General features: G+C 43.7%; 1 protein-coding gene across 1 annotated transcript; it reads right to left on the reverse strand.

Moving 5' to 3' along the window:
* Nucleotides 1-14,684: 14,684 nt before the first annotated feature.
* On the reverse strand, nt 14,685-45,597 carry LOC137375039 (erythropoietin-like). Its single transcript, XM_068041663.1, has 7 exons — nt 45,501-45,597; nt 45,240-45,368; nt 41,420-41,476; nt 40,811-40,920; nt 28,400-28,480; nt 27,388-27,552; nt 14,685-14,837 (listed from the first exon to the last, which is right to left on the reverse strand). Exons 1-7 carry the CDS (start codon nt 45,595-45,597, stop codon nt 14,685-14,687), a joined length of 792 nt encoding a protein of 263 aa, XP_067897764.1.
* Nucleotides 45,598-72,089: the final 26,492 nt, after the last annotated feature.

Here is a 72,089-nt window from a genome sequence, read left to right on the forward strand (position 1 = left end):
TCAAATATAAGACTGTTGAAATCTGGATCTTGAGATAATTCTGGTGCAGTAAGTTGGATGGAATGAACAATGGGGATATGAAAAGATGAGGGAAAATTTGCAACGACCCAGTTGTTTCTTAGGCTTCTGGTAGGGTTACCTTTGGGGAGTGATGTATTTTATTCTCCACATTCAGTTTCCTGGGTAAGGTAGATATGCAATTAGCATGGTAATACTTTCTTTGTGTAGAATAAAGACAAACTGATGTTTGCTCAAGTTTGTCCTGAATTAGCTGAGAGTCACCAGCACTAAAAAGAAAGACTTGAATTTATATAGTACCTTTCAGGACCTTTGCAGCCAATGAAGTACTTTCAAAGTGTAGTCACTCTTGTAAAGTAGGAAATGCGGCAGGCAATTTTGCACACAGTAAACTGCCACAAACAGCAACGTGCTATTAGTTATATAAATATTGACCAGGCCACTGGAACAACTCCCCTGCTTTTTCCGAAATGATGCCATGGAATCTTTTACATCCACCTGAGAGAACAGACCAGGCCTCGGTTTAACATCTCATCCAAAAGATAGTCATTGAAAGGGGACCTCTTGGGCTTCCTATCTGGTATGCTCAATTCTGGAGTTTATCAGCATCCTTATGCTCCCTCCGTACATTGCTTTCAGGGCTTGCGTGTTTCCCTCGTGCTCAGTGAATGTAAGGTGCAGTCCACCCAGCATAACGTACACTGTATATAGTTATCTGTTGATACAGTACAGAGCTCATCATTCTGTTTGGTGTATTGCTTGCTCCTATGTAATGGCTGTACAGATGTCCATTGTTATATCTAGATCTCAAGCTGCCCCCAGACAGTTCCATACCATTTATTCAGTGTGCCCCCTATTCCTCCCCCACCTTGCACTTACTATGCAAATAAATTTTGTTTCCCTAGTCCGCCGATTGAAAATTTCTGTCCATTCCTTCCACACTTCCTTTGTTACTGCATGGATTTGACTGACTGCCTGCGTCTCCCTCCAGTTTAGAAGTCTGGTGTCACCCATGAATTTGACCAACTTGGTACATGGAAGGCCCATTTGAGTAGTCTAGTCTAGATGTAACAAAGACATGGTTGAGGGTTTCATGCTGAGGCAGTGGTGGAGTCGGCTGATGTTGGTGGTGGAAATAGGTGGTCTTAGTGTTGACGTTGATCAGAAGCTCATCTCAGGATCAGATATGACACAAAGGTTGTGAACACATCTCAGGAGGTTGTCAGGGAGAGGGATGGGGTCGGTGGCTGGGGAGTGGAGTTTTTGGTGGGGACTAAAGACAAGGGCTTCCATCTTCTCAATATTTAATTGGAGGAAATTTCTGCTCAGTCAATACTGGATGTTGGACAAGCCGTGTGAAAATTTAGAGACAGTGGAGGGATCTAGAGAGGTGGTGGTGAGATTGAGCTGGGTGTCATCAGTGTACATGTGGAAACTGACACTGGGGGTAATTTTATGCTTGTGGCGGAGGTCTCGACAATGGGAGAAACCGATGCTGAGATCCCTGCATCACCTTTTTTCCAGAAGGCCTGCTGAATTTGGTACCAATCAGGCACTTAAGTAGCCAGCAGCGGGTTTTCCTCAGGATTTAGGACCCTGTCGCTGGAAGTCCCACCCTTGGAGAGCTGCCGGCCAATCAGAAGCTGGCAGCTGCAGGCCCACCACAGAGGCAGTAGCTGCTGCTGGAGGTGACTGTCCTGGAGGCCGAGGTGCGCACTGGAGCCAGGTCTCAGGTAGGTCAGCTCAGGAAGGGTCTCATGGGTGGGGATCGCAGGGAAGGGAGGGTCAGCTGCAACAGCAGAGAGGGTGGCCCTCAGCAGTCCTCCCCTTCCCGATGCCTGGTCCCTTGTTCAGGCAGTGGGGGGGGTAATTGCCCAGTTAAGGGCCTCAATTTGCTGTGGGGCAAGAAGGCCATTTACAGGCCTTCCCGCCCTGAACTAAATTTCAGCGGAGGTGGGATGGTAGTGGCAACTCCCCCCGCTACCATCCCACCTGATTTTATTCTGTCCCCACAGGGCAGAGCACAAAATTCCCCCCACTGTGCTTTCGGATGATGCCGCCAAGGAGCAGCATGTAGATGAGATATAGGAGGGGACCAAGGACACATCCTTGAGGGACACCAGGCCTACTGTGCAGTAACGGGAAGAGAAGCTTTTGCCTGTGAATCTCTGGCTACGAATAGATGGATATAAGAATGGAAACAGGTGAGTGCTGATCCACCCAGCTGGATGACAGTGGGGAGGTGTTGGAGGAGGATGGTGTGATCAACCATGTCAAAGGCTGCAGACAGGATGAGGAGGGAAAGTTTACCTTTGTCACAGTCACAGAAGATGTCATTTGTGACTTTGATAAAAGCCATTTCGGTGCTGTGGTATTGGCGGAAATCCGATTGGAGGGAGTAAGGCCTTAAAGAATGTGCAAAGGAGATTTACTGGTACCAGGGATGAAAGACTTCAGATAGATGGAGAGATTTGCGAAAATGGCTTCATTCTCCTTAGAACAGAGGAAGTTAGGAAGAGATTTGATAGAGGTGTTCAAAATCATGAAGGGTTTTGATAGAGTAAAGAATGAGAAACTATTTCCAGTGGCACAAGGGTCAGTGAGCAGAGGACACACATTTAAGGCAATTGGCAAAAGAAGTAGACACAATGTGAGGAATAAAAGACTTACGCAGCAAGTTATTATTATCCAGAATGCACTGCCAGAAACGATGGAGGAAGCTGGTTCAGTAATAACTTTCAAAAGGGAATTGGATAAATATTTGCAGGGGGAAATTTGCAGGGCTATTGGAATAGAGCAGGGGAGTGGGACTAATTGGATAACTCTTTCAAAGAGCCAGCACAGGCACGATGGACCAAATGGCCTCCTTCTGTATCAGTCTATAGTTCTAAAAGATTATATGACAGCAATTGAATAAGTGCAGGGTAGCTCTCATAGTGCCCTGACCGAAATATATCCTTCAAAAAATCACAGAAACAGATAATTTTATCATTTATCTCAGTTGATGCTTCTGGGACCTTGCTTTGTACAAATTGGCTGCTTTTTTTCCTTACCTTACAAAACTCCTTACAGTAGTATCTCACTGGTTATGAAGCACTTTGCAATGTCCAGAGGCTGTGATATAAACAAAAATTCTTTCTTTAAATTTCAACTCGAAAGTTATTAAATTCAATATTAAGGCCAGTGGACTGTGAAGTGCCTAAAAGGAAGATTAGAGGCCGTTCCTTGAACTTGACTTGAACTTCACTGAAGCATAGTAGAAGGCCAAAGATGGAGAGGACAGAGTGGGAGCGGGCCAGAACATTAAATTGCTAAACAATAGGGAACTTATGACTGCACATGTGGACAGATGCAGATGTTTGGCAAAGTGGTCAACTAACTTGCTTTTCATTTGCCCAGTGTAGAGGAGACAGCACTGTGAGCAGGCTATAAGCAAACAAGTTGGACGAAGTACACAAAACATTGCCATCTCACACAGGAGGGAATTGATGGCAGGAGAGAAACAAAGGTGTGATAAGAAATAAAAACAGAAATTGCTGGAAATACTCACCAGGTCTGGCAGCATCTGTGGAGAGAGAAACAGAGTGAACAGGCCAAATTTGGTCATGCTGGCGGGTGTCCTGGTACCAGGCCAAAAAGACGAGCGGGACCCCACCTCAGTCCTTCAGAATCACCCCAGTACGATTCAATGGCGCTCGGGAATTTAACTGTCCAGCACTGGGAACCCCACCCCTAAAGATGTGGAGACTGCCTCCAAGAGCTGCTGGCCAAAAGGAGAGCTGGCAGCTCAGTAGTATCGGCAATGCCACCGGGTCTATTGGCCACTGCCGGTATTACAGGAGGCCTGGGATCAGGCCCAACGCTGGAGACCCGGACCAAAGATGAGTGAGGCAGGGTTGCTGGGGCCAGTCCGGCATGTCCCGGTGATTGGTGGGGGAGGGGATGTGGGCGTTGTGGGCTGGAGGCCCTCCATGGTCCACAGATTGCCCATGGAGAAGGCCCCTCCCCTCATGCTTGCAGGGAGGCCGCCTTGTTTCACAGGGTGACCTCCCAACATGGCAGAGCCCCTTCCCTGTCGCCGGTTTAATCCCAGCGGTGGCAGGAAGAGGACCTTAAGTGGCTACTGTTTGGCCACTTAAAGACCTCAATTGGCCTCTGGGTGGGAAAGCTGTATTCGGCCTTTCCCGCCCCAACTAAATTATGATGACGGGAAGGCGACAGGCCCTCTGCCCCCCACCTTCCATTGCAATCCTATGCACCCAGCCCGCTTCCTAGACTTCCTTGACCAACTCCGGCGGGGGGGCCTATTATATTCCGCCCAACGTTTCTGGTCTGTGACCTTTCATCAGAACTGGGAAATATAACAGGTTTTGAGTGTGAAAGGGTGGGAGGTGGGAAGGAGAACAAAAGGAAATGTCTGTGATAGGGTGGAGGCAGGAGAGAAAAGGTTTTGTGGTGAAAAGATGTGTCTAGAGAAGGTGTGAATGGCAGGATCCTACATAGCTGCCATCCTAAAGCAATGCCAAGGAAATAGGAGAGAACCAAGAGAAAAAAACCAAACCAGCAAAAGGGGTGGAGGTTATGATCTAAAATTGTTGAACTCAGTGTTGAGTCCGGAAGGCTGTAAGGTGCCCAGTTGAAAGATGAGGTTCCTCAACCCTGCATTGAGCTTCATTGGAACACTGCAGCAGGCCAAGGAGAGAAAGGTCAAATTGGGAGCGACGTCAAGAATTAAAATGACAGGAGACTGGAAGGTCAGGGTCATGCTTGTGGAGTGAACGGAGGTTTTCCACAAAACAGTCACCCAGTCTGTGTTTGGCCTCCCCAGTGTAGAGGAGACCACATTGTGAGCAGCGAATACAGTATACTAAGTTGAAAGAAGTACAAGTAAATTGCTGTTTCACCTGGAAGGAGTGTTTGGGGCCTTGGACAGCGAAAAGGGAGGAGGTAAAGGGGCAGGTGTTGCATCTCCAGTGCTTGCATGGAAAGGTGCCGTAGGAAAGGTGGGAGATGTTGGGGGCGACTGAGGAGTGGACCAGGGTGTCGCAGAGGGAATAGCCATTTTGGAATGCTGAAAGGAAGGGGAGGGGATGATGTGTTTGGTGGTGGCATCACACTGGAGGTGATGGAAATGCAGAGGATGATCTGTTGTATATGCAGGCTGGAAGGTGAGGACTAGGAAAGCCCTATCGTTGTTCTGGAAGAGAGAAGAAGTGATTAGAGCAGAAGTGTGAGAAATAGAATGGACACGATTGAGGACCCTGTCAACCAAGGTGGGGGGAATCCTCGGGTGGGGAAAAAGGAAGACATTTTGGAAGCGCTAGTTTGGAAGTTTGCATTGTTCGAACAGATGTGATGGAGATGAAGAAACTGGGAGAATGGAATCAAGTCCTTACAGGAAGTGGGGTGGGGGTAATTGTAGTCCAGTTAGCTTTGGGAGTCCGTGGGCTTATAGTGTAAGTCGGTCGATAGTCTATCTCCAGAAATGGAGACAGAGAAGTCAAGGAATGGAAGTGAAGAATCGAAGATGGACAATTTGAAGGCAAGAGAAGGGTGGAATTTGGAAGCAAAGTCGATGAAATTTTTCAGTTCTGGGCAAGAGTAGGAAACGGCACTGATATATTTATTAGTGTACCGAAGAAAGAGGTAGGGAGGGAGATCCGAGTAGGACCAGAACAAAGAATGCTCCACATATCCCACAAAGAGGCAGGCATAGTTAGGATCCATGTGAGTTTCCATAGCAACACCTTTTATGTGGAGGAAGTGAGTGGAGTTGAAGAAGTGGAGAGCTCTCAGATCATCCTGGAGGTGTAGAGGGATTAGACATCATCATATTGTTCTCACATTGAGCAACTAAGAGAAGGAAGTAAATAACTACATTTGAATAAAAATAAAAAAGCTTAATTTTTATTTCTAAAATTATCTGCACAGAATTCAAGATGGGGAGGTAGCTGCGCAAAGATTTGTGAAATTTGATTCAGCACCACCTAGTGACCAAATGGTGCAATCATTAGAGTGGAACTTCATACAGGAAAATCCAATGTTAAATATTAACAGGGGAATATTAACATAAAAGCGTGATCAAAAGTCATGGAAACGGTAGGTAATGTTGATGGACAGGAAGAGCATGCCATATACACCATTTTTAATAAGATAAATAGCTAATGTCTGGGATTTTATGGGCACCCCCTCAGACGGGGAAGGAGGCGTGGGGGGCATGGAGTATATAGACAGGTGGCGGGGGGTGGGGGGGGTGGGGGCTGTTGGTGGTGGCGTGGAGGGCCCGTCACCTCCCTGTCACCAAGCTATCTTCCCAGGGATGGGATAGGTCGACGACGGCCTTCCCACCCAGAGGCCAATTGAGGCCCTTAAGTGGCCTATTAATTACCAATTAAGGGCCTGGTCCCACTGCTGCTGGGATCTTACCAGCGGCGGAGAGGGGGTCCTCCGCCATGCAACACGAGGTGGCCTCCCTGCCGGCTTGGGGGGGGGTGCGACTACTCCGTGGGCAATTTCTGGCCCACGGATGACCCCCACTGGGAACAACCTTAACCCCCGGGAGTCCCCCTCCCCCTGGGCGTTCCGACCACCTTGTGAACAAGGATTCACAAAGCGGGAGCTTAAAACACAGTGTGTTTAAAATTAAACCCTGTTACAATAAGATCTGGTGAAGACAGCAAAAGACCCCTCGACACCTTTCTCACCTGGCCGTAACACCCATAAACAACAGGACCTAGTGCAAGCACATTTTCTTATAATTTTATTTAATGATCTTTAACAAAGGACTGTATACCACAAGAAAAATCATTTCATTTCATCAATAGCTTACTTTTCACTGCTGTGAGCTTGAAGTAATTTTTATTGCTCTTGACTCAGTTTTCACCCTTAAAGTACTTTTAGTGCAAAAGGAACATTTGTATTTCAAAGGCCTGAAGATCAAAATGTTTTACCACATTGTTAAATGAAAATATATGAATTGAAAACTAATTTTGCTGTGAATTAATTGCACTTTCCACAAGGTCGGGCAGTAACTGAGTTTCAACAGTAATTGTCTTTTCTTAGGAGATTTTACTCTATAAAAAGTCATTCACATCAATAGAAGATTTTTTTCTAATAAGACACAGCAAATGAACTGTAAGTCCATGTTCGATCTCACTCACCATACATGAATGAGGCAAGCACTGCAACACTTCATCAGTATTATTAAGACCAGAATTCTTGGTGAACCATTGGGCTCAACTTTCTGTTTCTTCCAAAGCAACGGTGCCAATTATAGAACAAATCTGGTTTATTCAGAATCACTCGGCCCTATATTTGAAACCACAATCTCATTCCTTAAATTGAACATTTAAAAAAAGTTATAAAAAGAAACTTTAAAGAGTTGTGCACAATATGTACTCAATTTTAGAGATTTTTGTTTCTACCCGGGAGGCCTTACCTCTTCTCACCAGGAGACTGAGATAATCACTATCGCCCCAATTTTAACTCAGGCCGGGGGGTCAAAGCGAAACCATCCTGACCTCAGCAATATGAGGCTTGGGATGATTTTAACTACTGGGGCTCATTTGCATGCTGCCTGCCCAAAACTGGAAAGAAGCAGCAGCTGGCCAGTGGGCTGGAGTGTAATGCCAGGTAGCAGAAGGCCGCAGTCGGGGACTTAAGGAATAATCCTGGCACTCAGCTCTGTCATAGAGTGGGGGAGCCAGAGGCAGGGGAAGACTAAACTTTCCTTGTGGGGCCTGGGGGGTGTGGGGTGGGGGTGGGCGGGGTGGGGGGGGGGGTGCATTCCTGCTCCTTCAGGCCCCCAAGCAAAAAGGTATTAAAAATGAGCTCTTGGAGACTCTTCTGGTTCCAATGTCTCTTCCTGCTAGCTTCGCCTATTGGGGAAGCCACATCTGCCTTCCTTGCTCAAGCCATGGGTTAAAATAGTAGTTGGGCATTGGAGACATCATTAGAGCCTGAACTGCATATTTAAAGAAGGTCTCAACTGGTTTCTAGCAAATGTCTTCCTATCTGCTCAGAAGAACAGGTTAAAATTGAAGACTGCAGGAACAGAACGCGACGTCTGCAGGTAAGTCTCCTGGGTGATTTTAACAGCCTATCCACCCATCCGGTTTTTGATCTAGCTTCTGATTGGCCATTAATTGGTAGTGCATCTAATTCAATCTAATTCATTGCAAGAAGACTAGGGATTAAGCTAGATGAACCGGGAACACAGATTGACATATGATACTTCAGCTATTACTGAGACATGGCTGAAAGAAGGTCAGGAATGGCAGCTCAACAACCCTGGTTACAGGGTTTTCAGACGAGATCAAGAGGGGGAATCAAAAATGGTTGGGGGTCACAGTATTAATTAAAGTAATAATTTTAGCTGTGAGGAGGTATGATATGGTAGAAGGATCACCAAATGAGGCCATATGCGTTGAAGTGAAGAACAAAAAAAGGGGCAATCACACGACTGGGAGCATATTATAGACCCCAAATAGAGGAAGATAGAAGAGCAAATGTGTAGGCAAATCTCTGGGAAGTACAAAAACAATAGGGCAGTAACAATTAGGGTTTCAACTACCCTAATATTAACTGGGATAGAATTAGTATGAAAAGCACAGAGGGAGCAAAATTTTAGCTGTGCATAGCAAGCACAACAGGAGGGCAGTGGAGGGGGGGTCTGGGGGTGTGGTTCTGGATTTAATTTTAGGGAATAAAGCTGGGCAGGTGGAAGGGGTATCAGTTGTGAGCATTTTGGTGAAAGTGATCATAGTTCAGTTAGATTTAGGGTGGTTATGGAAAAGGACAAAGATAGACCAGCAAAAATTGTTCTCAATTGGGGAAATGCTAATTTTACTAAGCTGAGATGTGATTTGGCTCAAGTGGACTGGAAACAGCTACTTGAAGATAAATCAGTGCCAGATCAGTGGGAGGCTATCAAGGAATAGATAGTGAGGGATCGGAGCAAGTATGTTCCCTTAAAGAAAGAGGGTGGAACTAATAAATCCAGAGCCCCTGGATGTCAAGAGGCTTAAAGGAGAGGGTAGAAAAGGAAAGCTTATGACAGATATCGGGGCTCAATACTGCAGAAAATCTGGAGAAGTATAAAAAGTTTAGTGGAGAAATTAAAAGGAAATTAGGAAAGCAAAGAGAAGACATGAAAAAAATATTGGCAAGTAAAATCAAGGAAAACCCAAACAATTTTTATAAATACATAAAGAGCAAGAGAATAACTAGAGAAAGAGTACAGCCCATTAGGGACCTTAAGGGTAACCTGTGTGTGAAGGCAGAGGAGGTGGGTATGGTTCTTAATGAATACTGTCACACACACTGGAAGTGCGATGATATAACATTCACAGACTAACTCTAAAGAGTTATGAAAAAACGGTCTTTGTCTTTAAAAAATGAACCTTTATTTTAAAAAGTGAACAATGGTCCAAAATGGCCACCAAAGAAAAAGGGAATTAGTCTTTTGTGTATTCAAACTGTCTGACAAAGACAAAGGGCACATCTTCAAAGCCAAAAGGTGTTAATGAAACCCATCTCAAACCTATCCTAAAAACATTCCAGAATTGAATATCTTCTTCTAAGACAAAGGAGGTGTGGATTAGTCGCTTCTAGGGCCATTGTGTGATCACCATGGGTAAGAAACCAGAGTGTCTCCTAATAGGAGGTGAGAGGTGACACAGTTTTACCTTCAAACAAAGACAGCCAGAGAGAAAGAGAGAAACTGACTGACCCAGAAGGTGAAGTTACTTGTAACAGCTGGCATTCCAGCAAGCCAGAAAGCACATGCCTGCCGAAAAAAATCTAACATCTACATTATACAGCAGAGAGAACAGGAAGGGACCCACCATCTTCAACAGAACCTTCAATCAAGAGAGAAATCTACAATCATCTCAGGCCTGCAACTGCAGCTCACCACCACGTTCTCAAGGGCAATTAGGGATGGGCAATAAATACTGGCCTCGCCAGCGTCGCCCACATCCCATGAATGAATAAAAAAAAACTATCTAGAACTTGAGTCTCAAGAGAATTCAACAGGTTTCTCGTAACCCTCTCCCCCACTAAAACCCACTACCACTTTGCCTTCTCTAACTGTTTCTTCGTGTGTGTGTGCGTGCACACGCGCACGCATGCAAGTGAATGCGTGAGTGGATGCAATTTTGATGATTTCGGGATAAGGTGTATTGATCAATAAATTATTGACCTTCTGTTTTTAAAACCTGCAAGAAAACCTGTCGCTGTTTGTTTATTTGAAAAGTAAAATCCCAAGGGGTTAAAATCTTAATAAAGATACTCTTGCTGCTGTCAGGTAGGGAGTTGAACAGTAGGGAACTGTCCACGTTACACCACATGGCTGTGACAATACTTTGTGTCTGTTTTCACAAATGAGAGGGACAATACAGAGATAGCAATCAGAGAGGAGGAATGTGAAATATTAGTTGAAATAAAATGGTGAGAGAGGACGTATAAAGGGGTTTAACATCTTTGAAAGTGGATAAATCCCTAGGCCTTCACAAAATGCATCTTAGGCTATTAAGGGAAGCAAGAGAAGAAATAACAGAGGCTTTGAGCATCATTTGCCAATGCTCTCTCGCTACGGGCATGGTACCAGAGGACTGGATGACAGCTAACGTACCATTGTTTAAAAAGGGAGAAAGGGACAAACCAAGTAATTACAGGCCAGTCAGCCTAATCACATTGGTGGGGAAATTATTTTTAAAAATTCTGAGGCGCAGGATAAATCTTCATTTCAAAAGGCATGGATTAATCAAAGACAATCAGAATGGATTTGTTAAAGGAAGGTCGTGTCTGACTAACATGACTGTATTATTTGAGCAGGTAACAAGGCAAATTGATGAGGATAGTGTATTTGTTGTAGTCTTTATGGATTTTAGCATGGCTTTGATAAGGTCCCAGATGCCGATGATACCAAACTTGGAGGTGTGGCAGGGAGGATGATTCGAACGACCTGCAACAGGACATAGATAGGCTAGCAGAATGGGCAGACAAGTAACGGATAGAATTTAATACCGACAAGTGTGAGGTGAAGCATTTTGGCAGAAGAGATAGGGAGAGGCAATATAAATGTAATGGTGCGGTTCTAAAGAGTATGCAGGAACAAAGGGACCTGGTGGTGCATGTGCATCAATCTTTGAAGGTGGCAGGGCATATTGAGAGAGTAGTCAGCAAAGCATATGGGATCTTGGGCTTCATAAATAGATGTATTGAGTACAAAAGCAGGGAAGCTACGCTGAACCTTTAGAAAGCTTTGGTTAGGCCCTAACTAGAGTATTGCATCCAGTTCTGGTCACCACACTTCAGGAAGGATGTGAGGGTCCTTGAGCGGATGCAGAGGAGGTTTATCAGAATGGTTCCAGGGATGGGGGATTTTAGTTACAAGGTTAGGTTGGAAAAGCTGGGGTTGTTCTCCCTGGAGCAAAGGAGGTTGAGGGGAGATTTGATTGAGGTGTACAAGATTATGACAGGCTTATCAGTTAGACAAGGAAAAACTGTTCCCATTAACTTGGTACAAGGACTAGAGGACACAGGCTGAAGGTTTTGGGCAAGAGTTGCAAGGGGAATGTGAGGAAGAACTTTTTTAAGCAGTGGGTAGTAATGACCTGGAACTCACTGCCCACAAGAGTGGTGGAAGTGACTTCAAAAGGAAATTGAATGGGCACTTGGAGGAAATAAACTTGCAGGGCTACGGGGATCAAGCATGGGAGTGGGACTGACTTGATTGCTCTACAGAGAGCTGGCATGGACTCAATGGGTCAAATGGCCTCCTCCTATCCCTTCAATGACTGTATGACATGGCAGACTGTTCGTGAAAGTAAAAGCCCATGTGATCCAAGGCAAAGTGGCAAGTTGGATCCAAAATTGGCTCAGAGCCAGGAAGCAAAGGGTAGTGATCGATGGGTGTTTTTGTGACTGGAAGGCTGTTTCCAGTGGGGTTCTGTAGGGCTCAGTACCAGGTCCCTTTCTTTTTGTGCTATATATCAATGATTTGGACTTGAGTATAGGGGGTACAATTAAGAAGTTTGCAGTTGATACAAAAATTGGTCATGTGGTTGAAAATGAAGAAGAAAACTGTAGACTGCAGGAAGGTATCAATGGACTAGTCAGGTGGGTAGACAGAACAGTGAAAATTAGGTTCAGTCTGGAGAGGTGTGAGGTAATGCATTTGGGGAAGGCTAACAAGGCAAGGGAATACACAATAAATGGTAGAATATTGATAAATATAGAGGAACAGAGGGACCTTGGATTGTATGGCCACAGACCCCTGAAGGTGTCCAGACAGGTAAATGAAGTGGTCAAGAAGGCACATGGGATACTTGCCTTTATTAGCTGAGACATAGAATACAAGAGCTGGGAGGTTATGCTCGAACTGTATAAAACACTAGGTAGGCCACAACTGGAGTACTGCATGCAGTTCTGATCACCACACCATAGGAATGATGTGATTGCACTCGCGAGGGTACAGAGGAGATTTACAAGGATGTTGCCTGGACTGGACAATTTTAGTTCTGAGGAAAGAATGGATAGCCTCGGCTTATTTTCTTTGCAACAGAGAAGGATGAGGGGAGACCTAATTGAGTGTATAAAATTATGACAGAATGGATAGGAAGGCCCTATTCCCCTTGGTTGAGGGGTCTATAACCAGGCGGCATAGATTTGGGGTAAGAGGTATCAGGCTTAGGGGGGATTCGAGGAGAAAAGTTTTCACACAGAGGGTGGTGGGATTTGGAACTCACTGCCTGAAAGGATGGTAAAGGCAGAAACCCTCATAACATTTAAAAAGTACTTGGATATGCACTTGAAGTGCTGTAACCTACAAGGCTATGGACCAAGAGCCGGAAAATGGGATTAGGCTGGTTGGCTCCGTGTCGGCCAGCATGGACATGATGGGACGATTGGCCTCCTTCCATGCTGGAAATCTCTATGATTCTCTGATGATTTTGTGCCATCTGCGTAGCTGATCTTGCAGCCCATTTTGATTCTGGCACTGGATGTACACTCAGGGATGAGAGGGATGACATTAAGAGGCTCGTTATTAATGTTGATGGACAAATTTAAAGCGGCGTGGCTGCTTAAAGATCTGTCTGCACGTAAGAATAAGAACATTGGTAGTCTTTACAAAGACTGCTACTATTTTTGATAGAGTTTTGAGGGTCTGTACAGTCTATTTGGGAAACAAAAAATGCCTGGCAAATGTAATGGCAGACACAATAAGTGTAGAGGCAGGAAACCAAATCTGGTGGAGTGGTGCAACACTTCAAACCCCTGTTTGATGACTGGTTAAGTGGAGGTGACGCAGAATGAGTTGCTAGCAAGAAGCATGCTCTTACTTGTAACTCCAGGGCACCCTCCCCATAGGATGGCATTGCAGCATGTCAGGAAGAAGGCAGCTGACTGCTACTGCCACTGGCAGTGCCAACTCTATAGTGCATGTTAGTTGCACGTGTGCTTGTAGCAGATGGCACACCTCTACATTTGGTTATCTCCTGATCTGAAGTTTCTGTAGCCAGTTCTAAATGGTCACTGGCAGATAGGTGGGCCTCTACCCATAAATGTAATTTAGAGCGATGCCACCAGGTGAGTGCAGTCTGCCCGGCTGCAGCCTGGCCTACCTACATCTCTCCACTGCTCCTTTTTCTTTCTCCAAGATATAAGTAAAGACAAGCCCACTATTGTGGATATACCAGAAAAGTGCATATGCCACAAGTCTTGTTGCCAACCTTGCTGGAAACAAAAAAGAAACAAGAAAACAAAGATAGGAAATATCCTCAAAATATTGTTAGAAATTTAACGTTAGGACTCGTTAAATGTACTTCTGTAAACAGCACATCCTAGAAGTCCTGGTCAGTTATTTCATAAGAGGCGGTAAATGATTGAGCACTACAACTGGAAATTGTGTGGACATCTAAATGGCATTATGAGGGCCTAATTTTAAATAATTAACTGCAAATTGACAGGCACATCTCAAAACCCAACTGAAAAATTGGACGGGGCTAAACATACAGAAATCAGGTGTGATGGATTTCCATCCATTTTCTAATCAGTTCTGCCCACTTTATGCCTATTAATTGTATGTAACCAGTTTGAAAGTCTATTTTTGCATTTTCAGTTTGTAAGATGTGCATGTGATTCCACTGCAGTATTTGGCAAACATCATAATGTTAATATATTGTCTGCTCATTATTAATCATCCAATAGTTCTTCCTACCAATCATTAATAATATGTTATATATAATATATTGCTAGACCTGACTCACAAAAAAAGATTATGCTGCATGATAAATTGCAATAGTCTTATTTTGGTCGAGGTTGAAGAAAGTTCACTTATGTTGTTCAGGTAATACAAAGCAATAAACTGTAACAAAATCATTGGGCTAAAAACCATCAAAATGATTGGAAAACTGCCAGAGTAAGTCGATTTGTAGCCAATCATGGGTAATATATTCTCCATAACTTGAATTGTAGCCATATCCTCTTGCATCCAAGTGATATCTTGGAATTTGTTGGCACTGCAACAAACAGAAACTGTATTTGGTAACTTGTCCTAAACATAGAACTTGCATTTTCTTTTTCTTGCATTGCACACGATAGTTCAAAATTTCAGTGCTGAACTCCACAAAGTGCACCCACATGCAGGAATCCGGTCATTGTCACCTTTTTCTTTGTTTACAATATTCTTCTGCCATTTCACGGTAAAAGATATTGATTTTTCCGTGCATCAAACGAGTGTATGTGTGTAATACGTTCTGTACAGTTCTTCCCATAAATGGCTTTGTACGTCCATACAGCAGGTTTGTTTTGTCCTGTAAGGTACCACAGAAGTTTATGACATGTAACTGGTTTGATGAAATATCACCAGCATTCCCCGTCAGGCCCATTGGAACTTAGCAACATGCTATAGAACTGGCAATGGTTCATGTGGAATATGCTGAGTACTGCTCTGCCTGTACAGAATTAAATCTCCAGACTGAAATTGAATGGTTTCCATTGAAAATAGAAGAGAACAATTCCAACTAAAACAATAAAAATACCAACATTTTAGCCACTTTCCTAGTATAAACAAAGTGAATCAGGACAAGGCCACTCACAACTTAATATGATTTTAACATATAACATCTGTTCCTGTTCATTTTCCTCCCTGTATCTAAAACAAGATGTATAGGAAATATTTTGACCTCATTTCATGAACCAATCCCAAAAAACATAATTAATGTTGGATTGTAAAAATACTTTACTTTGTTATAGTAGGACAAGATAAATGACAAACTATAAGCAAGCTGTACAAATCACATTAAGAGTAAAGCAACTTATATCAAATTGAATTAAGAGTACTGTTAATATTACAATTGCATTTTTTTTTACTAGTCCAAGAGTTCATATGCTAAAAACCAAGAATATATTTCCCAATATGACCTTGGATCACTGAAAGACCATTCTAATGTTCAAGAATAAGCAACATCTATTCTTTCAGATCACATCTGTTAAAAATGTTTGTACATTTCCCTTTTTCACCCTTCTTCCTTTCCAGAAAGCAATGATTCACAGTGAAGCACAATTCTGTGAATGTCAGCAGCCTTCCTTCCTCAACCAAGTAGACATTCTTTAGTGAGCCTAGACTGGAATATCCTGGGCCAAGTGTCTGATCCTGTCCTCATTCAATGTTCACACAAACTAAAAACCAATGGGAGTTACTGGATATGGATCAGAAATGGGAACCCTGGCTGAGGTTAGCTAACTCAAATCTGGGATTTGCATGGCTAAGTACACAACTAACAGTACATTTAATCACTGAGGAAAATACTACAGATACTGGTAATTGGAAATAAAAACAGAAAATGTGGAAATACTCAGTAGGTCCAGCGGTGTCAGTGGAGAGAGAAACAGAGTTAACATGTCAGGTCTGTGACCTTTCATCAGAACCAAGAAAAGTTAGAAACATAATAGGTTTTGACCAAGTGAAAGCGGGGAGGTGGGAAGAAGAACAAAAGGGAAGGTTTGTGATAGGGTGGAGGGCAGGAGACACTAAATGACAAAAAGTTTCATGGTGCAACACCAAAGAGAGTAGTAATGGGTTTGCTTTTGTATTAGAGTTTAATTCACTGCCACTTTTCTTCCAGGAATACCCACCTTGAAGAAGTTCTGCTCATCCTTCTGACTGGATTTCCATTTATCTGTCTCTTCTACCTTGCTCACCCTCGTTGTTTCCTATTTCCCTTCTCATGTTTGATCAGGTATCTTCCAAAACTTGCTTTCACAGCCACATCTCCTTCCTTAGGAACTATCTCCAGCTCCAACTTATTCCACATGGATTCCAACTGAAATTCCACCCTTCGTCTTTCGGATCCACCCACAATTACAGATATCTCCTAGACATACAGAATTCCTTGACTGCTGTTCTTGCCACATTCTAAGATCCACACTCAATGCCATGCCCTGCCACATTCACACTCTTGACCTCTCTCTTCAGCAGCACCCATTCACTCGATCTCAAAACTGTCCTGATCCACAGTTTCATTTCATCCTTCACCTCATCTGGCGCTTTAACAAAAAACTTCTTATTGTCCTTTCAGGTGTGAAGGATCGCAAGCTTCAACACCTCATGGGTACTAACACCCCTCTGGATCCTTCTTCCCTTTCACTTCCCTCTGAACCCGATCCCTTCTTCCAATCTCTCCCTTTGCTGTGTATTCACGATAGCCTCTGTCCTTCCCCTTTCTGACTCTGAATGATCTGTCTTCAGCAAAGTCCTCAGCTACATTCCCTTACACCACCACCTCAAAGAATTTCCAGCTCAGCATGACGCTGAGCTCTTCTTCCATCGCCTTCACCTCCATGCCCACTTCTTTATCCAGGAGTCCTCCCCCCACTCAGCAGACCGTTTACAGCAGTATTCTCCCTCCACCTGGACTTCTCCCTCTGGCCTCTTACCCTCCCTTGATCTTTTCATTCAGAACTGCTGGTGTGACATCAGCTGTCTCTATTTTCCCTGCTCCCCTCACTCGCTTTAACCTATCTCCCTCTGAATCTGCTGCATTCCGTTCTCTCAGGTATAACCCTAACATCATCATCAAACTTGGTAACAAGGGTGGTGCTGTTATTGTCTGGCGTACCGACCTCTACCTAGCAGAGGCTGAATGCAAACTCTCTGACACTTCGTCCTACCTCCACCGGACCATGACCCCACCACTAAACATCAAGCTATTGTTTCCAGAACTTATCTCCTCTGGAGATCTTCCCTCCATGGTCTCCAACCTCATGGTCCCCCAACCTAAAACAGCCTTCTTCTACCTACTTCCCAAAATCCACAAGCAGGGCTGCCCTGGTAGACCCATTGTTTCAGCCTGTTCCTGTCTCTCTAAGCTGATTTCTTCCCAGCTTGAATCTATTTTTTCTCCCCTTGTCTAGTCTCTTCTCAACTACATCCATGACTCTTCTGATGTCCTCTGTTACTTCAACTGTTTCCAGTTTCCTGGCCCTCGGTTTTCTATTCACCATGGACATCCAATTCCCCTTCACCTCCATCGCCCCACCAGAACGGACTGAGGGCTCTCCACTTTTTCCTTGAACAAAGGCCTAATCAGTCCCTGTCCACCACCACTCTCCTCTGCCTGGTTGAACTTGTTCTCACATTGAACAACTTCTCCTTCAATTCCACTCACTTCCTCCAAATAAAAGGTGTTGCTCTGGGTCCTAGCTTTGCCTGACTTAATGTGGGATCTGTGGAACATTCTTTCTTCCAGTCCTACTCATGCCGCCCTCCCTCACCTCTTTTTCTGGTACATTGATGACTGTATCAGTACCGTTTCCTGCTCTGCCCTTGAACTAGAAAATTTCAGCAATTTTGCTTCTAATTTCCATCCTTCTCTCACCTTCACATGGTCCATCTCCAATTCTTCCCTCCCTGTCCTTGACTTTTCCGTCTCCATTTCTGGGACGAGGCTATCAATCAATATTCACTATAAGCCCACGGACTCCCACAGCTATCTTGCCTGCGCTTCCTCACAGCCCGTTTCCTGTGAGCAGTCTATTCCATTCTCCCAGTTTCTCTGTCTCTGTCATACCTGTTTGGACGATGCAACCTTCCATACTAGTGCTTCTGATTTTATTTTATTCGTTTGTGGGATATGGGCATTGCTGGTTAGGCCAGCATTTATTGCCCATCCCTAATTGCCCTTGAGAAGGTGGTGGTGAGCTGTCTTCTTCAACTGCTGCAGTCCTTGGGGTGTTGGTACACCAACAGTGATGTTAGGCAGGGTGTTCCAGGATTTTGACCCAGCGACAGTGAAGGAATGGTAATATAGTTGCAAGTCAGGATAGCGTGTGGCTTGGAGGGGAACTTGTAGGTGGTGGTGTTCCCATGCATCTACTGCCCTTGTACTTCGACGTGGTAGAGGTTGGGAGTTTGGAAGGTGCTGTTGAAGGAGCCTTGGTGAGTTGCTGCAGTGCATCTTGTATATGGTATACACTGATGCCACTGTATGTTGGTGGTGGAGGAAGTGAATGTTGAAGGTGGTGGATGGGGTGCCAGTCAAGTGGGCTGCTTTGTCCGAGATGGTTTCTAGCTTCTTGAGTGTTGTTGGAGCTGCACCCATCCAGGCAAGTGGAGAGTATTCCATCACACTCCTGACTTGTGCCTTGTAGATGATGGACAGGCCACTTGGGAAACAGGAGGTGAGCTACACACCACAAAATTCCCAGCCTCTGACCTGCTTTTGTAGCCACAGTATTTATGTGGCTGGTCCAGTTCAGTTTCTGGTCAATGGTGACCCCCTAGGATGTTGATAGTGGGGGATTCAGCAATCGTAATGCCATTGAACATCAGGCGAGATGGTTAGATTCTGTCTTGTTTGAGATGGTCATTGTCTGGCACTTGTGTGGCGTGAATGCTACTTGCCACTTATTAGCCCAAGCCTGGAGAAGTCGTGAATCACCAGCAAACATCCCCACTTCTGACCTTATGATGGAGCGACGGTCATTGAAGCAGCTGAAGATGGTTGGGCCTAGGACATTACCGTGAGGAGCTCCTGCAGCGATGTCCTGGTACTGAGATGATTGACTTCCAACTGCCACAACCATCTTCCTTTGTACTAGGTATGACTCCAACAGTGGAGACTTTTCCCCCTGATTCCCATTGACTTCGGTTTTGCTAGGGCTCCTGGATGCCATACTCGGTCAAATGCTGCCTTGATATCAAATGCAGTCACTCTCACCTCACCTCTGCAGTTCAGCTCTTTTGTTCATGTTTGCATCAAGGCTGTAATAAGGTCAGGAGCAGAGTGGCCCTGGCAATACCCAAACTGAGTGTCTGTGAGCTGGTTATTGCTGAGCAAGTGCTGCTTGATAGCACTGTCGACGACCCTTTCCATCACTTTGCTGATGATCGAGAGTAGACAGATAAGACAGTAACTGGCTGGGTTGGTTTTGTCCTGCCTTTTTTGTGCACAGGATGTACCTGGGTAATTTTCCACATTGCCAGGTAGATGTCAGTGTTGTAGCTGTACTGGAACAGCCTGGCTAGGGGCGCGGCTATTTCTGGAGCACAGGTCTTCAGTACTATTGCCAGAATGTTGTCAGGGCCCATAGCCTTTGCAGTATCCAGTGCCTTCAGTCGGTTCTTGATATCACATGGAATGAATTAGATTGGCTGAAGACTGGCATTTGTGATTCTGGGGACTTCAGGAGGGGGCCGAGCTGGATCATCCACTCAGCACCTCTGGCTCAAGATGGGTGAAAATGCTTCAGCCTTGTCTTTTGCACTGATGTGCTGGGCTCCCCCATCATTGAGTCTTCAATGAACCAGGGTTGGTCCCCCGGCTTGATGGTAATGGTAGAGTGGGGGATATGCTGAGCTATGAGGTTATAGATTGTGGTTGAATGCAGTTCTGCTGGTGCTGATGGCCCACAGCGCCTCATGGGTGCCCGGTTTTGAATTGCTCGATCTGTTAGAAATCTATCTCATATAGCACGGTGGTAGTGCCGCACAACATTATGGTGGGTACCCTCAATGTGAAGACGGGACTTTGTCTCCAAAAGGACTGTGCAGTGGTCACTCCTACCAATACTGTCTTGGACAGATGCATCTGCAACAGGTAGATTGGTGAGGACGAGGTCAAGTAGGTTTTTCCCTCTTGTTGGGTCCCTCACCACCTGCCGCAGACCCAGTTTAGCAGCTGTGTCCTTTAGGATTCGGCCAGCTGTGGTGCTATCGAGCCACTCTTGGTGATGGACATTGAAGTCCCCACCCAGAGTACATTTTCTGCCCCTGTTAGCCTTAGTGATTCCACCAATTGGTGTTCAATGTGGAGAACCACTGATTCATCAGCCGAGGGGTAGGGGGGTGGCAGGGGTGGGGTTGGGTGGTAGGTGGTAATCAACAGGAGGATTCCTTGCCCATGGTGACCTGATGCCCTGAGACTTCATGGGGTCTGGAGTCAATGTTGAGGACTCCCAGGGCAAATCCCCCCCCCCGACTGTATACCACTGTGCTGTCACCTCTGGTGGGTCAGGACATACCAAGGGATGGTGATGGCAGTGTCTGGGTCATTGTCTGTAAGGTATGATTCCATGAGTATGACTATGTCAGACTGTTGCTTGACTAGTCTGTGGAATTACTCTCCCAATTTTGGCACAAGCCCCCAGATGTTAGTAAGGAGGACTTTGCAGGGTCGACAGGGCTGGGTTTGCCGTTGCCCTTTCCAATGCTTAGGTCGATGCTGGGTGGTCTGTCCGGTTTCATTCCTTTTCTTAGGCTTTGTAGCAGTTTGATACAACTGTATGGCTTGCTAGGCCATTTCAGAGGGCAGTTAAGAGACAACTACATTGCTGTGGGTCTGGAGTCACATGTAGGCCAGACCAGGTAAGGACAACAGATTTCCTTTCCTAAAGGACATTAGTGAACCATATAGGTTTTACAATTGGTAATGGTTTCATGGTTATCATTAGACTTTCTTTTAATTCCAGATTTATTAATTGAATTCAAATTTCACTCTATGCCATGGTGGGATTTGAACTCATGTCCCCAGACCATTAGCCTGGGCTGTGTGTTACTAGTCTAGTGACATTACCACTATGCCACTGTCTCCCCTGATATGTCTTCCTTTTTCCTCAACCAAGGATTCCCCCCACTGTGGTTGACAGGGCCTTCAACCATTCTATTTCACACACTTCTGCTCTCACCCCTTTCCCTCCATCCCAGAACAACGATAGGGTTCCGCTAATCCTCACCCTTCACCCCACCAGCCTTCGTATTTAACAGATCATCCTCTGCCATTTCCGACACCTCCAGCATGATGCCACCATGAAACACATCATCCCCTCCCCCTCCACTTTCAGCATTCTGAAGGGATCATTCCCTCCGTAACACCCTGGTCCCCTCCTTGGTGACCCCCAGCACCCCCTTCCTTGCCTATGGCATATTTCCATGCAAGTGCAGGAGATGCATCACCTGCCTTTTTACTTCCTCCCTTCTCACCGTCCAAGGCCCCAAACGCTCCTTCCAGGTGATACAGTGATTTACTTGTAATTCTTTCAACTTAGTGTACTGTATTCGCTGCTCATGATGTGGTGTTCTCTACATTAGGAATGACTACTTTGTGGAACATCTCCGTTCAGTTGCAAGGATGACCTTGAACTTACAGTCGCCTGTCATTTTAATTCTTCACGTTTCTCCCACTCTGACTTTTCTATCCTTTGCCTGCTACAGTGTTCTAATGAAGCTCAACACAAGGTCAAGGAACAGCACCTCATCTTTCGACTGGGCACTTTACAGCCTTCTGCACTCAACATTGAGTTCAACAATTTTAGTTCATAACCTCTGGCCCCATTTTGTTTCGTGTTTTTTTTTTGCTGGTTTGTTTTTATCCTCTTGTTTCTTTGTGAATTGCTTTGCATTTGGACAGCTGCTATCCTGCCATTGACACCTACTCTAGACACATCTTTTGTTTCTTTCCTTGTCCCATTACCACTCCCTTTGGCTTTGCCTCGTGAAACCTTTTGTCATTTAATCTCTCCTTCTCTCCACCCTATCACAGACCTTCCCTTTTGTTCTTCTTTCCCCCTCCCCCCTTTCACTTGCTCAAAAGCTACTACATTTCTAGCCTTTCCCAGTTCTGATGAAAGATCACAGACCTCTAACATTAACTCTGTTTCTCTCTCCACAGATGCTGCCAGACCAGCTAAGTATTTCCAGCACTTTCTGTTTTTATTTAATCACCGAGGCACTGGAAAGTTTGTTCATCATTTCCTAAGAATAATTTCTAATTCTAAGTATAATTAAAAGCATGGAATGAAAATTGACACTGCCGCCAGACCAATAACATTGATCAGTCACAAACCCAGCCTGAGCGTGAAGTGTTGTGCTGGGCTGAAGCGCGATACATTCCTGAGTTCTGCATTTAGCCATATTGAGAACTTCAGCAAATAACTTCAATCCTACCTCCCGCTGGACCGTGACCCCACCACTGAACATCAAGCCACTGTCTCGAGGACTGTCACTGACCTCATCTCCTCTGGAAATCTTCCCTCTACAGCTTCCAACCTCATAGTTCCGCAATCCCTGCTTCTACCTCCTTCCCAAAATCCACAAACAGGACTCTCCTGGTAGACTCATCATTTCAGCCTGTTCCTGCCCCACTGAACTGATTTCTTCCTTATTTTTTGCTCCCCTTGCCCAGTCTCTTCCCACCTATATCCGTGACTCTTATGAAACCCAATGCCATTTTGACAATTTTCAGTTTCCTGGCCCTAACCGCCTCCTCTTCACTATGGACGTCCAATATCTCTACACCTCCAACCCCCACTAGGACGGTTTGAGGGCTCTCCGCTTCTCCCTTGAACGGAGGCCCAACCAGTCCCCATCCACCACCACCCTCCTCTGCCTGGCTGAACTTGTTCTCACATTGAACAACTTCACTCACTTCTTTCAAATAAAAGGTGTTGCTATGGGTACCTGCATAGGTCCTAGTTATGCCTGTCTTTTTTGTTTCAGTCCTACTCAGGCCCCTCCCCCAACTCTTTTTCCAGTACATTGATGACTGTATCAGTGCCATTTCCTGCTCCCGCTCTGAAATGAAAAACTTCAACTTTGCTTCCAATTTCCATCCTTCTCTCAACTTTACATGATCCATCTCCAACACTTCCCTTCCCTTCCTCGACTTCTCTGTCCCCATTTCTGGGCCTAGGCTGTCTACTAATATTCATTATAAGCCCGTTGACTTACTTCCATAGCTACCTCAACTACACTTCCTCACTCCCTCCCTCATGTAAGGAATCCATCCCATTCTCTCAGTTTGTCCATCTCGGTTGCATCTGTTCTGATCATGCAACCTTCCATAACAGCACCTCTGATATATTTTCCTTTTTCCTGAACTGAGGATTCCACCCCACTGTGGTTGATAGGGCCCTCAACCGTGTCCAACCCATTTCCTGCACTTCTGCCCTCAACCCTTCCCCTCCCTCCCAGAACTGCGACAGGGTTCCCCTTGTCCTCACTTTCCACCCCACCAGCCTGCACATCCAAAGGATCATCCTCCGCCATTTCTGCCACCTCCAGTGTGATGCCACCACGAAACACATCTTTCCCTCCCCTCCCGTCAGCATTCCAAAGGGACCATTCCCTCTGTGACACCCTGGTCCACTCCTCCATCACCCCTGACACCTCGTCCCCTTACTACAGCACCTTCTCATGTAATCTCAGGAGGTGTATTACCTGCACTTTAATTTCCTTTCTCCTCACTATCCAAGGCTCCAAAAACTCCTTCCAGATGAAGCAACGATTTACTTGTACTTCCTTCAATTTAGTATTCTGTATTCGCTGCTCACAATGTGGTCGCCTCTACATTGGGGAGACCAAACGCAGATTGGGTGACTGCTTTGCGGAACACCTCTGCTCAGTCCTCAAGCATGACCCCGAACTTCTGGTTGCTTGCCATTTTAATTCACCATCTTGCTCTCACGCCCACATTTCTATCTTCGGCCTGCTGCAGTGTTCCAGTGAAGTTCAACGCAAGCTCGAGGAACAGGACCTCATCTTCTGATAAGGCACTCTACAAGATCTCTGGACTCAACATCGAGTTAAACAACTTCAGACTATGACAGCCATTTTGGTTGGGTTTTTTTTACTATGTAGCTGTCTAAAACTTGTTTTTCATGTTTTTGCTTTCAGACAGAGCTGTTCATTATTGCTGCCATTAACACTCTCTCTGGACAAATGCTTTGTCTTTTACTACAGCCATGACAACTCTCTTTGCCTTTTATTCCATGAAATCTTTGTCATTTAATCTCTCCTGCCCTCCACCCTATCACAGACCTTCCCTTTTGTTCTTTTTTCCCCCTCCCCACTTTCACTTGCTCAAATCCTGTTACATTTCTAACCTTAAATAAAAACAGAAAGTGCAGGAAATACTCAGGACTGTGACCTTTCATAATTTCTAATCTTTGCCAGTTCTGATGAAAGGTCACAGACCTGAAACTTTAACTATGTTTCTCTCTTCACAGATGCTGTTGAGTATGCCCAGCATTTTCTGTTTTTATTTCAATGCAGTATTCTCAGTCTACAGCATGACTGCATCAAATTATACATTGCACTTCTTCATTAATTGTACTCGCAGTGTTATCAAACACATCCATCTGCACTCAGAGGCTTTCTCACCATCTGTCCTGAAAATCGGGGTTACGTTAACATCCCACAGAATTGTAATGGAAGAGCCCCAGAGTTGGGCCCCTTGTACAGTCCCATTTGGCAATGTTGACTGCATCAAATTACACATTCCAGACAAAAGTGTTAGGTGATTATTGTCCTCCCATTTGCTGATGTGTACAACTACAAATTCTCTTAATTACACTGTGTGGTGTTGAATGCAGCCTTAAAAGTATCAACAGAATGTAAAACCCTACAATCAAGCTTTCTTGACCTTTTACTTAATTTTATAAGTTTTATTAAGATTTAGCATTGCAACAGAAAGCAATGCCTATCACGAGAGTTCCAATGTTAAAAGAAGAAAATTATTCCACAGCTGATAGCTTTGGCAGCAAATGGTGAATTCATTGACTTCTACACGTATTGCTGTTCCCTCTAGTAACACTTCAAAATGACTGTGAAATACTTTGGCTCTGAAATCACTCTGTGGAATACTAGGACTTAAAGGCTTGATGCATTTGCCTGGAATTCTTTACTGTTATAGCCGAGATGTTAACCCATTACTTTTAAAAAGGTTGGTGCCTCCATGAAAATACTAGAGATAGAAAATTCAGATGAATGTGTTAGGTGTTTGTTCTTTGGTATCCTGAAGCATAATTTCAGAGCCTTTGTTTAAGATTACACAGGACAAAATACAGATATCTGGCATTAAAAATGGGAATTTCAGAAGGATGTGGCAAGGGTCGTATCCTACTATCCTTTCATGTATTTTCAGGGCTGAAATGTTTCTCATTTTGAAATGTTATCAGAGATATGATCAATGCATAAAGATGTTAATGATTTTATACATTGAACCCAGTATCAGAAAATGTTCTTACTGCCAACATTTACATGGATTTTAAACCAATACACTCGATTTCCAAATGAAAACATTCATGCTGTTGAAATAAGGTAAAACACAATTTTTGGGGCATCAGTATTTTTCTCCATATTACTGCATTTACAATTCTTTGTCCTTCATCAGCTTTGAATATTTCAACATATCTATCACTGGAGACTGTGTCAGATCTCAGGAGTTAGGAAATACTTTACATAATTTTTAAAAATTGATTGGTGGGATGAGGAAATCGCTGGCTCGGCTAGTGTTTATTGCCCATCCCTAATTGCCCTTGAGAAGGTGCTGGTGAGCTGCCTTCTTGAACTGCTGCAGTCTATGTGAGGTAGGTACACCCGGTAGGGAGTCCCGGGAGGTACCGTTATTCCCGGTGGGGGTCGTCCTTGGGCGACAAATGCCCACAAAGAAGGGACCCCTCCCCCCCAAGCCCACAGAGAGGGCACTTTGTTTTCCAAGGCACCCTCCCCGTGGTGCAGAAGCGCCCGCTGCTGATGGTAAGATCCCAGCGGAGGGAAGAGGCCCTGAACTGGCCGTTAATAGAATCCCAGCATTGGGTTCAGTGGCAGGCAATTCTGCCCTGCTTCTCTGGCACTCCCCGCCATGAAACCTACCATCGGGATGAGAACAAAATCTGGCACTATGTGACTGTGACAAAGTTAAACTATTTCTCCTCGTCGTTCTTGACCCTTCTGCAGTCATTGACATGGCAGACCACACCATCCTCCTCCAGCGCCTCTCCACTGTCATCCAGCTAGGTGGGACTGCACTTGACTGGCTCCATGCTTGTTTACCTAAGAATAGGTGGAAAATCACCTACAATGGCTTCTCTTCCCACTCACACACCATTGCCTCGACTATCCCAAGGATCTATCCTTGGTCCCGTCCTAGTTCTCATCTACCTGTTGCCCCTTGGCGACATCACCTGAAAACCTCAGCTTCCACATGTACGCTGATGACACCCAGCTCTACCTCACCACCAGCTCTCTCAACCTGTCACTAAATTATCAGGCTGCTTGTGCAACATCCAGTACTAGATGAGCAGAAATTTCCTCCAACTAAATATTGGGAAGGCTGAAGCTACTTCGGCCCCCTAATTCACTGACCCTATCCCTCTCTCAGGCAACTGTCTGAGACTGAACCAGACTGTTCGCAATCTCTGTGTCATATTTGACCCCGAGATGAGCTTCTGACCACATAGCCGTGCCATTGCTGAGACCGCCTGTTTCCACCTCCATTGCCTGACTCTACCCTTTCCTCAGCCTATCTTCACTGGCTCATCATTAGTGAGGCAAACTTATATTACCAGAAATAATCTGAGTTTTTTTAACCCTCAAATTTTCTTCCCTTCTTCCCTGAATCATACTGGGGTATAGTCCCATGAAACTAATTGCTCTCCAGTAACTCACTCAAGCAGCTGTCTTTGATATTTCTGCTTAAACTGTGAATATAGAGAAAATATTTGACCATGTCTTCATGCAAAGTTCCCAGGCAGCTGAGCATGATTTGGTGCTCACGCAATGTCCTCATGTGCATTTTCCAGCAAAAGCCATTGAATTGTAATGAGTAGCAGGAACCCTGGCTCATTTTCCTTCCATCTAACCCACGTTATAAAACCTCAATTGTCAACCTGGCTAAGTTAAGCTAATTCAGCACAAGGAATCGTCCAATCTGGTCTGTGTGCCTTAGGTACTGATTGTCCTTTTCCAAAACAGCTATCATCGTCTGAATTTTAATCCAAGTAAATACCATAAGAGCAAAGAAAATAGTTTAGAAGTTCCCAATAAACTCCACATTGCATAGGTAATGGTAATTAAGTACTTACCGGCACATTAATCAGGTGTAGTATGTGAATAAAGGTTCTAGTATTCCTGTAAATCTTATCTAAGAGAGGTACTGTGGAATTATTAGTGATAAAATGTTTTGCTGTCTGCGTTGCATTAGAAAGCATTATTAGGCCTGCCTTAATTTCTTCATTTTTCATACGTTTCTGCAAAACAAAATAACATTAGCTAAAATCAATGTTTAAGTGACTCCAGGTCTCTAGTTCACGTTACTATTAAACTATTGAACATTACAGTTATAGTTTATAGGTACACGGTGTAATAGCTTGGCCCATAAATACATGCTACTCCATTTGCAAGTTGCATTGAAACTGGTTTGGTTATAATCGGGCTGCCACTAATGGCACTGGAAGTACATAATTATAGGTTCATTGCACTGTTGATTTCCAGATTGTTGTTCCTATGAAAGAGTGTATGTTATGATATAAAATTGTACAACGATATCCTAAAGCATAAAAATCACACCATATACAAATGTGAGTGCCACAATGCTGGCAGCTTGTTGCTTCCCTATGGTGGAGTGCTATTCTTATTTAATCCATCTGCAATTAATTCCCTCTTGAAAGAAATCATGTATTTGCAAGTAGGATAGTCAGGATTCTATAAATACCTAGAAGAGGTCCAAGTGAGCAGTTTGGATGCAGGATAACATTATGATAGAATTTGTTACCAATTTTCTAGGTGGAACATTCTGCTCATGAAATATATCTCTTTCTACAGTAAATATAACTGGAGAACTGAGAGCATATATTGTTTTGGGAAACTGAATTAAAATTCTAATTAGCATTTTTTGTGGTTTAGGGAATTGCATTATTAAAGTTGAGAGAAATTGTTTATGCCATTCTTAGAAACTATAAATCAGTACATCTACAATGTTATAACTTAAATCTCCAATCATGTCCTGCCAGGAGTACTAATGATAAATTTTAAAAAGCTCTGCAATAATTACACAAATTATTACTGAACAGATACTTTAATCATTTGACTACTTACACTTTTGGATCTCCATGCTCGCAGATTAAGGCCGGTATTTGGAAGAGGAATTGCATTCGGAAATTGAATTATCCGGTTACACTGCATGAAAAGACAAAACAGAAAAGACTATTGGAAACATTTTGGAAGCATTGATAGGATAATAGAGGGGCCATTTTACAAATGCATGCTCCCAGCAGGGAACCTTACATATGGGTGTGCAAATTTGTAAAATTGGCCTTTACATATGAACATTTTTCCTCTTAATTTTTTTCCTATTCTCTTCACCCTCAAGGGCATTGGCTCTCTTAGAATATGGTTCCAATAACCTCCCCTTGGTACTCCCCTTGGTACTCCACCCAAATAACCTTTATTCATATCTGAAAATATCTCCCAAGTTTTAGTGTTGTCCTCATACTTTCAGCATTTAACCAAGGTCAGGCCAAGGGGGTAGATCCGAGCATTTGGAGGCCATGCAAATAAGACAGGAGTGACATCTCCATGCCATCTCAATCATTTTCCCACATTTTCCCTTGTCCGAGTCCCAAGTGCAGCATAATTGCAATTAGAAGGTCTTAATAATTGTACTCAGTCCCCTCAGATTAGAGTTGCTGAGAGGGGCAGGTAGCAATGACAAGGAGGATACAAAAAGAAAGTGACACCTTTTATTTCAACAGGAAGACTCGATGCTGCAGGCTTTCTGGATGTGGTTTGTGCACAGCAGCCACAGGTCCTGCATATGGTGGCTATTACTGCTGCTATAGGTCTCTTAGGCCTGCAGCAGCAGTTGGATTCGTGCCCTGTTTCCAGCTGCCAGCCCCTGGCAAAGGATTGGACTGCACGGTTTCATGTGCTGATTAAAATGATTTAACTTCAGAAATATAGGCTGATTTGAATCAGGTTAAGTGCAATACTTTAACATAGGCATTATTCCTTTTACCCATTTAAATAAATAGCTTAATACCACCATTAAAATAGCAGTTAGTGGAACGCCTTTCCAATATATTATGGGTTCATTGACTAACATCGTCAACAGTAACTTCAGCCTAATTTCTCATGTATCAGTGTAATGATCAAATATAAGAATTTGCACTGAGTAAAATACTAATCAAATGCTCGAAAGATATTTTCTTTGAACTTATCCATGATGAAAAGAAGGATTATCAGTTCAATTAAATTGTCATAATTGTAATCTTTTATTGAACTATTAAATTTACAGATATTATAAGTGGAGGTTTTCTAGCAGAATGTGAAGCATGTTCATTATTCTGTCTCCTAGTCTAAGTTTGATTTTGACAGCTCTTGTATTCAGAATTGTTTGACATTGAAATTCAGGCTTTAATTTTTACCTTTCAAATATGAATTCATCAAATTTTTGGCACCAATTTCCACCCACCACCCCCCTATCCTGCTCCCACTCTGCTCCCTTGCTGTTTTAGTTTAGTTTAGTTTAGAGATACCGCACTGAAACAGGCCCTTCGGCCCACCGAGTCTGTGCCGACCATCAACCACCCATTTATACTAATCCTACACTAATTCCATATTCCTACCCCATCCCCACCTGTCCCTATATTTCCCTACCACCTACTTATACTAGGGGCAATTGCTAATGGCCAATTTACCTATCAACCTGCAAGTCTTTAGCATGTGGGAGGAAACCGGAGCACCTGGAGGAAACCCACGCAGACACAGGGAGAACTTGCAAACTCCACACAGGCAGTACCCAGAATTGAACCCGGGTCGCTGGAGCTGTGAGGCTGCGGTGCTAACCACTGTGCCACTGTGCCGCCCAGCGTCTATGGAGAAACGGGTCAGTCAGTCATCCCCCCACCCCTATCCTGCCCCCACTCTGTTCCTTTGCTGTTTTGAAGGCTGGAGTACAGTTTCACTGGTACTGGATGGTTTCAGGTATTTCACTCAAGGGCCATTATTCATGTGTGAGTCTTGATAGAGACAGTCACCAAGCTATTCTTTCATTGAGTATAACACAGCCAATCACAAACACTATTCTCACCTGACATGCACATTTTACACTTTCAACAAGGGTTGCTGTACAACAATCAGCACTAGACATATGACCTATTTTCCCTTTCCTAACTTAAGGGCACTAATGCTATTTGTAGTACCTGTACTGCCAGATTGTTATGCATCATACAATACTGATACCAATCACAGAATGGTACCTACAGTATAATAGCCACACACTCCAGAACAGGGACTGATTCCTATTCAAACACACAGGTACACAATATGTATTACAGGCTAATTAAGAGTATCAGAGTACAAATTGCAAACGATCACTATTTACACACTGAAAAACAAGGTTGAAAAATTAAATTTAAAGAAATTGTCTTATTCTTAAATGATCAGATTAAATGCAAACAGCTCACTTATTATAAGATCATCACACTTAGGCCTGAATTTTTGGCCCCCCCCAAGCTTGGGAATGGAGGCGGAGTGGGTGGGGGGGGGGGGGTCCCAAAAAGACTGGCGCCGTCCAACGTGCCAGTTTTGAGAAGTTGTTCCCTGTGCTGGCAATGTTCACCAGGGTTGGGGGAGGGCGGGACAGCAATCCTGTCCACCTCCCGATTGAGGTCAATTAAAGTATTAAGCAGCTCATTAAGAGGTGGAGGTTGAAATTTTGCCAGGGCACAGGGCTTTCACGCGCTGTCTGTTGTTGAAGGGAGGCGAATACAGAGTGGGCAGCCAGTCATGACTGCACCAGGGAATTACCCTGACCTCATAAGATGGTCAAAGGGGGACTTGGACTTTGCAAATGAAGTGCCCTTGGCACTGTGCAGGTGCATACACCCTGAGCCTCCTCAGGTGCTGAATCTGCTGGAGGGTGCAAGTCCTGAGTCCTATCTGGAAGGTTGGGTGCTGCACTCACCTTGCTAGAATGAATGAAGTCATTGAACCTTTAACAGCAGTGGATTCAGGTTCTTCTCATCTCACTTCTGCCACTGACAGTAGCAGCAATCTGCACCCACATCTCTCTGGTTTCAGCTGGTGGCCTCCCCCTGCCACCCTCCGGGAAGAGGACCTGCCTCCTCTTCCTCATGGCCTCCAGCATTAGATCCAGGTCAGCATCCAATCAAGCAAGGGGCAGCCCTGTCCCAGGTGCCTGGCCTCTGGCTGTCCTGTGACATCTCGTTTCCCTCCAGTGCAGTGGAAGGCTTTGGCACAATCTGCAGATTTCTCCCTCAGGACAACCAGCAGTCTCAGTGATGGCTGCCATGGGGAGTCTAAACCAGTCCCCCACCTCTGACCTGCCTCTGTTCCCACCCTCACTGACTCTAATTGGACATGGAACCTGTCTCCATATCAATTAAGGGTTCGCCCTCGTGAAAATCCTGTATTTAATCAGTTTCCCACTGGAGGCAGGTTTCTAAACCGGAAACAATCCCGTGTCCTGTTTCCTGCCTCTGTGGCAAATATTCAGCCCTTTGATATTGCACAACCATTTTGCATTTAAGATGGATAACAAGCAACTGGTGAGCAGAAGGCAGAATACTCCTGCCACCACTAACCACCGCACCCTCCCACCCCCCCAGCCCCAACCCCGGCTCATTGTTGCTCTGTTGAGAGACCCAGGTGTCATGTACACAGCAGCAGCAAGCTATAGGTAGCAAACTGAGGGCCGTGCTGCAGCTCTCCAGTTGTGGCAGGAGAAGAAATCATTCGGCTCCCATGCTGAGTGACCGACCGAAAGAGCCTAGGAGAGGGGAAGCTGTTCCCTGTTGTGAGGTCATGGGGGTGCACCTAGGATGAGCCAATAGGGGGCTGGAGTTTATTTTTGTACAAGGAGCAGCACTCCTGTTCTCCTGACCCCATGAAAAGAAATGAAACAGTGCCTGGTGTTTTTAACAGTCCTCCTTCAATGTAAGATGGACCGAAGCACATTTCTTATTACTCGACTGGCCACTCACAACTATTTATCACTAGGACAATATAAGCTTTAGTACACTTGCCTACAATTTACAAAATAGCTAACTCATAGCTCCATTTATACTTACAACTCTGCAGATTGCATTTGCAATCTCGATGGTTATCACTCAGGTACAACCCCAACTCAATTCATATGTAGATTGTATTAATGCATCTGCCTAACATATGATATCCTGAGTTTTGATTTCCACCTAAAATCTGAAGGTGATTTATGTTAAACGTTTCCACTAGCTTGATGTAAATTTCTTGAATTCCTGCTTCAGGTAGCTCCAACGGGAACATATGGGTATTTTCATTCTGAAATCTAGTTGGAGTAAGTAATTCCCATATATGCATGATCAGCTGAAATTCTACAATCTCACAAATTTGCTGGAAATTTTCAGCACAAGTATAGTTATGCAATAAAACAAGCTTGCAAAATTGGTAGTAATGGTGTCATAGGTCTATATTATTGTTATTTATATATAAATACTAATACTATTTATGTGATGTTACTTATATGTTGTTATTTATATACTCTTTCAGATGTAGCTGGTGGAATTTTCAACCAAAATAGTTCAGCATATTTATCCATATCCTAGTACCTTTATGATAAGCCGACTGATGCTTTCTGGCCTTTGCATCCTGAGACTATCAGTCCTACAGTGTGTGCAGGAGGGTTTTCTGACACAGTATGTAGACAGGCCAACCAGGGGCGATGCCACATTGGATTTGGTACTGGGTAATGAACCCGGCCAGGTGTTAGATTTAGATGTAGGTGAGCACTTTGGTGATAGTGATCACAATTCGGTTAGGTTTACCTTAGCGATGGGCAGGGACAGGTATATACCGCAGGGCAAAAATTATAGCTGGGGGAAAGGAAATTATGATGCGATTAGGCAAGATTTAGGATGCGTAGGATGGGGAAGGAAACTGCAGGGGATAGGACCAATCGAAATGTGGAGCTTATTCAAGGAGCAGCTACTGCGTGTCCTTGATAAGTATGTACCTGTGAGGCAGGGAGGAAGTTGTCGAGCGAGGGAGCCATGGTTTACTAAAGAAGTTGAAGCGCTTGTCAAGAGGAAGAAGAAGGCTTATGTTCAGATGAGACGTGAAGGCTCAGTTAGGGCGCTTGAGAGTTACAAGCTAGCCAGGAAGGATCTAAAGGGAGAGCTAAGAAGAGCAAGGAGAGGACACGAGAAGTCATTGGCGGATAGGATCAGGGAAAACCCTAAGGCTTTCTATCGGTATATCAGGAATAAAAGAATGACTAGAGTTAGATTAGGGCCAATCAAGGATAGTAGTGGGAAGTTGTGTGTGGAATCAGAGGAGGTAGGGGAAGTGTTAAATGAATATTTTGCGTCAGTATTTACAGTAGAGAAAGAAAATGTTGTCGAGGAGAATACTGAGATTCAGGCTACTAGGCTAGATGGGATTGAGGTTCACAAGGAGGAGGTGTTATCAATTTTGGAAAGTGTGAAAATAGATAAGTCCCCTGGGCCAGATGGGATTTATCCTAGGATTCTCTGGGAAGCTAGGGAGGAGATTGCAGAGCCTTTGTCCTTGATCTTTATGTCGTCATTGTCGACAGGAATAGTGCCGGAAGACTGGAGGATAGCAAATGTTGTTCCCTTGTTCAAGAAGGGGAGTAGAGACAGCCCTGGTAATTATAGACCTGTGAGCCTTACTTCGGTTGTGGGTAAAGTGTTGGAAAAGGTTATAAGAGACAGGATTTATAATCATCTTGAAAAGAATAAGTTCATTAGCGATAGTCAGCACGGTTTTGTGACGGGTAGGTCGTGCCTCACAAACCTTATTGAGTTTTTCGAGAAGGTGACCAAACAGGTGGATGAGGGTAAAGCAGTGGATGTGGTGTATATGGATTTCAGTAAGGCGTTTGATAAGGTTCCCCATGGTAGGCTATTGCAGAAAATACGGAAGTATGGGGTTGAAGGTGATTTAGAGCTTTGGATCAGAAATTGGCTAGCTGAAAGAAGACAGAGGGTGGTGGTTGATGGCAAATGTTCATTCTGGAGTTTAGTTACTAGTGGTGTACCGCAAGGATCTGTTTTGGGGCCACTGCTGTTTGTCATTTTTATAAATGACCTGGAAGAGGGTGTAGAAGGGTGGGTTAATAAATTTGCGGATGACACTAAGGTCGGTGGAGTTGTGGATAGTGCCGAAGGATGTTGTAGGGTACAGAGGGACATAGATAGGCTGCAGAGCTGGGCTGAGAGATGGCAAATGGAGTTTAATACGGAAAAGTGCGAGGTGATTCACTTTGGAAGGAGTAACAGGAATGCAGAGTACTGGGCTAATGGGAAGATTCTTGGTAGTGTAGATGAACAGAGAGATCTTGGTGTCCAGGTGCATAAATCCCTGAAGGTTGCTACCCAGGTTAATAGGGCTGTTAAGAAGGCATATGGTGTGTTAGCTTTTATTAGTAGGGGGATCGAGTTTCGGAGCCACGAGGTCATGCTGCAGCTGTACAAAACTCTGGTAAGACCGCACCTGGAGTATTGTGTGCAGTTCTGGTCACCGCATTATAGGAAGGATGTGGAAGCTATGGAAAGGGTGCAGAGGAGATTTACTAGGATGTTGCCTGGTATGGAGGGAAGGTCTTACGAGGAAAGGCTGAGGGACTTGAGGTTGTTTTCGTTAGAGAGAAGGAGGAGGAGAGGTGACTTAATAGAGACATACAAGATAATCAGAGGGTTGGATAGGGTGGATAGTGAGAGTCTTTTTCCTCGGATGGTGATGGCAAACATGAGGGGACATAGCTTTAAGTTGAGGGGTGATAGATATAGGACAGATGTCAGAGGTAGTTTCTTTACTCAGAGAGTAGTAGGGGCGTGGAACGCCCTGCCTGCAACAGTAGTAGACTCGCCAACTTTAAGGGCATTTCAGTGGTCATTGGATAGACATATGGATGAAAATGGAATAGTGTAGGTCAGATGGTTTCACAGGTCGGCGCAACATCGAGGGCCGAAGGGCCTGTACTGCGCTGTAATGTTCTAATTCTAATTCTAAATTCTAATACAGGAACTGACTTTAATTAAGTTCCTTGAATTTCCAGTCGATATTATACCAGTATAAAGAATCATTTGGCACAGTACTGCCCCCTAAATACTGCTTATGACTCATTCTACTAGCAACACTGGATGAAAATCAGCTGATAAAACATCTGTTCTCCATTCAAAAGTATAAAATTTCAAACAGCGTGGATTGGCTACAGGCCTCGTTCTGCTAATCTTTGCGAACCACATTGCAGTTGTGATAATGTTCACTCACTCTGAAGTGAAGTGGAGCAAGAGTCCCTCCTGCGGGAAGACTCACTCCACTTTGCTCCTGTATCATGTCAGGCCCCGCTTTTGAATTCAGCTCGGACTTACACTTAGATTGCAGTATTGATGCAAAGTGAAATTGCTTCTGCGATAATGCAGTTGTAGTATGAATGCATCCATAAACTATTAAAATAGTTAAACTATTAAAAATTTACATCAATCTAGTGGAAACGTCTAATATAAATCAACTTTGGATTTTAGCTGGAAATCAAAACTCAGGATATCATATGCAGCTAATGCAGATAATGCAGATAATGCAGCTGCATTAATATCTTCTACATATGAATTGAGTTGGGGTTTTCCCAGAGTGTAAACCATAGAGATTGCAAATGAAATCTGCAAAGTTGAAAGTATAAATGGAGCTATGAGTTAGCTATTTCGTAAATTGTAGGCAGGTGTACTAAAGTTTATATTGTCCTAGCAATAAATAGTTGAGAGTGACCAGTCGAGAAATAAGAAATGTGCTTCGGTTAAGAAGTAGTGAAATAGTTTGTTGGAGCTGTGTTATAGAATAATTGAGCATCAGTTTATGTCCATGATTCCTAATGTGTTGAGTAATTAATCACAGATGTACCATCGTTCTGGAGCAGTAATACTGAACAGAGACAATTTCACTCAGTGAGCAAAAGAGGAAAACCATAATGAGGCTGAGCTCAGCTATCATTCTTGCTGATGGAATTGGCAGAAGAGTGTGAGTCCGTAATCTGCCTGCCTCTTGGCTGTATATTGTGCATATTCTGTGCAGTTTTGGTCTCCTTATCTGAGGAAGGATGTTCGTGCTATAGAGGGAGTGCAGCGAAGGTTTACCAGACTGATTCCTGTGATGGCGGGACTGACGTATGAGGAGAGATTGAGTCGGTTAGGATTATATTCGCTGGAGTTCAGAAGAGTGAGGGGGGATCTCATAGAAGCCTATAAAATTCTAACAGGACTTGACAGGGTAGATGCAGGAAGGATGTTCCTGATGATGGGGGAGTCCAGAACCAGGGGTCATAGTCTAAGGATACAGGGTAAACCTTTCAAGACTGAGATGAGGAGAAATTTCTTCACCCAGAGAGTGGTGAGCCTGTGGAATTCGCTACCACAGAAAGCAGTTGAGGCCAAAACATTGTATGTTTTCAAGAAGGAGTTAGATATAGCTCTTGGGGCGAAAGGGATCAAAGGATATGGGGAGAAAGCGGGAACAGGTTACTGAGTTGGATGATCAGCCATGATCATAATGAATGGCAGAACAGGCTCGAAGGGCCAAATGGCCTACTCCTGCTCCTGTTTTCTATGCTTCTATGTTTCTAATCAGACACAGAAGAAGAAGGTGGGAAAATAGAAAATAAAAGAAAGAAGTTGCATTTACATAGCACCTTTCTTGACCCCAGGACGTCCCAAAGCACTTTATAGACAAGAAGTAATTTTGAAGTGAAGTCATTGCTATAATGCAATGCAATGTGGCAGCCAATTTTGTGCACAGCAAGGTCCTACAAATAGCTATAAGATAATACCCAGATAATCTGTTTTTAGTGATGTTGGTTGAGGAATTAATGTTGTCCAGAACACCGGGAGAACTCCTCTGCTTTTCTTTGAGGAGTGTCATGGGATCTCTTACATTTACCTGAGATGGCAGATGCATCCTTGGTTTAATTTCTTATCCACAAGACTACACCTCTGACAGCGCAGCATGCTCTCAGTAATACATTATAACTGTGTTAATAAAAATGTCTTTTCCATTAGATCTTTATATAAGAATACCCAGACATGCTGATATTGGTCTCCACATTCAGTAATGTAAAGCTACGACCTGCATTTATCATTTACATTCTCAAGCTTAGGGTAAACAATCTTATTCAGGTGTGGATTATTTCCCTTCAGCTTTCTCCTTGCCTGGAGACCTTGGGTACGGCTCTGCGGTGTCCCTCTACTAACTGGCTCATCATCAATATTCATATATAAATCCAGATAATAAGTAGTGGTAAACTATCTGGGGTGGAGGGTGGTGGAATCCACAGCTAATATAAAAACAAGAAATGCTGGAAATACTCAGCAGGTCTGGCAGCATCTGCGGAGAGAGAAGCAGAGTTAACGTTTCAGGTCAGTGACCCTTCATCAGAACTGGCAAATGTTAGAAATGTAATAGGTTTTAAGCAAATAAAGCAGGGGTGGGGCAAGAGATAACAAAATGCAAGGTGTTGATAGGACAGAGGGTCACAGAGAAAACACAGCTAATCTCTATTCTGTCTTCACCTGACGCCGACACATATGCAATTTGCCACAGGTTTGACTGGATAGCAACCAGGAGTGCAATGTCTATTTGATTTTCTCCTTCATAGTTTGAGGACACTGAAGCAGATTATAGTGTCTACACTTCTGCCCTGGCTGTGACCAAGCAAGCTCAAGGATCAGCATAAAGACAGAAATTGCTGGAAATACTCAGCAGGTCAGGCAGCATCTGTGGACAGAGAAACAGAGTTCATGTTTCTGGTCAGTGACCTTTCATCAGAAGGAACGTTAGATCATAAATGCTGCTCTCAGCTAGCAGGTGCTGGTAATAGTTTTCCTGTAACCATTTACACCCACTCTAGACCTATCTTTTGTTTCTTTACTTGTCCCATTACAACCATCATTTACCTTGCACCATCATCCTTTTTTTCATTTAATCACTCCTGCCTCCATCCCATCACAGATATCTGTCAGGGGTGGCACAGTGGCGCAGTGGTTAGCATCGCAGCCTCACAGCGCCAGGGACCTGGGTTCAATTCTGGGTACTGCCTGTGTGGAGTTTGCAAGTTCTCCCTGTGACTGTGTGGGTTTTTGCCGGGTGCTCTGGTTTCCTCCCACCGCCAAAGACTTGCAGGTGATAGGTAAATTGGCCATTGTAAATTGCCCCTAGGGAATATGGGATTACTGTAGGGTTAGACAGACAGAGGCGCAAGGGGAGAGCCAACTGTGCAACAGCCCCAACAAACAAATTTCTCTGCAGCACCTGTGGAAGAGCCTGTCACTCCAGAATTGGCCTTTATAGCCACTCCAGGCGCTGCTTCACAAACCACTGACCACCTCCAGGCGCGTATCCATTGTCTCTCGAGATAAGGAGGCCCAAAAGAAGAAGTAGGGTTAGTATAAATGGGTGGTTCTTGGTCGGCACAGACTCAGTGGGCTAAAGGGCCTGTTTCAGTGCTGTATCTCTAAATAAAATAAAATCTGTTTCTTTCCTCCCCCATTTACTCTGGTTTTATACTTGCTTATCAACTGTTAATCTCTGAGATCTTCCAATTCTGATGAAAGGTTAACTGTTTCTCTCTCCATGTTTGCTGCCTGACCTGCTGAGTGTTTCCAGCATTTTCTGTTTTTATTGCAGTTTGTTCTATTTAAGTACTTTTGAAGTGTAGCCACTATTGTTAAAAAAGGCTTGCAAAGAGCAAAGTACAGGAAATGCTGGAAATCTGAAATAAAAACTGAAAATGCTGGAAATACTCAGCAGGTCTGGCAGCATCTGTGGAGGGAGAAGCAGAGTTAATGTTTCAGGTGGAGGACCCTTCATTCAGGTCTCTGACCTAAAACAGTAAGTGTTTCTCTCTCCACTGATGCTGCCAGACCTGCTAAGTATTTCCAGCAGTTTCTGCTTTCCTTTATATAGCACCTTTCATAACCTCAGAATGTCCCAAAGCGCTTTACGGTGAAAGCACTGTTGCAATGCAGGAAAGGTGGCAACCAGCAAGCTCCCATAAAGGGCGAGGTGATAATGGCTAGATAATTTGTTTCTTAGTGATATTGACTGAGGAGTAAATATTGGCCTGGACGTTGGGAATAACTCCCCTGCTCTTCTTCAACATAGTGCTATGGGATCCCTTATGCCCACCTGAAAGAGCAGACACGGTTTCACGTGTCATCTGAAGGACGTACTGCCGACAGGGCAGCAGTCCTTCTATACCACGCTGGAGTGTCAGCAGAGATTTTTATGCTCTGAAGTGGGACTCCCACACACAACCTTTTGACTGAGAGGCGAGAATGCTACCCACAGAGCAAACGCGGCACAGAAAGCTCCCACAGCCGGCAATGAAATAAAAAAAGTAGATCATCTGTTTCAGTGATGTTCGTCGAGGGATGAATAGTAGTGATAACCGGATAGGGATCTGGAGACACATACGGGGTCTGCGCTCGCTTCGGCCAAGTTCTGAGGCCGCTGGTGACTCAGCTCACCCCTGCAAGAATCAGAGTCAGGAGCGGGACTATCTGAAAAAATGTTGGACGAATCTAAAAATGTTTCTATAGATCAAAAGATTAAAAACCGTGTAACCCAGGAAACATTTGAAGATAAAACAGGGAAACCGCTCGAACCGGCAATTATTGAGTTAACTGAACAAATATTGCTGAACTAGCAGATCTGTCTGACTCAGTTCTGACTGATGCTTCCACGACGTATTTGGCTACATTTGGATCCCACGAAACACATTATGAAAGTAAAGGGCGCTCGAACAGATAGGAAGATGAAATCGGGAAGATGTGTTCAGAGAGCTCATTGAAAAAGGAGTCTCCATGTGTCACTCTGAGGTGCTTTGACCGGCCGCACTAGAAGTGATTCCCTTTGTTTCCCCCAAAGCACATCTTGAATTCACTTAAATCTGAGGACGTGTCCGCTCCGACTACATATTTCATGCTTCCCTCACCTGGTTCGCATTTTACCAGCTGGCCATTTCTAACATTTCATATATTTTACAGGCACTAAAAATCATATTTATTTTGGCGATTACGTTCAAGCAAAGGAATGTCGAACTCCCGGGCACTTCCAACAATCACACCGCTTAGGTTTATTTATCTGGGCTTTCGCTTGTTCAGATACAAATGGAAGTACCCGTTTTTTCCAGGACCCCATGTCGCCCCCTATCTGATTGCTTTCCGCAGCCGGCTTTTAAACGGTTGGCAGACAAATTAAAATCATGAAATCTGGCCACAGCAAACAGCTTAATAAGCATTTTCTATGCAACATTCAGCACATGACAGCTACTCTTCACTTTGCATCTTGTCCGTTGACTCCAGTATCATTGTTAGCAAGTTTGCCTCATTTTCTTGTAGCATGAGACTGGGAAACACAAAAGAGGCGGCAATGCAATTAAGTTATTGAATGATGTGCAGCGTCCAGCTCAGTACAGAAACTTGCGAGTGCTCTTACCGGTGCATTCAGCAGATCCTTAGCTTCTCTGATGTATCTGTCCATTACGCGACTGTCACACAGAGGGCGTAACGGTATCATCTTTGCAAGCCTGGTCTGTACAAGGCATACTACGAGGAGCAAAAGTCCTGCAAATCAGCATATTAAGTTACAAGGGGGCAGTTAGTAGCCCTTGATGCCACGCAATGAGCACTTTCAGCTGTTAGTTTTTATAATACATTCATACTTTGCACTGTACAGTCTCTCAGCAAGAGCCAAAGGCAATGTTAAAGATCTGAATTAAATCCATGTGCTTCCTCTATGTGGTGAAAAAGTGCATTATTCAAAATATTAATTAGCAAAATCTAATTTTCTGGATGCAGCTCAATCTAGAACGATAGAAAACAATTGAATGCTTCACTTTTATCATTAAAACATTCTCCGGGTACTTACTATTTAAATCCATAACCAGCGGGTTCTACACTCTTCCTTTACATGCCTTGATCCCTGATGTCTGAATCTGTTTTCCATTTATATAGTGTGAGAGATAGGAAGAGTCCCAAATTTCACAGGATTTTGTTTTACTTTCGCGTTGAAAATTGGAAAGGCGATTTTTATCTTATCACTTACAATAAGTTGTTAGACTTCCGGTTATTAAATTGTTCTGCATATCTGAAAGAGTGACATCTCAATAGACTCCGTGATCTCACTAAATTTCCGCAACGTCAGGAGAAGAAATTAAAGACATTCCCATTTAAATGGTGCAAGTCCATCCCGAAGCTAAGCGGACAAGTTTAATATCTTACAGGCTGGAGCAGCTCGATTAAGAAAACTGCAGTTAATTTCAGCACTGCAGTGTGCAGCACGCCAGTCTCCCCAGGATTTAATAGCACCGTAAAGCCCATTACAACATTTGTTCCACACAATAACACATAGATTTAATATACTGGGGAATCTTGGACTGGATGAGAGGATGTGGGATCCAAGGCGCGATATGGCGTGGTTATTGTGTTCTCCCAAATCCTACATCTGTAGTTAGTGTTGTTTGCCTCCCCGAATCCTTGTGAAAATCAATTCCTTACCAAGCGAGCGATTTGTCGTAGTTAAGAGGCGTTCAGTTCGCTGCAGGTCATTAAGACATTAATTTGCTTGCTATTTCGTCCTGGAAGATGATACTTTTAACAGCGAATAAAACGATTTCAATAATAATAATAATAATAACTCGTTAGGTAAGAAAAGCTAAACATTCAAACCATGGCATCAAGTTTTGCATTTACATCTTGTTGACTGCCAATCATATGACAAATGTTATGTCCAGTTTTTGGTAGTTAGTAAAACAATAAACACTCTTCCTGCCGTGTAAGAAATAGTCAGAATCCTGCAAACATCCGCTGGTGAGCAAGATAAACTTGTTTTTACACAGGGTTGCGAAGCTATGGAATTCAGCACATGAGATGAGGACTACTGTTCACGTGGAATACAAACGTCAACATGCACTGGTTGTAATTTCTTTAAAGCTGGTTTTCAAGGCATATGATGCTCTGTCTTCTGATGTTAGGAAAGAGGGGTTTGGAGCCTCTGCTGCTGATGACCTGTACGCAATAGTCAGGAATCATTAGTTTGGGTTTGAAATCTCAGCAATTGGGAGTTTCACTTTACAGATCTGAGTCCTTGATTCCATCTTTAGCATTGAAGAAACCGCTTCATAGCAGTTCTAAATTGGGTGCATAAATACACTATAAAATTGTTTGAATGTCATGTCAAAAGTAGGGCAAATGATTTATTGTGTGTTTTTTGCCCTCACTCGGATCTGCAAAGAAACCATTATTTTAATTGTCTCCAGAACTTTTCTATAAAATTACAGTTGTTGAACTGCTAATCACCCTACACGTGGTTAGGGTAAAGTTCATGGGATTTGTTTCAAAATGTTGTGATGTGCCAAATCACTTGCCTGAATCAGAACATATACAGGTTGGAAGTGATCCTCTCTTCTGCAATAATCACAATTTTCTGTCTTCTTTTGAACAGACTGAGTCTGATGGTGTCAATTTCTTATTTCGTGGATTGCATTCCATTCCTATTAATGAATTCTTTTTTTTTGAAGGCTGGATGAAGGGGTATATTACATTTATAAACATTCCAACTTATTTCACACAAAGTAGCCTAATGAGCATCTGCACCACCAGCACCTTCACTGAAACCAAGCCATAAAGGAATCTAGTGCATAACCTTTTTAAACATAATCAAGTTACTTTTCCTGAGTGTTATTTTTGTGTTTTGTTTTACATTTCATCACTAAATCTTCTTCTTGAAAGATGGTTCTGCTGGACCTAGTTAATGGTAGCAACAAGCACTTTTCAGGGCAGGTGCAACACAGCTCCAGCAATGTTACTGGACCCCAACACTAGACAATCACCTTTACTGCACCAGTGTGAAGTTTTCAGCTTGTACCTTTCCTCTCCCCCCATTTTCCAAATTGGCCATAATTGTGGCCTCATTTAGTGAGGTTGACAATTTGTACTAAATGTCTAAGAGTTTTTGTGCTCTGTGCCATACCCCTCTCAATCGTGTGTGTTGAAGCAGAATTTGAACAATGGCAATTAGAGATGTATCATTCAGCAGAATTGAAAGTTTACCAGTCATTTTGGCTGGGAATTCTTTTCAACAAGACTATCGAAATTGATGTCCTTGTCATATTGTGATTTTTTTGTTGTTGCATCAAATGCATGATAATCCTACTATATGCCAATGTTGTTTCCAGGGGGCAGCAGCAGCAATGTGGCAGTTCCAATACTACAGCTGGAGGCAGTAACTGTTAAATACAATAAACAAAGTATCCTGATGCAGATTAAAACGGGCCCATCTAAACTGGCAAGAATCCGACTTCCCCCTCCAACCCAAGTACTAGATTAATACTGATAAATAGATTTAAATGTGTGCTTTGCTGTATGATACAGGGTACACAGCTAGGGCACTCAAATTTTCTTCAAAATCAGACCGCCACCTCACACATATTTGCTTTTATTACAATCACACATACATGTTTGTATGTGCATGGTGACTCTTGAAGTTTTGGAGAACACTACTGATGAAGGATTGTATAAATGAAGCAGCATTGTTTAACAGTCAAACGACAGTCAAGCCTTGAATGACTAACCAAAGGAACATGTTTCCAGGTGATTTCTATTAGAAATTTTAGGGGTGTTTGTTCAAAACCACATTGGACTGCTTGGTATAGTTTAATGAACCAATAGTAGAGCCACAGTTAAATACTGGAAGCAAGTTACATTGTGGAGATTTTATATACATTCACAGGATGTAGGCATTTCTGGTAAGGCCAGTATTTGTTGCCCATTCCTAATTGCCCTTGACAAGTGAGTGGTTTGCTAGGCCCTTTTAGAGATCAGTTAGGAGTCAACCAAACAGAAAGTGCTGGTAATACTCAGCAGGTCAGGCAGCATCTGTGGAGGGAGAAATAGTGTTAACAGTTCAGCTCTATGACCTTTCTGATGACAGTTCAGTGTTACAGTTCTGATGAAAGGTCACTGACCTGGGACATTAATTCTGTTTCTCTCTCCACAGATGCTGCCAAACCTGCTGAGTATTTCCAGCACTTTCTGTTTTTATTTCAGATTTCCAGCATCTGCAGTATTTTACTTTTATCATAGGAGGCAACCACATTGATGTGTGTGTGGAGTCACATACATGCCAGACTGGGTAAGGACAGCAGATTTGCTTCCCGAAAAGACATTAGTGAACCAGATGGGATTTTATGACAATCTGGTCATTTGATAAGGACCATTACTGATACTAGCTTTTTAATTTCAGATTTATTTAATTAACTGAATTTAAATTCCACAGCTGTTGTGGTGGGATTTGAACCTACTTTCTCTGATCATTAGGTCTCTGGATTACTAGTCTAATAGTGTGACTACTTTGCTACTGCTTCCAGTAGTGAGGTTGGCTGCGCTGATCAGAAAATTCAGTACTGTGGATCAGAATCATAGTGGATAGGTTGTTTAATGATATAAAGTGTCGATTATTGTTGAAGTGGTACGGCAAGGAGGATAGTAATATCTGGCTGAGGCTCATACTCACCCAATCTACAAACAAGAAAATAATCCTGGGATGGTATCACCATCCAGACCAGTGCTGTTTCCATCATCTGTAGAATGTAGCAGGAGATGGGGAAAATGTTCCACGATGTGAGCTAACACTGTCGAAATAGGAGTGGTCTTTAGTTAACAAGCAACAACAATAACTTTGCAACAATGCAATTACATTGCATCACAAGGCACTGCACAATAGCAGAATCAGACAAAATTGACACAGAGCCAAAGAAGGAAATATTAGCAGGGCTTACTAAAAGTTTAGTCAAAGAGCTATGTTTTAAGGAAGGTCTCACAGGAGAGAGTCAGAGGTTTAGGGAGGGAATTCCAGAGCTACAGACCTAGTCGGCTGAAACACGGCCGCCAATGGTGGTGCAAAAGGAGCAGACAAAGCACAATTCCCTTGGAGTATCCATTCTGTATATTTGTCTTGGCTTCTACACTGCCCATTCTTTCTGCTGTTGTAGCAACTGTTCAGAACAGATATCGACGATACATTTCTAATAAAAGCGAACCTCAGGAATTACGAAGAAACTGATAAATTACCTTCTAACCATCAAACGCAACCAATGGAGGATTAATGCATTGACATATGTATTTACATCTGATTTCTAGAAGCAATTTCACGAGTTTGGGCAAAAGTTGGTGCCCACTACATTTACGCCCAAAATTACTGTCCCTTCTGATGAAGTTAGACATTGCACGAGATTATCGGCACTGAGGAACTAATACCCTTGGGTGGAAATAAAGTGCAAGTGCACACAATCCCAGTGTGTCAGCATTTCTTTCTGGTTAATGGTTTTGGTTGTAAAATACCAGTGTCAATGAGAACACTGTTCTCTGTCCGAAATCTGCATTAGTGCTCCTCAACATCCTTCGCACTATAAGGCTGGAGATTTCCCTTTGATTACCACCTTCATTACAAGGGCCGCCGATGCCCAAGTCATCATTAAGTGTTTGGTCTCAAATCGGCTAAACTCGTCAGGCATAAAAAATGCCTTGATATTTTTGCTGGTTTATGAAGATAAATATGGTACACCGCATGCATTTGTGTGGTTTTTGTGTGTGTGATAGTGGCACAGATTTTTCCATTTAAGGACTAATCCACCAGATGGCAGAAGATACAAAAAATTGCCTTTGTCCTTGGTCGAACTTTGACGGTAACTACAATAAAAAACCTTAGCTGGCATTTTAGACTTAACAGTGTGGAACAGGCGTGGCAAACTTGATATGCATTGAATTGTATTGTTATATGGTTGTTGCAGCCTTTCGAATGATATTACTGAATAAGTGCTGAAGTCGGAGTAAAGGATTTACATGGTGTAGCAAGTAGTGACTGTACGTAGGAAATAAGTTTGAAAGCATAGCCAGACTTCATTTATGCAAAGATTCACATCTGGTTGTGCGCTCAGGCTAAATATTTCAGTTTTACAGTCGGCTTTTTTCAAAGTATTGGATTGATTAAATTCTGGCAGTTCTTCACGTGAGCTCAGCCAGGAGTCTCGAACGTTGAGGAGATTTCCAGAGGCGAGGCCTTCAAAGATATGAGTGACACATTATTAACTGAAATAGTAGCAAGCAAGCTAAACGCCAGACCTGTGCGGTCGAAGAATGTCTGGGTTAAGGCCGAGGGGGTGTCTTATTATTCCAGCAATCGACAACTTTTGAATTTTTCCATCAAGTCCAAAATGAAAAGTATTAATCAACTTCAAGGCTTTGTAGAGAGGCAATTGACGCTCTTATTTTCTGGTCTAATATTGCTGTTAAGAAAATTTTAAAAATCTCTGTAGGGACATTTCAAAGCAGAAAAATAGGAAACCTTGTAAAGTGGAAGTTTCAGTTAGAATTGTCAAAAGATTTATTTAGAATAGTATCAGAAACTATTATAGAATCATTGAATGATACAGCACAGGAGACCATTCAGCCCATCATGCCTGTGCCACTCTTTGAAAGTCATCCAATTAGGCCTATTCTGCTGCCCTTCAATTATCTACCCCTTCAATTATTTACCCAATTCCCTTTTGAAGGTTTTTTAAAAAATCTGCTTCTACCACCCTTTCAGGTAGTGCATTCCAGGTCATAACAATTTACTCTGTAAATAAATTCTCCTTATCTCACCTCTGATTCTTCTGTCAATTACCTTAAATCTGTGTCCTTTGGTTATCAACCCTTCTGCCACTGGAAACAGTTTCTCCTTATTTACTCAATCAAAACCGATCAAATCTCCCCTGACCCTTCTTTGATCTCAGGAGAACAACACCAGTTTCTCAATCTGTCCACATAACTGAAGTCCTGCATTCCTGGTACCATTTCAGTAAATTTCCTCTGCACCCTCTCTTAGGCCTTGACATCCTTTTTAAAGTTTGGTGCTCTGAATTGGACACAATACGTCACTAACCATTGATTTATAAACTTCCTTGTTTTTGTACTATTACGACCGTGGCAGGAGCAATGCACTGTCAATTCAGTCCTATCACTCCACAGGTCGCAGCATATTATTAAAGCTTACCACCCGACTGGAAAACAGTCAAATTAAACCCTCTAGTAACCCCCAGAATGAAACAGACCAAACCAGGTATCTTTAGACAACAACAAAGTAACTATTTATTAAAAACTAAATCTTAAACACTATTAAGATAAACCTGTGTCTAAAGGCCTTGTAACTTCTTATTTTATTTAGCCTAATTTCCCCATTCACACACATACATTCAATACTAACAGTTAACTGTTTTTAAAAGTGGTGCTTTAAAAATTAGCTGTTTCTTAAGAATAAATGAGTAAGTAAGTCTTTGTGGGTTACATTCCTGATGGGTGAAGTATTCTAATGTGAAAATAATCACATGCCACTCGAAGTCTCCATGCGGATTTGATGAAATAGTTTCTTAGTAGATAGGCATTCAAAACACTTTGGCTGCAGCAGGCATCAACCAGTTCTTTCGACGATGAGCACAGCAATAGGTCAACTTGAATTTTAAAAGTGACAGTCTCTCAGTCAAAACTTTATTTCTCTTCAAAGGGTTATTTCCTCCATAGGCAATTAACTTGGCCTGTAGCTCCTTGTAGAATTTTTGCTCAGAAAAATAGACTGCTTTTCTCTTCAGTAGCACACTTTGCTGGAGAGTCTCACAAAAAACTAGTTTCAGCCAGTTTTTGCCAGTTTTGCGCAGTCAAAATCAAAACATTATACTATGTGACCTCTCTCTCCTGCTGTTGCCTAGGTAACAAAATGCAGCTGGCACGTTGTGCCTCAGAAATCCAGAAGCTTCTCCCTCTGTCTTAAAGTTGCACTGTTTTTTTGACAGAGTCTTAAAGGCACATTGTTTTAATTGAGGAGAAAAAAAAAAGAAACAGTTCCATGCCTCTATTTATAAAGCCAAAGGTCTGGTATGCCTTTTTAACAGCATTCTCAACTTGTTCTGCCACCTTCAAAGATTTGTGTACATACACCCCAGGTCTGTCTGTTTCTGCACCTGTTTAAAATTTAACCATTTAGTTCATATTGCCTCTCCTCATTCTTCCTACCAAAATGCATCCCATCATACTGTTCTGTGTTATAGTACATCTGCCATGAGTCTTCCCATTTTAGCAATCTGCCTAAGTCCTCCTGAAGTCTGCTGGACTGGATTTTATGGGGTTGGGGGGTGGGGGGCTTTTTTATTCGTTTGTGAGATGTGGGCATAGGCCAGAATTTATTGCCCATCCTAATTGCTCTTGAACTCAGTGAGGGCATTTTTTAAGAGTCAACCACATTGCTGTGGGTCTGGGGTCACATGTAGGCCAGACCAGGTAAGGACAGCAGATTTCCTTCCCTAAAGGACATTAGTGAACCAGATGGGTTTTTACAACAATCAACAATGGTTTCACGGTCAGCTTAGACTAGCTTTTAATTCCAGATTTATTAATTGAATTCAAATCTGCTGTGGTGGGAATCAAACCCATGGCCCCAGATCATTAGCCTGGGCTCGGATTACTAGTCTAAATGATGGAGCACTATCGGCATTCACTGTCATTACCCCTCTGAAACTGACTGCAGCTTCAGGATATCACACATGCACAGATTAGGACTGTCTTCCTTGTGTCTCAGAGACCACAGATGGACACAGTCCTCAAGGTATGATCTGAACACAGTACTGCATAGTTAGGGCATGATAAATAAGTCAGCATTCTGTTTACGTTTTAAATTGAGGGCCTGCCATAATTGGACACGTTGAAAATGAAGTTTGTTAACTGGATGTTGTTGACATACATATTGAAGCTGACCCGATGTCTGTGGATGATGTCAGTAAGGGGGATAGAATGTAGATGAGGAAGAGGAGGGAGCTAATGGTTTAATTTTGAGACATTAAACTTCAGAGATAATGGTGCAGGAGTGAGAAAGGAAACAATTTCTGGAGATGTGCTGGCTACAGTCGAATAAGTAGAAGTGGAACCGCAAGTGCAGCCAATTGCAGCTGGAAAGTGGAGGAGAAGTGATTTGGAAGAATGGTGTGATCCACTGTATTAAGTGCTCCAGAATGATTAAGAGGACAAGAGGGATAATTCACCATGGTCACAGCACAGTGGATGCCATCTATGATCCAAGATTCATTTATTTATGATTACACCTCTCTGAAGCACCTTGGGATATCTTTCCATGTTAGGTGTTAAGACTGGCTGAGGAAGGGATCTCAGACTCCCCTCTTGGTCTTTTCTTGGTTTGGCCGTAATAGGGTTTAACTTTTAAAACACAGTGTTTTTAACTTAACACCTCAGTGAGTCTTTGCTCACTGCTTTCTAATTGTAATTGCAAACAAACCTACCAGACAGGTTTTCTTAGGTTTAAACAAGAAGGATGTAAGTTTATTAGCCTCATCACTCTAACTCCATTAAATTTACAGAAATACACAATGCAACCATGCTAGCATGCATACAAGATAAACACACACACAAATAGATACAGAGGAGGAGAAAGAATTAAGGCCGGGGGGTTGGAATAGTAAATGGAATTCAGTTATTGTCTTTTGTTTTGCTGTAAAGTCCTTGGTTGAAATTGCGGTCTTGGAGTTCTTGCTGGGGCCCAATGCACACTTTCAAATTTGCTTCTCTGGTACCAGAAGGCTGAAGAGGTTCTCTGTCTTGAGGCTCAAGCTGCTGCTGTGGGTCCCTGGGATTTTGCTGGAGAGAGAGAGACTGGGAGAGACCATCCTTCTCTTTGGTCTTCAAATTACAGTCTGTTCAAACCTTTCTGTGAAGCACAATTCAAACAGTTCCCAGTCATGTTTTTGTTTGAAACAGCATCTTCTGCAAGGATTGTGGATTCTCAAAGTTCTCCAGTCACATTCGGTGGGGTGTGGAGCTCTGGCTTTTACACAGACAAAGAAGGTTGATTATTATGACTGCCAGACCAATCTTGTTAATTGAATCAGTGAGCACTTCCATTGTCTCTCTATTCAACTGTCTCTCAGAATGCAAATGTTGAGCCATGTTTCAGTTGTCCAACTCTGTGGTCTTTTTAAAACAAGTTCTGTGCAATGTTCAAGTAGTGTTCCATCTGATAAAATTAATATGTTTCCATTTGGCAGGTGTGGTTTCCATCACATAAGGATGTTTTATAAATGCAAGTTGTTATTAATAAACACTATGCCTTCCAACCAGAAGAAATTATCAAGCTATTGCAAATGTCAAATATGGATATGTTGCCCAAATGACGAGGACAATTGTGACTCTTAAGGATCAACTGCTGAAAAAAGTTCTGACGCTGTAAAGCTACAATAATTTTCATAAATTTGCCCCTTCCTTGTTCAAATGCCATAAACACCTACTTCCACCTCTGTAATATTGCCTGTCTCTGCCCCTACCTCAGCTCATCCACTGTTGCAACCTTCATCCATGCCTTTGTTAGCTCCAGAGGCAACTATTCAAATACTCTCTTAGCCGGTCATCCATCTTTCACCTTCTGTAAACTTAAACTTATTCAAAGCTCTATTGCCGGTATCCTAAATCACACCAAGTCCTGTTCACCCATCAGCCCTGTGCTCATTGACCTTCATTAGCTTCTGGTCTGGCAGCACCCAATTTTAAAATTCTCATCCCGTGTTCAAATCCCTCCATGATCGCATCACTCCCTATCTCTGTAATCTCCTGCAGCCTTGCAAACCTCCAAGGTCTCTGTGCTGCTCCAAATCTGGCATTTTTTATTCATTCATGCAGATGTGGGCATAGCTGGCAAGGCGAGCATTTGTTGCCCATCCTTAATTGCCCTTGAGAAGGTGGTGGTGAGCTGCCTTCTTGAACTGCTGTAACCCATCTGGTACAGGTACACCCATAGTGCTGTTAGGGAGGGAGTTCCAGGATTTTGATCCAGCAACAGTGAAGGAACAGCAATATATTTCCAAGTCAGGTTGGTGTGTAACTTGGAAGGGAATTTGCAGGTGGTGGTGTTCCCATATGTCTGCTGTCCTTGTCCTTCTAGATGGAAGAGGTTGCGGGTTTGGAAGGTGCTATCGAAGGAGGTATGGTGAGTTGCTGCAGTCATCTTTGTTGTATGGTACACACTGCTGCCACTGTGTGTTGGTGGTGAAGGGAGTGAATTTTTAAAGTGTTGGATGGGGTGCTGATTAAGCAGGCTACTTTGTCCTGGACAGTGTCAAGCTTCCTGAGTGTTGTTGGAGCTGCACTCATCCAGGCAAGTGGAGAGTATTCCATCACACTCCTGACTTGTGCCTTCGAGATGGTGGACAGGCTTTGGGGAGTCAGGAGTGGGTTACTTGTTACAGAATTCCCAGCCTCTAACCTGATCTTGCGCATCCCAGGTTTCTATTGCCATACCTTTGGCACCTTTGTCTTCAGCTGCATAGTCTCTAAGCTCTGGAATTCCCTTCCTAAACCTTTTCAATTATTTACCTGTCTCTCCTCCCTTAAGTCGCTTCTTTAAAACTGCCTCTTTGACCAAACTTTTGGTCACCTGCCATATCTCTTTATGTGGCTTGGTATCAAATTTTGTTTAATAACATTGCTGCAAAGGGCTTTGGCAATAGACATACATGAATGTATGACCAATAAACAGTTCTGACATATTGTACATCTCCATTACATGACATTACTTGTTAAACAGATTATTGCCTTTATATATTGCAGAAGAGCACAATGATGACTGTGGCCAACAGGGTGATTTACAAGATGTGAACGTTCAACCAAAAAAAAATTGGCACATATATGCCTTATTATGGTAAGAGTTGAGGCTTTTGATATTGATCTGTTGTTCCATTGAGCCAGCTGGGATATAAGCACTGACACCATAACTCATTTTTAAAAAATTCATTCATGGGATGTGGGCGTTGCTGGCGAGGCCAGCATTTATTGCCCATCCCTAATTGCCCTTGAGAAGGTGGTGGTGAGCTGCCTTCTTCATTGCAGGGCCATGTGTAAATGTCAGGATTGGGTTGTAAATGATAGCAGGATGTTTACCTTTATAAAACACAGGCTTAGCCTCAATCATTCTGGGCACCACACCTTTTTAAAACTAGGTACCCTGCTTCAGATAGTGTGGCCGGCTGGGATTTGGTGGTATATTTTCCTGTGTGCACAGAAATAAACATTGTTTAGTTAAATTGTTGTTGTTTTACAATGTCAGCTTAGTAAAACATTCTTGTTTTACTTTACACAGAGAAAGATATACTCTTTCGAAATATTCATCTGCTCATAAATTTGTGGCAATCTGACTTGATGAGAGTATTATCCACTTCAAAGCGTTTCTGATTGGAGGAAAAAGCCAACTGTTTTGGGTTAAAATATTCAGTAAGATATTAACAAGGGGCTAGCAAACCCTTACTTTTATTTTTTTCTGCTTTTGTTATTTACATACATTTTATGAATGGGAAGAAGTTATCTTTTAAATGATAATAACACGGTTAGGAAAATATCCTCCTTTGTTTTTGAACTGGGTTGACATTCACTTTTCCTGTGATAATTTAATTGCCTCTGGTGGAATATGTACTCATTTGTTAAATGTACTGTATAACAAAGATCTTCCTTCCACACAGAATCTTCAATGAACTAACTGGTGAACTCAAACTAACCATGTTTAAAGCATGTTATTTTTGTGTGGTCTTCTATCTTTCATCCTGAGCACTTGGTTCTAATTTTAACTATGTAAATCCAGTGCCATTGATTTGGTTTCACTTAAATGTGGCTGGCAAATGTTTTCTAAACAGATAAGACATTTTAAAATTAACCAAAAACGGCTTCTTTTCAAACATCTCTGTTTTGATTGAATCAATTTTCTTGGATAGACATTGGTCTCCTATAGTTACTTAAAGGATTGTAGAACAGGGAGTGGAGATGACTTTATCCCTGTTACAGCACACTATGTTGTTTCTACTTATAAAAGAATAGTCTTGAGACAATATCAGGATTTTTCTATAAGATGTACAGGTAGGAAATTTGGAGTTCAAAGACTCTACTGTACATGCATATTACAAGGAATGCTAAAAATACAGAGATCATTATTTTGCCAATCTTGTGTGTTGTGTGGGAATTCTTTCAAGATGTTTAGATCCAGTGTCTGAAATTCGACCACATGGTTTCATTCAATTTTTTTTAGCTTTTATTTTTTTCCTTTCAACTTTCTGTTTTTCTGAGCTGATGACTCCTGCTCGAGTAAAGATCCCTATGATATTAATCATAGTCTCTATTAGAGAAAGAGTAATTGGAGTTTATTTTCTAAAGCAATACATTCAATTTCAATTGATGTAAATGATTTATCACCATAGGAACAGGAGCCTTTCAAGCTTTTACTGCCATTCAATTAGGTTATGGCTTATCTAAGAACATAAGAAATAGGAGCAGGAGTAGTATATCCATCCTCCTTAGATACAAGGGTGGTGCCAAAGATCTGGAGGATTGCAAATGTTGCAATTTTATTCAAAAAAGAGTGTAAACACAAGCCCAGCAATTACAGGCCTGTCAGCTTAATCTAGGTGATGAGAAGCTTTCAGAAATTATAATCTGGGACAAAATTAACAGTCACTTGGACAAGTGTGGAGTAATTAAGAAAAGCCAGCAAGGATTTGTTAAGGGAAACTTGTGTTTAACTAACTTGATTGAGGTTTTTGATGAGGTAACAGAGAGGGTTGATGAGGGAATGCTGTTGATGTGGTGTACATGGACTACCGAGAAACATTTGATAAAGTGTCACATAACAAGCTTGTCAGAAAAGTTAAGTCCCATGTAATAAAAGGGACAGCGGCAGCATGGATGCAACGTTCACTGAGTGACAGGAAACAGCGAGTAGTGGCGAATGCTTGTTTTTTGGACTGGAGGAAGGTATATAGTAGGGTTCACCGAAGATTGTTATTAGGACCCCTGATTTTCTTGATCTACATTGATGACAAAGGTGTACAGGGCACAATTTCAAAATTTGCAGATGACACAAAACTTGGAAGTATTGTGAACTGTGAGGAGGATAGAGATAGAATTTAGGATGACATAGATGGGCTGGTGGAATAGGCTGACACATGGCAGATGAAATTTCATGCAGAGAAGTATGCAATGGTACATTTTGATAGAAAGACTGAGGAGAGGCAATATAAAATAAAGGATACAATACTACAGGGTGTGCAGAAGCAGAGGGACCTGGGGAATATGTGCACAAATCGTTGAAGGTGGCAGGGCAGCTTGAGAAAGTGGTTAAAAGGTCAGATGAGATCCTGGGCTTTATTCATAGAGGCTTCGAGTGTAAAAGCAAGGAGATTATGATGAGCCTTTATAAAACATTGGCTTAGCCTCAACTGGAATATTGTGAACCATTCTGGGCACCACTCTTTTGGAAGGATGTGAAGGGTACAGAAAAGATTCACAAGAATCGTTCCAGGGATGAGTTACAAGGATAGATTGTAGAAACTGGGCTATATTCCTTAGAAAAGGGAAGGTAGAGAGGAAGATAGAGGTGTTCAAAATCTTGAGGTGTCTGGACAGAGTAGATAGGAAGCAACTGTTCCCATTGGAGGAAGGGTCAAGAACCGGAGAACACCGATTTAAAATGAATGGCAAAAGAACTAAAGGCAACATGAGGAAAATCTTTTGTACACAGCAGGTGGTTAGGATCTGGAATGCACTGCCTGAGGCTGTGGTGGAGGCAGATTCAGTCATGGCTTTCAAAAAGGTATTGAATATTTATCTTAAGAGAAAAATTTGCAGGGCTATGGGGTAAAGGCGGGGGAGTGGGACTAGCTGAATTGCACTTGCATGGACACGATGGGCTGAATGGCCTCCATCTGTGGTGTAGCCATTCTATGATTCTACCATTTTATGGGTAGGCCATATCACCCCTCAAGCCTGTTCTGCCATTGAATAAGGTTATGGCTGATTATCTACCTCAACTCCACTTTCCCACTCTATCTGCATGTACCTCAAATCTATTTTACTCACCAGAGGAAATAATTTTTCCATATCTACCTTGCCATAAGCCAAATACTGGCCAACTCTTAAACAAAAGCATTGGCCATGATATTGGACAGGGCCCGAAAACAGGCACAGGGATTGCAATGGAGGATTACAGTGCGCTAGTTGTTTCTGATGCAGGCAGCATAAAGTTTGCATGCTGCCTGCTAATTTAAATAATTGTAGTGTGCAGACAGCGCTAAGTGTGCTGTTGACTGGCTGCACACCTGAGAAGGGGTGTGAAATCATGAAAAACTGGCACGAATTAAAGCTAGCCTGCCGATTTAATGGCAGCCTGCATCTCTTAAAGGGGCGTGAATTGTGGCTATAGCAGATGCTGGAAGTTGTTCCAAAAGTGAATTTGACATGGGATGGACTCAATAATGGCACAACATGCCTTCAAGATTTTCCAACACTGTACTGAAGGTCTTGGTGCAGGAGATGGAGAGGATAAAGATGTGATCCATTCTAAAATTCTTCCTCTGTGTTTTGTCTGTGCTGTCATTCTTCCACAAGTTGTAGGAAAACAAAATATCTTTTGATGGACCTATAATTTCAACAACTAATGTTAATGCATCTTTATCAATAGTGGACTATCTTTAATCTTGAAATAATAGAAATACTTAGTCTGCATTATGAAAACATTGGGCAAGCTTTTCCTCTGTTCAGTAATGTTTCTGGATGTAATAGACGCATGTATATAATAGGGCACTTCCAGCTGAAAGTGCTGATGGATTATTGATCTGTGTTCAGTGCTGCATTGTGGAATTGTCCTGTCGAAAACTAAATTTTGGAAAACGAACAAAGTGAGAGAAAACACAGCTTTTTTACTTAAGCCTAATCATGAAAAACTGATACAGAATTATACAGAATGTGAGACCTGGTGTCACTGAACCTAAGGAATATTAAAGTTTTGAAATACAATCACAATCGTGACGAAAGTGAGGACTCATGTTTTCTGTTCCAGAATGTGGGTATAGCAACCATTGATGAACATATTCAATGCAGAAGAAGGAGGAAGAGTGAGCATAACAAGACTGCAGTGGATATAGGCTTATAGCTTTCATCAACACAAGCAGCAGAATTACTGGAGGAATTAGCTACCTGACTATATTGGAGGTGATTTACATGAGTAAGCACAGGCTCAGCAAGGAGGAATTGTAACTTAAGTGATTTTAACTCAGGTGGAAATTGGGGATTGAAGCAGGTGAAAAACCATTCACTCTCTTCCCCCACCCCTCAACCCTGAGCATAAAGCCCCTGAGATATTAACGTCCCAGACACACTTGAATACTGACTCCTCTCTGAAGTCAATGGGAAAATGGCAGATATTTGAAATGTGTGACCTTAACATTCCAACTATCAATATGTTCTGGAGAAAATGATACTACATTATAGCACTACGGACTAAGGCTGCAGGTTTTTCTATGGCTGATGAGCAGCTGCAAGCTATGAACATGTAGGAGTGTTCCTCTAACTTTAAGGAACAGCTGGGAGTTAGGCCATGATATAGGAGAGGAGGAAGCAGAATAATCCCATAATCTGCTCCAAGCCTCTTTTCAATCTGTGAGGATGTCCTTGTTTAATTCCAAGGTAAGTACTTTCAGATATGCTAGGGCAGCAGAATGAGAGAGCATTGGTTCAAAGTTATGAAAGGGAAATTTAGGACACATAGTTCTCCTCCATATTTTGCTGCAGCTGTTCTCTGCTCAGATATGGGGGTTGTTATATTAGGAAATTTAACATGCTCTTCAATGAGCACTGTTATTGTACACTGTTATTTTCTAGTAAGCAGATTTACAATGATGGAAGGGCTATTTGCTTCTCTTATGAAATATAAATGTTCTGCTTTGGTTACTTTTGAGAAACTGACATTTTATTTTCTGTCCAATGAAATACTGGTAGGCTGTGAGATATATTGAAAGTGAATAAATGTATCTTTGTGTTTCAGTGCAAGTGGTTTATGACCTTGGTAGATGTATTTTCCTTTTTATGCCTGTTGGTTGTTACTGTGCCCCTTTATTTTATAATTGGGTAGCTGGATAGTTATTTGGCCAGCTGCGGGGTATACAGAACACCATTATAATTAGCTGTGGCTAACCTTGGTTTTCTACATCAATGCCTCGGGTCATCTTTGCAGAAGGGGAATCCACTGTTGTTTGGGCAGGCTATGTGATGGCACACAATGATTACTAACTTGAATGTCCATCTACTGTTCTGTGTTACTGCTGTCAATGTTGATGGGCATCCCACAGAACACTGGGATAGATGACATCTCTGATTCTCTCTCTCAAGGTTGATTGTAACAGTCCTCCAAACAAGGTAAAGCTAGCGAAGTCTATATCTTGGATTTTCAACTCCAAAATCTCCAAAGCAGCAGTTAGAATATTCTTCAGAAATGCAAATGACTCTTCAACACAGGTAATACACAGTAACATTGGAGAGGAGGCCCACTAAGATCTGTATCGCCATTTATCTTGGGGACAATGCACTCTCCACATTGGACCACCCTCCTGTATCAGGCAACTTGTCATCAATCCACACCATTTCTACCCCATCATTATCAATGTCCCGTATTTCACTATCTTCTTCCTCAGCCGCATCACTATTTAATTTGTGCTGTGTTCATATCTACACCTGGTCTTTGTTTCAAATAGGGGTGATGATGGTTGGTGCAATGGTGAGTGTTGTTCTTTCCATGCTTTTTGGAGATGAATTGAGTTCTTCCTCTGTAAAGTGAGCAGATAGACTATTTTAAGTATGTAGGCAAATTTTTCCTTTGGATATTGTCATTATTGTCATGCATTACTATGTGCTTGTGCACAGTGTGTACAGCCAAATTGACATATTATATGAAGCAAATCATAGAAAATACAATTTCATTAAAGGGGTCAGGGAAGATTCAGGAAAGGCAACTGGAAAGTTGGTTAAGCAGATGAGTTTTGAAGTTTTTAAAGGTGGAGAAAGAGGTAGAAGGTTTTAGAAAAGGTTTTCCAGACAGCATAGTGAAAGCAACTGAAAGTTCTGTCATTAATGATGAAGCAAAACCATGTGAAAATTTTACTAAACATTCCCATACTCCTCTGTTTTATTCATTTTGCAGTTTATCAATTAGACATGACAGATGAGAAAGAGGAGGACATTTGAAGACATTCACTGTCCCTCTTGCAGAAAGAGTTCTGATACTGCTTTGACTTCTTTGCTTTTTCAGTATGTGCCAAAGCTACTTTAAGTGGCAGAATCAAACAATACAAAGTGCTGCACAGTAAGGTCTACCACGCCAAATGATATTTGTAGCATCTAGTGCTCCAATTGTAAATTCAGTGTGGAGCTTCTCAGCTCAGGCTGGAAGAATGTATTGGATTATCTTGCAGTTAACGTGGATCTACACGAGTTGTTCGATTACAAAAAACATAGCCTCAGTGCAAGGAACACGGCATAAATCGGAGACTCTAACATTTTGAAGAAATGAACATATGTATGAGGCTTGCAGACCAGTTTTTTGGACATTGTCTATGTGATTACTTTAGAATGTGCTTGGAATGCCAGAAAGGTAAGATCTTTAATGACAGACTACTCAATGTCATGCTAAAATTGGTTACTTTTTGCACTTTCACTTTAGTAAGTTTTGCACTGCAATATACTGTGAAGTTAGAATTTATTTTTAAAGAATCTCAATTCACATAATCATTGAAGAGTTTAGGGTATAAATGTTATCATCTGTAACTCAAGTCTTCTGCAAAATTTATCACAACGGATCATAATATTCTTAATGCTAAAACTGTGAAGTTTGCCTTACTAATGAGACACTGTCATTGAAAAAAAGTACTAAGCATCACATTTCAGGATTTTATTCCCTGAAAGGATATCATTTTGTTTTATATTAAAAATACGACATTTATGTTAAATCCAATTTTCAGGGGATTAAAATTATCACAGCAGTCAGAAGATTCTAGAAGGAACAGTTTGTAGTGTGTTGCTATTCGCATAACACTTTGAACTGAGACAGCGGGGTCTAGAAATTGGATCATGCGGCACTGTTTGACAGGCATAAAATGGGCACCTAAGGGTCCAACATGGCGACGGCGTGCGTGAGCTTATTTTAAGCCGGTTGTTCGTCGCATGCAATGTTGATTAGGACTCTTCTGAAGGCATTCACAGCACCTGCCTGTAACAGGCATTGGGCCCTTCGTATTTACAAGTAGAAGGATTACCATCTGTTTCAGGCCTTCTTTGCAAAATATAATTACAAATGACAGCAATATGCATTGTCATAGAGTCATAGAGTTATACAGCACAGAAACAAGCCCTTCGGTCCATCGTGTCTGCGTCGGCCATCAAGCACGTAACTCTTCTAATCCCATTTTCCAGCATTTGGCCCGTAGTCTTGTATGCTATGGTGTTTCAAGTGCTCATCTAAATACTTCTTAAATGTTGTGAGGGTTCCTGCCTCTACCGCCTCTTCAGGCAGTGTGTTCCAGATTCCAACCACCCTCTGAGTGAAAAGATTTTTCCTCAAATCCCCTCTAAACTTCCTGCCCCTTACCTTAAATCTATGCCCCCGGTTATTAGCCCCTCGGCTAAGGGAAAAAGTTTCTTCCTATCTAACCTATCGATGCCCCTCATAATTTTGTATACCTCAATCATGTCCCCCCTCAGCCTTCTCTGCTCTAAGGAAAACAACCCTAGCCTTTTCAGTCTCTCTTCATAGCTGAAATGCTCCAGCCTAGGCAACATCCTGGTGAATCTCCTCTGCACCCTCTCCAATGCAATCACATCCTTCCTATAGTGTGGTGACCAGAACTGTACACAGTACTCCAGCTGTGGCCTAATTAGCATTTTATACAGCTCCATCATAACCTCCTTGATCTTATTTTCTATGCCTCGACTAATAAAGGCAAGTATACCATATGCCTTCCTAACCACCTTATCAACCTGTGCTGCTGCCTTCAGTGATCTATGGACAAGTACACCAAGGTCCCTCTGACCCTCTGTACTTCCTAGGGTCCTACCATCCATTGTATATTCCCTTGCCTTGTTAGTCCTCCCAAAATGCATCACCTCACACTTCTCAGGATTAAATTCCATTTGCCACTGCTCCGCCCATCTTACCAGCCCATCTATATAGTCCTGTAATCTAAGGCTTTCCTCCTCATTATTTACGACACCACCAATTTTCGCGTCATCTGAAAACTTACTGATCATATCTCCTATATTCACATCTAAATCATTAATGTACGCGACAAACAGCAAGGGTCCCAGCATCGATCCCTGTGGTACACCACTGGTCACAGGCTTCCACTTGCAAAAACAACCCTAGACCATTACCCTCTGCCTCCTGCCACGAATCCAATTTTGGATCCAATTTGCCAAATTGCCCTGGATCCCATGGGCTCTTATCTTCTTAACTAATCTCCCATGCGAGACGTTATCAAAAGCCTTACTGAAGTCCATGTAGACTACATCAACTGCTTTATCCTCATCTACACATCTGGTCACCACCTCGAAAAATTCGATCAAGTTAGTTAGACACGATCTCCCCCTGACAAAGCCATGCTGACTATCCCTGATCAATCCCTGCCTCTCCAAGTGGAGATTAATCCTGTCCCTCAGAACTTTTTCCAATAGTTTCCCAACTACTGATGTTAGACTCATCAGCCTGTAATTACCTGGCTTATCCCTGCTACCCTTCTTGAATAATGGCACCACATTTGCTGTCCTCCAATCCTCTGGTACCTCTCCTGTGGCCAGAGAGGCTTTGAAATTTTGTGTCAGAGCCCCTGCTATCTCCTCCCTTGCCTCACGTAACAGTCTGCGATACATCTCATCTGGGCCTAGGGATTTATCCACTTTTAAGCCTGGCAATACAGCTAGTACTTCCTCCCTTTCAATGCTAATATGTTCAGATATATCACAATCCCCCTCCCTGATCTCTACACCTACATTGTCCTTCTCCATCGTGAACACAAATGAAAAGTAATCATTTAAAATCTCACCTATGTCCTCCAGCTGCACACACAGATTGCCACTTTGGTCCCTAATGGGCCCTACTCTTTCCCTGGTTATCCTCGCCCTTAATATACATATAAAACACCTTAGGATTTTCCTTTATATCGACCGCCAATGTTTTTTCATGTTCCCTCTTCGCTCTCCTAATTACTGTTTTAAGTAACCCCCTACACTTTCTATTCTCCTCTAGTGCCTCCACTGTTTTCAGCATTCTGAATCTGCCATAAGCCTCCTTTTTTTTCCTGATCCAATCCTCTATATCCCTTGACATCCAGGGTTCCCTGGACTTGTTGGTCCTATCCTTCACCTTAACGGGTACATGGGTAGGCGGTGGCATAGTGGTATTATCACTGGACTAGTAATCCAAAGACCCAGGGTATTTCTCTGGGGATATGGGTTCGAATCCCACCACAGCAGAAGGTGGAATTTGAATTTAATTAATAAATCTGGAATTAAAAGCTAGTCTAATGATGGCCATGAAACCATTGTTGATTGTTGTAAAAACTCATCTGGTTCACTAATGTCCTTTAGGGAAGGAAATCTGCTGTCCTTACCTGGTCTGGCCTACATGTGACTCCAGACCCACAGCAATGTGGTTAACTCTTACATGCCCTCTGAAATGGCCTAGCAAGCCACTCAGTTGTACCTAACCTCTACGAAATCAATAAAAAGGAATGAAACCAGACGGACCACCTGGGCACCGGAAACAACGGCAAATCCAGCCCTGTCGACCCTGCAAAGTCCTCCTTACTAACATCTGGGGGCTTGTGCCAAAGTTGGGAGAGCTGTCCCACAGACTAGTCAAGCAACAGCCTGACATAGTCATACTCACAGAATCATACCTTACAGACAATGTTCCAGACACTGCCATCACCATCCCCGGGTATGTCTTGTCCCACCGGCAGGACAGACCCACCAGAGGTGGTGGCACAGTGGTATACAGTAGGGAGGGAGTTGCCCTGGGAGTCCTCAACATCGACTCCGGACTCCATGAAGTCTCATGGCATCAGGTCAAACATGGGCAAGGTAACCTCCTACTGATTACCACCTACTGCCCTCCCTCAGCTGATGACTCAGTACTCCACCATGTTGAACACCACTTGGAGGAAGCACTGAGGGTGGCAAATGCACAAAATGTACTCTGGGTGGGGGACTTCAATGTCCATCACCAAGAGTGGCTCGGTAGCACCACGACTGATCAAGCTGGCCGAGTCCCAAAGGACATAGCAGCTAGACTGGGTCTGTGGCAGGTGGTGAGGAAACCAACACGAGGGAAAAACATACTTGACCTCGTCCTCACCAATCTGCCTGCTGCAGATGCTTCTGTCCATGACTGTATTGGCAGGAGTGACCACCACACAGTCTTGTGGAGATGATGTCCCGCCTTTACACTGAGGATACCGTCCATCGTGTAGTGTGGCACTATCACCGTGCTAAATGGGATAGATTTCAAACAGATCTAGCAATGCAAAACTGGGCATCCATGAGGCGCTGTGGGCCATCAGCAGCAGAATTGTATTCAACCACAATCTGTAACCTCATGGCCTGGCATATCCCCCACTCTACCATTACCGTCAAGTCAGGAGACCAACCCTGGTTCAATGAAGAGTGCAGGAGGGTATGCCAGGAGCAGCACCAGGCATACCTCAAAATGAGGTGTCAACCTGCTGAAGCTACAACACAGGACTATCTGCATGCCAAACTGCGTAAGCAGCATGCGATAGACAGATCTAAGCGATCCCATAACCAACGGATCCGATCTAAGCTCTGCAGTCCCGCCACATCCAGCTGTGAATGGTGGTGGACAATTAAACAACTAACTGGAGGAGGTGGCTCCACAAATATCCCCATCCTCAATGATGGGGGAGCCCAGCACATCAGGGTGAAAGATAAGGCTGAAGCATTTGCAACAATCTTCAGCCAGAAGTGCTAAGTTGATGATCCATCTCGGCCTCCTCCTGAAGATCCCAGCATCACAGATGCCAGACTTCAGCCAATTTGATTCACTCCGCGTGATATCAAGAAATGACTGAAGGCACTGGATACTGCAAAAACTATGGGCCCTAACAATATTCCGGCAATAGTACTGAAGACCTGTGCTCCAGAACTTGCCGCGCCCCTTGCCAAGCTGTTCCAGTACAGCTACAACACTGGCATCTACCCTGCAATGTGGAAAATTGCCCAAGTATGTCCTGTACACAAATAGCAGGACAAGTCCAACCCGGCCAATTACTGCCCTATCAGCCTACTCTCAATCATCAGTAAAGTGATGGAAGGTGTCATCAACAGTGCCATCAAGCGGCACTTGGTTAGCAATAACCTGCTCAGTGACGCTCAGTCTGGGTTCCGCCAGGGCCACTCAGCTCCTGACCTCATTACAGCCTTGGCTCAAACATGGACAAAAGAGTTGAACTCAAGAGGTGAGGTGAGAGTGACTGCCCTTGACATCAAGGCAGCATTTGACCGAGTATGGCATCAAGGAGCCCTAGCAAAACTGAGGTCAATGGGAATCAGGGGGAAATCCTTCCGCTGGCTGGAGTCATATCTAGTGCAAAGGAAGATGGTTGTGGTTGTTGGAGGTCAATCATCTGAGCTCCAGGACATCACTGCAAGAGTTCCTCAGGGTAGTGTCCTAGGCCCAACCATCTCCAGCTGCTTCATCAATGATGTTCCTTCAATCATAAGGTCAGAAGTGGGGATGTTCGCTGATGATTGCACAATGATCAGCACCATTCGTGACTCCTCAGATACGGATGCAGTCTGTGTAGAAATGCAGCAAGACCTGGACATTATCCAGGCTTGGGCTGAGAAGTAGCAAGTAACATTCGCACCACACAAGTGCCAGGCAATGACCATCTCCAACAAGAGAGAATCTAGCCATATCCCCTTGACATTCAATGGCATTACCATCGCTGAATCCCCCACTATCAACATCCTAGGGGCTACCATTGACCAGAAACTGAACTGGAGTAGCCATATAAATATCGTGGCTACAAGAGCAGGTCAGAGGCTAGGAATTCTGAGGCGAGTAACTTACCTCCTGATTCCCCAAAGCCTGTCCACCATCTACAAGGCACAAGTAAGGAGTGTGATGGAATACTCTCACTTGCCTGGATGAATACAGCGCCAACAACACTCAAGAAGCTTGACACCATCCAGGACAAAGCAGCCTGCTTGATTGGCACCCCATCTACAAACATTCACTCCCTCCACCACCGACGCACAGTGGCAGCAGTGTGTACCATCTACAAGATGCACTGCAGCAATGCACCAAGGCTCCTTAGACAGCACCTTCCAAACCCGCAAACTCTACCAACAAGAAGGACAAGGGGAGCAAATACATGGGAACATCACCACCTACAAGTTCCCCTCCAAGTCACACATGATCCTGATTTGGAACTATATCGCCGTTCCTTCACTGTTGTTGGGTCAAAATCCTGGAACTTCCTTCCTAACAGCACTGTGGGTATACCTACGCTAAATGGACTGCAGCGGTTCAAGAAGGCAGCTCACCACCACCTTCTCAAGGGCAATTAGGGATGGGCAATAAATGCTGGCCTGGCCAGTGATGCCCACATCCCATGCATGCATAAAAAAAAAATGTTGGCTCTGAACTCTCACTATTCCCTCTTTGAATGATTCTGGTCTGATGTAGACTTTCCTACAAGTCACTGCTCCCAGTCCACTTTGGCCGGATCCTGTTTTATCATATTGAAATCGGCCTTCCCCCAATTAAGTACCTTTAATTCCGGTCCATCTTTGTCCTTTTCCATAACTACCTTAAATCTTACAGAGTGATGGTCACTATTCCTGAAATGGTCCTCCACTGACACTTCTACCACTTGTCCGTCTTCATTCCCTAGGATTAGTACTGTCCAGTACTGCCCCTTCTCCTGTAGGACTTTCTACGTGCTGGCTCAAAAAGCTCTCCTGTATGTATTTTAAGAATTCCGCCCCCTTTAAGCCTTTTGCACTAAGATTATCCCAGTTGATATTGGGGAAGTTGAAATCCCCTACTATTATTACCCTATTATTTTTACACCTCTCTGAGATTTGCCTGCATATCTGCTCCTCTATCTCTCCCTGACTGTTTGGAGGCCTGTAGTACACTCCCAGCCAAGTGATTGCCTCCTTTTTGTTTTTAAGTTCTACCCATATGGCCTCATTTGAGGAACCTTCTAAGATATCATCCCTCCTTACTGCAGTAATTGACTCCTTGATCAACAGTGCAATGCCACCTCCTCTTTTACCCCCTCCCCTGACTCGCCTGAAGATTCTATACCCTGGAATATTGAGTTGCTAGTCCTGCCGCTCCCTCAGTCATGTCTCTGTGATAGCAATAATATCATAATGCCATGTGCTAATCAATGCCCTCAATTCATCTGCCTTACTCGTAAGACTCCTTGCATTAAAATAGATGCAATCCAGCCTTGCATTTTTCACTTGTGCCTTAACAGGTCTATATTTGCTCTGCCTTCCTGACTGACTCAGTTTCTGTTCTATATTTGACTGTGCATCATCCCCTACTGTACCTCCACTCTGTATTCCATCCCCCTGTCAAATTAGTTTAAACCCCCCCTCCCACCCCCAACAGCACTAGCAGACCTCCCAGCAAGGATGTTGGTCCCATTCCGGTTCAGGTGCAACCCGTCCAACTTGTACAGGTCCCACGTTTGCCAGAAACAGACCCAGTGATCCAGGAAACTAAAGCCCTCCCTCCCCTACCATCTCCTCAGCTACGCATTCATCTGCTCTATCCTCCTATTCTTATACTCACTAGCACGTGGCACTGGGAGTAATCCAGAGACTACAACCTTTGAGGTCCTGCTTTTTAATCTGCTACCTAGCTCCCTAAATTCTTGTTGCAGGACCTCATCCCTCTTTCTACCTATGTTGTTGGTACCAATGTGTACCATGACCTCTGACTGTTCATCCTCCCCCTTCAGAATGTCCTGTAGCCGCTCCGTAACTTCCATGACCCTAGTACCAGGGAAGCAACATACCATCCTGGAGTCACGTTTACAGCCACAGAAACGCCTATCTGTACCCCTTACGATAAAGTCCCCTATCACTATAGCTCTTCCACTCCTTTTCCTCCCCTCCTGTGCAGCTGAGCCACCCGTGGTGCCACAGACTTGGCTGTTGCTGCATTCCCCTGAGAAGCTATCTCCCCCAATAGTATCCAAAGTGGAAAGTCTGTAAGAGAGGGAGATGGACCCAGGGGACTTCTGCATTGCTTGCCTAGTTCTTCTACTCTGCCTGGCAGTCACCCATTCCCTTTCTGCCTGAACAGTCTTTACCTGCGGTGTGACCACCTCCCTGTACGTGCTATCCACGATGATCTCAGCCTCACGGATGCTCCACAGTGTTTTCAGCTGCTGCTCCAGATCCGAAATGCGGATTTCGAGTAGCTGCAGCTGGAGACACTTCCTGCACACGTGTTCGCCCTGGACACTGGAAGTATCCCTGACTTCCCACATTGCACAGGAGGAGCACTCCACATTGCTGAGCTGCCCTGCCATGACTTACCCTTAATATATCCCCTTAAATTACCCAAAAATTAGATTATTTACACTAGGGATCTTGATTCCCTAAAAAAAAGTCTACTATATTAAAAAAACTGTAGACCTTTCCCTTCACTTTTAGTTACTTACTCAGCTATTTAGAGTTATTCCCTAACAGCAGTTACTCACCAAACAAGCACCTAGCAGCTTTCCTGTGACGTCACTGCTCACTTTTTTTTCAATCTCTGCCGTGCCTGGACTGCTCTCCGCTCCGCTCCTGGAAGGTAAGTGACTGGGCCTTGATCCTTGGGCTCAATTTATCCTCTTCTCTCGCTCGGCGTTCTCCACACAGGTCCACACCTCTCCGCTGCTCTCCCGGAAGGTAAATTGTGCATTCTGTGGTCAATTTCTTAAGGCACTTAGCAGCCAAATCTATGACTTTTAAAACAACCAGTGTAAGGTGTCACCCAAAAAGTCATTTTTAACTTTTTACTTGACTTATTACGGAGTCAGGAGGAGCAAGAGCCCTGTTCCCAGTTCCATGTTAAATCTGCAGGCTGCTGCCAGCCATCACTTGCCCACCTTTTGATTTGAAGTCCGGGTCACCACAAACACCATGGAATTTTAACTCCATGGTGTGCATTTTTTTTTTTGATAGGTTTCCCGTCCAAAAGCCAGCCTGATTGACAGGTTTGGCTTCCTTTTGGGCAGGCATCACTGTAACAGAGGCCGCAGCCCAGGAGCAGGTAATTTGCTCATGTTAGAGATTGCAAGGGGGAGGAGTGGGTACAGGGTGGTTTGGAAGGTCAGAGTGTGAGTGTGGGGTATTGGAGAGAGAACAGGGGCAAAGATGGGGATTTGAGGGGGGTCAAAGAGAGATTGAGGACAGAAATGGGTGTTTGGGAGGCCTGGAACTAAAGTTTCCTGTAAGGTGCGTGGGTGCGTGGCCATGCAGCAATCGGGAATGTGCCACGCATGGAACAAACAAGCTGTGCACAAGCAATGCCCTTTAAGATGGATGCATGCATGGCCGCGGGTCAATCTTAAAGGGACCGCACAATGCAACAAGCCGACCGCACACAGCAAATAGAAGTTAGAGAGAACATTGACTGGAACAGAGAAAAAAAAATCTGAGGCATGCCGCCTCATTAAAATATTTAACTGTAAGACCTGCTTCCTGGGGGTGGGTTGGTTTCCCACATCCTCCTGCACAGCCGCCCCTCCCCCATCGCAGCAAACAGTTCCGCCTCTGTTAAAACGGAAGTGAGTGGGTTCAAGAATGATTGGGTTCGGGTTTGAAGTATTTATATTTTTGCTTCTCACCTGACCCAAACCCACCATTTTCTCAGGTTTGAAATTCCACCCATGTTCTGTTTATAAAGTCAAGGCTTCCGTATGCTTTTTAAAAGCCCTTTCTCCTTGACCTGCCACCTTTAAAGAACTGAGTAAGTGCAACCCCAGGTCTCTCTGTTCCTGCATCCCCACTAGGATTGTATACATTGTGTCTCCTCATTCTTCCTACCAAACTACATCACTTCACACTTCTCTTGTGTCAAATTGCACCTGTCACGTGCCTTCCCATTTCACCAGACTGCCCATGTTCTCCTGAAGTCCATTGCTGTCATCATTGTTTACTACATTTCTGAATTTTGTGTGATCGGCACACTTTGAAATTATGCCCAGTATACCCAAGTGCAGATCATTAAAATCAAAAAGAGCAGTGGTCCTAATACTGACCCTTTGGAAAACAACACTGTATGCCTCCCTCCAGTCTGAAAAATAACCGTTCACTGCTACTCTCAGCTTTCTGAAGAGAGAAAATGCTGCCTTTCTCTGTAAATATCACCATGGGAAAACAACTAGTCTATACAATCTTGGCTGTTGTTGCCATCTGTTTTTAATAATATATAATCACTGAGTATCTAGAAACATATTCAGCCTGACCTATTTAGTATTCTTGCCGGATGCATTTTAAGTGGATATCCTTGTTTGAGTAGCACAGGACCAATTCCTTTGGAAATGCTGATGGACACGTTCCTTTCCCACTCATAATAAACAGTTTGTTTTCCCAATGGTGTTTTAAAACTGGTATTCTGCATTTTCATTTATCTACTTTAATTACTCACTACTGCTTTTATGTTTTTTTTCTTGGTAATTTTCTCCTCTTCAGAAATAATTTTCCTCAGCTATATTACCCACAATTGGGCAGTACAGCAGTGGGGAAAGGAACAAAATGGGACAGGGAAGACAACTCTCAGATCAGTTGTGTCTGAAACTGCTGCTGGGGATTTCCTTTCTGCCCCTGCCCCCGTTCAGCAGAAACTTAACTGTCTCAACTCATTTAAATGATGGAGGTGGGATCTGAGGAGAAGGGCAGGGAGGGGGATAGAAAGGGCGCCTGGGAAACTGGCTATGTTTTATAGTGGTCACCTTTCTGTCTTTTCTGTCTGCTAACCAAGTCTGGAAGGGGCCGTGGGGCTGCAGCTCAGTCAAAACTTTTTTCTTAATTTAAAAAAAAATCTACTTTGTCCTTTAATGCTGTACCCTCCTATTTCACTGCATTTCACTCAATGGCTGTGGCAGGCTCCCTCTATGGGGAAACCTGCCTACATTTTAAATAGTCCTGACCTACAGTCTGTGGGGTCAGACCAGGGGTGAAAGTCCCACCCCATTTCGCCTCAAATGGCAAAACTGCACGCAAGCAAAATCCAGCTCAAGCCCATTGACACTTTGCAGTGATACAGGGCTGAATTTTAGCAGGAAGCGGGTGCTGACGCGCATGTCACGTGTCCAGCTGGCCGACTGCGATCAAGTAGCAGCCAGCCAATTATCATAACCGGGGTGCAGGACCCATCCTATTGGAGGGCGGGCGCAGGCTACGAGGCGCTGATGCTGGCGTCAGCTGATGAGAATGCACGTGCTGGCGCCATCTTTAAACAGTGCCAGCCCTGCTTGTAATGCTGCCTTTCACTGATGCAGTGAATCTGAGTACTGCTGGAACCCCTCTGCTGCTGTGACTCCTGCACCTCCCTGCATCCCTGCACCAGGGCTGCGGACCGACCGGACAGATTGGGAGCCAATTGGGACCATGTCCGAGGCAAGACACTGGGTGGCCTCATGGTTTAGCAATGCCTCCCTGGAGATTCTCCTCCAGGCTGCAAGGGAAAGGCGTTAAGTCCGCTTTCCAAAGGATGGCAAGATGGGAATAAAAGCAAAATACTGTGAACGCTGGAAATCTGAAATAAAAACAGGAAGTGCCAGAAGTGCACAGCATCCGTGGAGAGAGGAACAGAGTTAACGTTTCAGGTCTGTGACCTTTCATCAGTTCTTAAAGTGACGGGGACCCCGATGGTGGGCAGTTAATTGGCTGCCTGCCATGGAATTCGGCCTGAGATCCAAAACGCGGCCAAGGCAGGGCCGCTGCCCCCCCCACCCCACACCTTCCGGCCTGTTGCCGGGACCCCCACACTGTCCAGGTAAAATTCGACCCATCCTCTCAGCATCTACCCTGTCAAACCCCCTTAGAATCTTATATGTTTCAATAAGATCATCTCTCATTCTTCCAAACTCCAATGAGTATAGGCCCAACCTGCTCAACCTTTACTAAGACAACCCTTCATCCCAGAAATCAGCCTAGTGAACCTTCTCTGAACTGCACCCAATGCAAGTATATCCCTCCTTAAGTAAGAAGATCAAAACTATATGCTGTTCTCCAGGTGCAGTCTCACCAATACCCTTCTCCCTCAATAGGCTGCCAGTGAAGGCACAGACCATGTTTTGTTAGCATCGAAAATGTGTAAGAGCGCGTGGTGAAACTGGGAGCTAGGCACTGGAGTAAGATAGGGAGGAGGCGACAGGCAGAATACAGTGAGGTGAGTCTTTATTGAGTTCACCTTGAAAGGCTATCATGGTGACAGGAAGTGGGTCTGTGCATCATGCCTCCCTTACACATTTCTCAATGGCCTTGGCCTGCAGTGCAATGGAATCATGATCCAGTGCTGACAATTCAGTAACCTTCTCCACATCCTCCTCCTTGGATGAGGACTGGTGATCAATCATGCCCTCTTCATGCAAGGCCAACCCCCCTCTGCTGTGCTAGATTGTGCAGAGCACAGAAGACCATCACAATACACAAGATCCTCACTGGGCCATACTGCAGGGCTCCACTGGATCATTTGAGGCACCAGAATCTCATCTTCAGTAGCCCAATGGCCTGCTTGTTGGTCACTCAAGTGGACCAGTGGCAGGTGCTGTACCTCTTCTCTATTATAGTGCGAGGGTTCCTCACAGGCGTGAGTAGCCATGTCTTTAATGGGTAGTCTTTGTCCCCGAGAATCCATCCCTGAAGTTAAGCAGGGGGCTTGAAAAGCTATTGCACCTGGGACTGTTGAAGTATGTAGCATCGTGGCTGCTTCCCGGGGAAGTGGGCACACACCCGCAGGAAACGCTTTGAGTGGTCACAGCTCAGTTGTACATTGAACAAATGGTAGCTTTCCTGTTGATGAAGGTGGCTGGCTGCTCTGTGGGAGCCTTGATGGCCACAGGTGTGCAGTCGATGACACCTTGCACCTGGGGAAATCTAGCGATGGCTCTGAAGCCGATGGCCCTCTCCGCCTGACTGTCAGGGTTGGTCTGGTATTGCACATGGTCACCGGCCCTCTTGAACAAGCCATTAGCCACCTCCTTGATGCAGTGGTGGGCAGCTGCCTGGGAGACCCTACACATGTCCCTGGTGGATCCTTGGAAAGAACAGGGCGCATAGAAATTGAGTGCCACCGTGATCTTCAGGGCCCCAGGCATAGGTTGTCCATCAAAGCCGATGGATTGTAGCTGGTTCTGCAGCATGACGCATAAATCGGTAACGGCCTCCCTGCAGAGCCGCAGTCATCGCTGACACTGCCGCTTGGACATTTGGAGGTAGATGAGGCGAGTCCGGAACACTCTCTGGTGCGGATAGGTCCTCTTCTTGGCATGGCCGGCTGCTACCGTTCTCCTATTGGAGATTCACGGATGGGCCCAGCTGGATCCTGGCCCTCTCTCCCTCTGAGCCATTGCTGCGTGGCACGGGGGTCCACAAAGATGGGGTGTATGAAACCCATGCCAGCTGATTTTTGCCCCTCCCTTGTGCTGTCTTTGCAGAGATGAGCTTGCCTTGGGACCTTCCTGTTGCCACTCCCCTCTGAATGTGCGGTACAACCCTTCAGTGCCCACCTTTGCAGAGAGCCCAGCATGCAAGTCTGTGCCCATCCTACTATTTCA

The sequence above is a fragment of the Heterodontus francisci genome, chromosome 11 (assembly GCF_036365525.1).
Source record: "Heterodontus francisci isolate sHetFra1 chromosome 11, sHetFra1.hap1, whole genome shotgun sequence".
In the NCBI taxonomy this organism is placed as follows: Eukaryota; Metazoa; Chordata; class Chondrichthyes; order Heterodontiformes; family Heterodontidae; genus Heterodontus; species Heterodontus francisci.

Coding starts and splice junctions, on each gene's coding strand:
- LOC137375039 (XM_068041663.1), bottom strand. CDS start 45,597: ATGTCTAACTTCATCAGAAGGGACAGTAATTTTGGGCGTAAATGTAGT. Junction 41,477..45,239: donor GCCGTGTTTCAGCCGACTAG/GTCTGTAGCTCT, acceptor GAGTCTATTGAG/ATGTCACTCTTTCAGATATG. Junction 27,553..28,399: donor GAGCATGGAGATCCAAAAGT/GTAAGTAGTCAA, acceptor TTTGTTTTGCAG/AAACGTATGAAAAATGAAGA.